This window comes from Pistacia vera, unplaced genomic scaffold (genome assembly GCF_008641045.1).
Source record: "Pistacia vera cultivar Batoury unplaced genomic scaffold, PisVer_v2 Contig393, whole genome shotgun sequence".
Taxonomy (NCBI): Eukaryota; Viridiplantae; Streptophyta; class Magnoliopsida; order Sapindales; family Anacardiaceae; genus Pistacia; species Pistacia vera.
In genome coordinates this window covers 719317-791243 of record NW_022196216.1, presented here as the reverse complement: position 1 = coordinate 791243, position 71927 = coordinate 719317, and the positions used below count along the sequence as shown (strand labels likewise).

General features: G+C 35.5%; 6 protein-coding genes and 2 pseudogenes across 10 annotated transcripts; 3 read left to right on the top strand and 5 right to left on the bottom strand.

Moving 5' to 3' along the window:
- Positions 1-1467, top strand: part of LOC116141130 — a 6310-nt pseudogene extending 4843 nt beyond the window's left edge.
- Positions 1468-1735: 268 nt separating this feature from the next.
- Positions 1736-8785, bottom strand: LOC116141129 (UDP-glycosyltransferase 92A1-like). Its single transcript, XM_031426663.1, has 3 exons — positions 8029-8785; positions 6075-6080; positions 1736-2321 (listed from the first exon to the last, which is right to left on the bottom strand). The coding sequence occupies exons 1-3, from the start codon at positions 8751-8753 to the stop codon at positions 1736-1738; spliced, it is 1317 nt and encodes a 438-aa protein (XP_031282523.1). The 5' UTR covers positions 8754-8785.
- Positions 8786-17695: 8910 nt separating this feature from the next.
- On the top strand, positions 17696-19355 carry LOC116141162 (UDP-glycosyltransferase 92A1-like). Its single transcript, XM_031426691.1, has one exon. It carries the CDS (start codon positions 17798-17800, stop codon positions 19265-19267), a length of 1470 nt encoding a protein of 489 aa, XP_031282551.1. The 5' UTR covers positions 17696-17797; the 3' UTR covers positions 19268-19355.
- A 4862-nt stretch (positions 19356-24217) lies between these two features.
- Positions 24218-25821, bottom strand: LOC116141155 (UDP-glycosyltransferase 92A1-like). Its single transcript, XM_031426684.1, has one exon. The coding sequence runs from the start codon at positions 25574-25576 to the stop codon at positions 24848-24850; it is 729 nt and encodes a 242-aa protein (XP_031282544.1). The 5' UTR covers positions 25577-25821; the 3' UTR covers positions 24218-24847.
- A 3243-nt stretch (positions 25822-29064) lies between these two features.
- On the top strand, positions 29065-30659 carry LOC116141153 (UDP-glycosyltransferase 92A1-like). The gene has a single exon (XM_031426682.1). The coding sequence runs from the start codon at positions 29097-29099 to the stop codon at positions 30564-30566; it is 1470 nt and encodes a 489-aa protein (XP_031282542.1). The 5' UTR covers positions 29065-29096; the 3' UTR covers positions 30567-30659.
- A 5252-nt stretch (positions 30660-35911) lies between these two features.
- On the bottom strand, positions 35912-39699 carry LOC116141157 (lysine-specific demethylase JMJ30). Of its 3 annotated transcripts, XR_004129744.1 has the most exons (7): positions 39164-39699; positions 38409-38618; positions 38146-38280; positions 37904-38047; positions 37007-37099; positions 36607-36688; positions 36179-36319 (listed from the first exon to the last, which is right to left on the bottom strand). XR_004129744.1 is itself a non-coding variant. In XM_031426685.1 (6 exons), the coding sequence occupies exons 1-6, from the start codon at positions 39614-39616 to the stop codon at positions 36128-36130; spliced, it is 1227 nt and encodes a 408-aa protein (XP_031282545.1). In that variant the 5' UTR covers positions 39617-39699; the 3' UTR covers positions 35912-36127. The 3 variants fall into 3 exon arrangements, 1 of the variants encoding a protein (XP_031282545.1); XM_031426685.1 differs by lacking the exon at positions 36607-36688 and having other exon boundaries at positions 35912-36319; XR_004129745.1 differs by lacking the exons at positions 36179-36319; positions 36607-36688 and adding an exon at positions 37407-37538.
- A 15979-nt stretch (positions 39700-55678) lies between these two features.
- On the bottom strand, positions 55679-60114 carry LOC116141146 (ETHYLENE INSENSITIVE 3-like 3 protein). Of its 3 annotated transcripts, XR_004129743.1 has the most exons (4): positions 59773-60114; positions 57482-59262; positions 57306-57378; positions 55679-55745 (listed from the first exon to the last, which is right to left on the bottom strand). XR_004129743.1 is itself a non-coding variant. In XM_031426674.1 (3 exons), the coding sequence occupies exons 1-2, from the start codon at positions 59805-59807 to the stop codon at positions 57492-57494; spliced, it is 1806 nt and encodes a 601-aa protein (XP_031282534.1). In that variant the 5' UTR covers positions 59808-60114; the 3' UTR covers positions 56253-57378; positions 57482-57491. The 3 variants fall into 3 exon arrangements, 2 of the variants coding, with proteins under 2 accessions (XP_031282534.1, XP_031282533.1); XM_031426674.1 differs by lacking the exon at positions 55679-55745 and having other exon boundaries at positions 56253-57378; XM_031426673.1 differs by lacking the exon at positions 55679-55745 and having other exon boundaries at positions 57460-59262.
- Positions 60115-69433: 9319 nt separating this feature from the next.
- Positions 69434-70972, bottom strand: LOC116141128 (annotated as a pseudogene).
- Positions 70973-71927: the final 955 nt, after the last annotated feature.

Here is a 71927-nt window from a genome sequence, read left to right as displayed (position 1 = left end):
TATCTTCTCTGAGAAGACATGAAACTAGCACGATTCTTGGATTGTCATATGGGTGTAAGACATATGGGGATGATAAATCATTCATGGTTTGTTTGGTGTTTATGGTGATTGATTGGGTTTTTGCAGAAGAATGTTGGCTAGAATCATCAGACATGATGAGGAGAAGCATGCCTTAGATGGCCTGCTCTGATACCATATAAATTTTGTGTTAATCAGTATCTTTTATTAATCAACCAAAATTGGTTTATATAATACAGCAGTCCCTGACTATAGGGAAATTACATGGAATAATCCCATTGACTTTGGGATTACAGAACAAGAAATTAAATCAACTAAATCAAGAAACCAAATCAAGATATAAGAAACTAAATCAAGATATACAAGGAAAGCAAATGCAAAGAGATATGGAAAGTCAATATGATGCTCCTTGATGGCTGCTTTATTATTGAGCTACTTCGCAGGCTTATGGATAACACGATGGAGCCAGGAGATAGTACTGCTGACTCTATGGATAACACGATGGAGTCGGGAGATAGTACCGCTGACTCTTTTTATTTTTTGAGTTCGATCATCAAGAGATTGGGCCGCGATTTGTTATTAATTGAAAATCAAATCCCCTTCATTGTTCTCGAGGAGTTGTTGCGCATGACAACCATGTCAGAACAGAACAATTTGCATCAAATGGTTTTGAATTTCTTCGCTGATTCTGTATTGCCAGACCAATCGAAAGTCAGGGGAGAATGGGCAGTATGTGTTGAAATATCCACAGAAAAAAGCGAGCATCAGCATCTACTGAGCTTTATACATGATAACTGGCTACGTGAAGAAAATTGGCGGAGCAGTCGTCTCGTTAAACAAAAGTGTCCGTGGTTTTTTTATGGACGCAAATGGAGACCACGTAGGCCCAATGAAAAGTTTAGGAGGTTCATGCGTTGTGCCACAGAGCTTAAGGAGGCAGGAATCAAGTTTAAGAGGGTTCATTGAAGTAGCTTGATTGATATAAAATTTGAAAATGGAACGACGAAAATCCCACAATTGGAAATTACCGGAGAAACCGAGTCTACCTTCCGAAATCTCATTGTCTATGAGCAGTTCTCTCCAAGTAATAATGTCAAACTCGTCAGTGACTATATTAAATTCATGGACTGCCTCATCAACTCCCAAAAGGATGTGGAATTACTTTGCAAGCGCAATATTCTTCATAATTGTTTAGGTGATGATGAAATGGTTGCCAACATGTTCAATAGGCTAAACGATTTTGTCACTCTCTCTCCTGACAACCGTTACTATGATATATTCGTCCGTGTGAACAAGTATAGCGCCCACAGTCGTCACACATGGATAGCAAACTTAAGGTACAAATATTTTAACAGTCCATGGGCTTTGATTTCCTTCTTTGCTGCTGTTTTGTTGCTTCTGTTTACCTTGACTCAAACTGTATATTCTGTTCTCGCTTATTATAAATAAATGGTGAGCGGCGGTAGTCGTAGTCATGGAGATCATAAATGTCAAGAGAAAGGTGGTACTTGATCGGCCGGACTATCAAATTCTAGTTCTTGCAATTTATTAATAGTTGAATTCCTGCTTGTCGACGGTTTCTTTTATTGTAATGTAAAACTGCACTTTAATTTAATTTATGCTTTGAACTTTTCCTACAACATTCATGGACCATATAGGATTTGGATTTGAGTAATTTGTGAATTTGTTTACTATTTTTCATTGTTCATTATTTATTCTATTTCTTAATTTTTACCATTAATTTTAGTCTTAGATCAATTTTCGCCACTATTTCCTCTTGAAAAACCTCACAACTCCTCCCTCCAGTAACCACCACACAAACTCCAATCTCTTCCTCCAGCAACTTCACATTATAAAACTGCTCTCCCACCAATGGCCACCCAAGAATCGGCACGCCATGGCTTAGTGATTCAAGCACAAAGTTCCATCCACAATGACTTAGAAATGCAGATAAAGATTTGTAAGATAAAATCTCCACATGGGGTGCCCATTTATGAACCAATAGCCCACGTCCCGAGTCTTTGATTCTCTCTTCAAATCCTTGAGGCAACCATTCATTGGCTCTAAATTCAGAGCTTATGTCAAAGCCTAATGGTGGCCTAACAACCCAAATGAAATTCTTGCCACAACCCTCTAAAGCCATTGCCAATTGCATCATATTCCATGCAGATATAGTGCTCTGTGATCCAAATGACACAGAGAGAACTGAACAAGGTTTTTTATCAAGCCAATTTTTACACACCTCTGGGGAGACTCCAGAATCTCTTTTGCTTCCTGTAGACAAAATAACAGGGCCAATAGACCTGTTATACCTAAGTAGCAGAACTGATTTATCACGCAACAGAATCAAATCAAGAAACACAAGAACACCACAAAACCAAACACACAGAATAAGCCACGATTTACCGTGGTTCACTTATCCTTTTATGGATAAGCTACATCCACGTTGAGCTCAAGAAAGGTATGAGCTCGCTGCACTATGATTACCAGAAGAACAGTCAAGATTACACAGATTCAACACTCACCAGATCTACCCGTTTTACAACAGCACTCAGCCTTACAAGATACCCTATGAATATCCCAAACCCGAGAGAACAACACTCTCACCTGAATGATTAAAGCCCCTAATCACTCGACTGATTACTCTCAATCTGGAATTGAATCTTAACCCTAACACAGAGAAAATAGCCGACTCAGAGAATAACCCTAGCCTCTCTCGTTTTCTCTCTCGCAAGACTGACTGTATCATGCGCTTTTATATGGTTGACTCTGTGATCGATCCTGGCCGTCCAATCTGAAACGAACCTATGGTCTGCATTTGCCCAAATGAATAGCCTAAAACGACGCCGTATAGTGTTACTTAAACGACGCTGTTTTCAGGCTTCCACATTTAACATTTCCACCTTGGAAGCACTGGAAACAGACTCTTTTGTACTTGCCCTTTCCCATTCTGTCATAGCTTTTATCACTCCTGATTACTTGATATGCAACAGTTCATGCAGTGCTTGAACTTGACTGGAGTGATAATTTTGGTGCCCATCTCGCTGGGTTCTCTTCTGGTGGTACCTTCTTCAGTTCAATGATTCCATTTGCAACTTGGTTCCTCACAAAATGGTAACGTACGTCCACGTGTTTGTTCTTTCGTGATACACTGGATTTTTGCTTAGATGGATTGCACTCTGGCTGTCTGGTACACTGTAACCTTTCCATCAATTAGTTTTACTTCTGTCAGAATTCCTTTCAACCTAATGCTTCTTTAACAGCATCAGTGACTGCATGTACTCTGATTCTGTTGAAGACAGTGCTACAATTGGCTGCAACTGTGATTCCAGCTTATACAATTTCCACCCAATGTGAAGTAGTATGCGTTGTGGATTTTCTGGAATCCTTATCACCTGCAAATCAGCTCTACAAAGCCAACCAGATCAAGTGCAATATCTCTTTTACAGTAATCAGACCTACACTAATTGTACTGTTATATTTAACATCCATTTTAGAGCAGTCCAATGTTCCATTCCAGGATTGGACATATATCTACTTAACATAGAGATAGAAAAGGCTAGGTCTGGCCTAGTGCTAATCATGGCATACATCAATGACCCCACCACATTTGCATAAGGAACAGACTCTCCATTCAACAGTTCTAACTTAGTTTTGGGGTATTGAGACTTGCTAAGGATAAACTATGACTGTAAGGCATTGAGACCAGTTTGGCACCAGCCATGCCAAACTTTGTGCTAGTTTAAGCAAGTAGGACTGTTGCTGCAGTCTGAGTTCACATTTCTTTCTATCCCTATTTATTTCCATGCCCAAAATTTCTTAGCACTGCCCAGGTTTTTCATGCTGAACTCAGTTTAGTCTTTTCTTCAATTCACTGATTAAGGTTTTTGACTTACTAATCAACAACATGTCATCCACATATAAAAGCAGGTAAATAGGCAGATTATCTCCATTTTAAGTAGAAGCAACTATCATATTGGCTTCTAGTGAATCATGCCTATTAAAAGGTGTCAAACCTTTTGTACCATTGCCTAGGGGACTGTTTTAACCCTAACGGATCTTTTTAACAGGCAGGCATGGTTAGGAAACTTTGGGTCAGTAAACCCCATGGGTTGCTCATATAGATCTTTTCCTCTAGTGTTCCATGAAGAATGCAGTGGTGACATCCAACTGCTCTAGTTCTAGGTCTTGATAAGCTACTACTGACAGCATTAACCTAATTGTTTTGTATTTTACCACAGGGGAAAGACTTCATAAAGTCTATCCCCTCTCTTTGAGTAAACCCCTTAGCCACAAGTCTGGCTTTGTACCTAGGTGGATCAGCTAGGATATACCCTCTTTAAGTTTAAACAACCACTTACATTGGGTCAGCTTTTGATTAGCAGGTTTTGGAACCAGTGTCCAGGTTTCATTTACCTTTAAGGATTGCATTTCTTCCTCCATAGCTGTTTTCCATTTGTCCCTCTCCTTGGATCCATGGCCTCTTGGTATGTCTCAGGTTCAGACCTAAGTACTTCTGTACCTGCAATAAGCATTATATATAGTTCTGCATATGAGTACCTTGAGGTGGTCTTACCTCCTCCTGGTCCTGTCTCTGGCCAGTTGTAGTTAGTCAGGTCATTTTGTTGTGGTTCTAGGAATTCTTCTCTTCCTCATCTTCAGCCTGGTCAGGTTCCTCAGGTTCCAGCTCAGTCTCAGGTAGCTGGGGAGTTGGCCTTGTGTTTGAGGTGGGTGAACTTGATGGGTTGTATGCTCCACCTCAATCGGTGTGGGTATTGGTCTGTTTAGCATTTTCTTCTGTACTTTTGGTTGTTCCTTCATTAGGGTTGGTGCCTTTGCATGGGAATACTCCCTTATTAAACACCACATCCCTGCTTATTAAGATTCTGACCCCTGGTGACTCTCTGTCCCATAGCCTGTACCCCTTTGTGCCCTCAGGGTATCCAAGGAACACACATCTAGTTGATCTTGGCTCTAGTTTTCCCCCCCTGTGTGTGCATATGCAGCACAGCCAAACCCTCTTAGGTGCCCTAGTTCTGGTCTTCTCCCTGTCCATCTTTCTTCTGGGCTGAAGGTTTAATGCTGTGGAAGGGCTCCTATTCACTAAGTAGGCAGCCGTGGGAGGCTTCTCCCCAGAAGGTTTTGGTAGGTTGAAGTGATCAAGAGGCATCTTACTTTGCTAGCAGTGTTCTGTTCATCCTCTCAGCTACCCCATTTTGCTGATTGTACTCTTACTGTCCTATGTCTCAGGATCCCCATTCACTGCAGAACTTATCAAACTCCAGATTACAAAACTCAGCCCATTGTCAGTCCTAAGGGCTTTCACCTTTCTGCCAGACTGATTCTCAACTAGTGCTTTCCAGTCTTTGAACTTTGCTAGAGCTTGGTCCTGTATCTAAGTAAGAAAACCCAAACCTTCCTACTGAAGTCATCAACTATGGAAAGGAAATACTGTTTCCCCCATGAGACTTAACCTTTTCTGGACCCCATAATCAGAGTGTAGGTAGTCCAACAGTTGTTTGCTAGGTGAACTCCCTTAGGAAAACTATTTCTGTGCTGTTTACCAAGTACACAACTTTCACAGAACTCTATGCTTGTAACAGTATCCTTTCCATTGTCCTAGTCTTTTCAGTATCCATTCCCTTCTGACTCATATGGCCTATCTCAAGTGCCACTTTTCAGTTACTGTAACTTTTGGACCCAAGTGTAGTGCTGTTGCATTCAGACTAAAAACTACCACAAAGCACATATAGCCCATTTTTCTTTTCTCCTGTCAACACCAAGTTCTCATTTTTATAAACATTCAACCACCCACTGTTAGCCTTATAGCAGCAGCTTGCTTCATCTAAGTGCCTAGTGAAATGAGTTTTCTCTTTAAGCATGGTTATATCTGACTTTGGTCAACCTTATTAGTTTTCCTCCATTTAGCCTAAGGGTAATGCAGCCTATCCCCTTAACCTTACAGGCTTGGTTGTTCCCCATATACACAGTCTCATGATCAGACTCCTCAAAGTCTTGGAACCAACTTCTATTGGGACTCATATGGAAGGTACAACCAAAGTCTAATACCCATTCCTTTGCAGTGTCAGATGTTGACACTGTTAGGACTTCTGGTTCATCCATTTGGTTACTAGTAGAGGCTAGGTTGCTTTCTGTGTTTCCTAGTTTCTGCTTTTTCTTCCACTCAAATCAGTTTTTCTTCATGTGACCTGTCTTATTGCAATGGTAACACTTCCTAGTTTCAGTTTTTGCTTTGTTGTTCCCCTTCCACTTCTTCTTGTTCTTACCCCCCTGACTTGATTGGAACCCTTTACTAGACTGGTCAGGTTCTATTCTACCCTTCACAAACAGGGTGCTGTTATTTCTCTTAAGGGTTTTGAGCTCTAACTCTCTAGCCTTAAGACCTGCAACTATCAGGTCAACACTGGGTACAGTACCGGAGTACTGAAGGGCATTCTTGACTACTTGGTAGTCTTCAGTTAGGGAATTTAATAATATCATGGCAAGGCTAGTTTGTCCTAGTTCTTGGTCTGTACCCTTTAAGATTAGATTCATCTTAAGGAATTCATCTAGGTTTTCCTCTATGGATTTCGAATTATCCATCTTATAAGAGAATAGGGCTCCCTTTAAGAAAGCCAAATTCGGGGCAGATTGTAAAGCATATAGGGACTCTAGCTTACCCCATAAACCAAGAGGAGTTTCGAATCCATCTACCTTCCGAATAACACTGTCAGACAGATTCATCACGATCAGGTTATAAGCTTCTTCATCAATCTCTTCCTTCTTTTCCAGTTTCTCCTCTGACCATTTCTTGGGATCCTTTTCCAGTGCAATTGCAACTTTGTTATGTGAGAGAAGAGCCTTCATTTTCTTTTTCCAACTGCCGAAGTCGATCTTCCCATCATATTGGGATATCTCCATTCTGGTGGTGCTCATTTTTCCTGTAATGACAAAGAAAGAAACACAAAGAAAACAAATGGAAAGTCTAAGACGTACTTGGCGTTGTTACACCAGTAGTTGCCAATTGCTGCCAGGCAGTTTTTAAGGCGGTCACTGGTATTCCAGCCGATATACCCTTATACTTTATCAAGACTTGACTCTCTAGAATCAATTCTGAACTCAAGGTAATAATCGAATCAAAAAACCCCAATTTTTGAAACCCTAATTTTGAAACCCTAATTTTTGAAACCCTAATTTCTGTTTCTTTAACACAAGAATCCCAAATTCACAAAACCCTAATTTCGTCAGAGAAAGAATGACACTCTAGGACTTAATTTTTGAGACTCTTACGGAAACCCCAATTTTTCAGAAAGTAACCCTAATTTAGGAAACCCTAAATTTTTTGTGAAACCCTAAATTTCCCAGAACACGAACTTTACTTTCAAGAAAAATGGCTCTGATACCACTGTTATACCTAAGTAGCAGAACTGATTTATCACGCAACAGAATCAAATCAAGAAACACAAGAACACCACAAAACCAAACACACAGAACAAGCCATGATTTACCGTGGTTCACTTATCCTTTTCTGGATAAGCTACATCCACGTTGAGCTCAAGAAAGGTATGAGCTCGCTGCACTACGATTACCAGAAGAATAGTCAAGATTACACAGATTCAACACTCACCAGATCTACCCGTTTTACAACAGCACTCAGCCTTACAAGATACCCTATGAATATCCCAAACCCGAGAGAACAACACTCTCACCTGAATGATTAAAGCCCCTAATCACTCGACTGATTACTCTCAATCTGGAATTGAATCTTAACCCTAACACAGAGAAAATAGCCGACTCAGAGAATAACCCTAGCCTCTCTCGTTTTCTCTCTCGCAAGACTGACTGTATCATGCGCTTTTATATGGTTGACTCTGTGATCGATCCTGGCCGTCCAATCTGAAACGAATCCTATGGTCTGCATTTGCCCAAATGAATATGCCTAAAACGACGCTGTATTAGTGTTACTTAAACGACGCTGTTTTCAGGCTTCCACATTTAACAAGACCAAACCTGCGGCCTAATTTTCTCCTAAAATACATTAGTCCAAGCTTGCCAATCTCCTCCACTGTGTTGAACAAAATTCCATCAGCTTTACTCCAATGACAAAGTAGCTCTTCCCTATGAAACACTGAAATAGAATCACTTCCATCCGTGACTCTTAAAGGCTCTGACATGTGAGTGACATGAAATGTAGAAGCTTCAGGAAAATCCGGCAACACAAATTCATCAGAATCAGTGTTCCGGTGAGGTAAATTTAGCCAGAAATAGTAGTAACAAGCAGAGCCAAAACCACCACCAGTAATAAATATAGAATGAAATATTCCAAACTCTTTGGCTATCTCTATACACCATCCTAAGAACATGTCCGAGATGATGCAAAGTGGTTTTTGTCCATTCTCTTGATAGATAAGATTATATATAAGTTTCCTGAAATGGGGTTTCAAAGATGAAGAAGCTTTAAGGAGATTGGGGAAAAGATGATGAAGAAGAGAATCCAAATTTTCAGAATTAGGAGGGAGGTCATGATTTGAGCTATTAAAAGGGATTTCAAGGAGATGAATGGAGGAGTTTAGAGGGAGAGATGATCTGAGTTTCTTGATATTTAAAGGGGTGTTAACAAAAGTTATGGTGTATTTGTTCCTTTTTTCAATTCGAAAGGCTAAAGCTAGGAAAGGATTTATATGGCCTTGAGCCATGTAGGGAAACATTACTATGCTTTCTTTTGTTTCAGCCATTGCTGAGAATCGAAGATCAAGAAGTGGAGGAGGACGAGATGAGTGGCGTGTGGTATACAAATGAAATGACAAAAGATGATACTCTTAAGTCTTGCCAAATATCTTTTTACTCTTTCGGAGAAAATGTTTTATTGCGAAATTTCCAAATGTTTTCTCGTGTAAAATATTTTCTAATTCTTGTCATTTTTTGACAAAAAGCTATGGCAATCAATTTTTTTAGACTTTCTATGGGAGACCCCTCAAACTTTATCAAATAAAAAAGAATAACTTTATTTTGTTTCATAAATTTATATATACGCGAGATTTTTTAATAAGAAAGATTAATACTTCACCTAAATGAAGCGATTAAACCCACATTCTTTTACTATCATTGACAGATCTAGGATTTTTGCCCGAGGGACCTTTAAAGCTCCATCATTATTTGTTAAACAACTAATAAAAATTTAAAAAAATTATGAAACCTTAAGCAAAGAAAATAATACAATATCAAGAATCTGAGAAAAAAGAATACAATAACGCAATACTTTCCTATTTGAATAACTTTATGAGAAGCAAAATTTTGAGTAAATGTGTTAAGTAAACCTTGAGCAAAACCTTCTTTCAATTTTTTTTTTTTTTTCCAAAGATTATAATATAAATTTTTCATGATTTTGATCAGACCTAACATAAACTAAAGTCAACCAAAACTTAAATCAAGTCAACATTGCATTGACTTTATATATGAATTAATAAAAAAAAAAATTTCTTAATATAAACATAGAAAGTAACTCAAATTTCTTTATTTATTTTGAGTAGCAGAACAATGACGTTTGAAATATAGGAAAGTGATGGGTGAAAAAGTAAAGAAAAATTTCTTTTAAAATATAGTTAAGGTTTTAATTTGGGAAAACAAGTTAATTCTTAGACACAAAATACAAAATAAACTTACAAGATCTATATTTTTTCCCCTCAAATTAGAATAAAAAACCTCAAAAAAAAAAAAGTATGATTTAACTTTAAAATAAACTAAATTAAAATGAGCAATATACATACCTAAAACTGATAAAACAGAAAACAGAGCTAATTGTGACATCTTGAGTAGTGAAAGCTTCAACAATTTCAGTCTTAAAAGTTTTAAGATTGAATAGCAATAGCATGATGAAGAGAATGAGAGAGTAAAAAATTTTGGGGATAAAATCATAAAAAACAAGTGGAACTGGAAAAAGAGTGGAAAGAGTTTTAAACTTTTAATATGATATGAGCTTGAAATATATATATTAATAAAAAGTTTTTTGTGGGCCTAGATATATGCATAATAATTCTCATTTTTTTTTTAAATATGGGATGAGCCTAGGCATATATGTTTATAGCAATTTTTGTAGGTCTATATATTAATAATTTTTTTTTTAAAAAAAAAAAAAAAAACTTGAGGGTAGGCTCTCAAAGGGGCTAAATCCGCCCATGTTTACTATATACTTCTCTTTTATATTTTGAAAAATCTCTTTAAATTTTATTTAATACAAAATAAATTAAAAAATACAGTAAATAAGATTAGAGAGCTTTTTTTTGTTTGTTTTTGTTTAGACCTTCTCCCTTATTTCAAATTAAAAAACAAAGAAATATTTGAAATAAAAAAAAAATTGCTTCAATGATTTAGAAAATTTAGAGTTAGGATTTTTGTAATAATTAAAGGTTAAAAATTGAATGCAAGTATATTTAGAAATTATTATATCATTTGTAGTAATTTATTTTTATGAAGAGTAAATATAAATAATTAAAAATAAAAATATTGATAATTTTGATGGGACTAAAAATCAATTACCTAACCTTATTAAAAAAAAAAAAAATTAAAGTAGGAGATGCTGATAATCACACATAGTCCATATATATTATGTGGGCTATAAAGCCCATGATTTAAGAAAATTCATCTGATCTATAAAGGCCCAAGGCCTTTTGAACCTCTTTAAGTATGGAAAAGGCCCATGCCTTTCGACTTCAAAGTAGTAATGAGAATCCTTTTATTCGTCTACCGGCTCTACCATGTTTCTAATATCTCTTTCTTATACTTGAATGTAGGTGATAAGATAATATTAATAAATCCATTAATATATATTTTCTTTAGGCTTTATATAACCTATTTCTCCTCATATTTTGTATGCATCTAATAATATGAATACTATCTTTAGGATTCTCAATTTGAATTCTACCTAATGCAGTTGTTAATATGATTGCAAACACAATTAATCATAAGATTATATGATTGATATTGCTTTTCTGGTAATTAATATAGTGTTGATATATCAACGATCACGTGAATTTTAATTTTAATTTGATAATATTATAATTTTTTTTTTTTAATTGAGGTAAAAAGAATATTCTTATTTTTATTATTCTAAAGCTGAATCATTAGACATGATGAAATATGGAATGCTAAAAATATTAATACTGGAATCAAGCAATTATTGATTTACAATTATTTGATTGATTTTGTAATTAAGACTTTATTACATTTCCTTTACTGTATTATATCATTGCCTTTATTGTATTCAAAGTCATTATATAAATTGGCTAATGTACTCATTACAATACACGAAAATATACACAAAAATTGCAGGCTGCGTTTGTTTCAGTTTTGAGAATACTACTTTTAGTATTCCCAAAAAAGTTAAACAGTAAAATACCCAAAAACTTTGATTTTTGGGAATACTACTCCCAATATTATTCAACTTTTTTTAAACCCCTTAAATTTGATAATTTAATTAAATACCCCTAAATATTTTTTAAAAAATTACAAAAACACCCCATTAATTCATATTTACCAGATTCCGGCCACCACTGCCGAAAAATGGCAGAAATCTGTTAGGATGGCGCACTACCGGCTGAATCTAGCCGGTAGTGCGCCGATCTAGCCTTTTCCGGTCAGATCCACGGTGGATTTGGCCGGAAAAGGCCAGATCTAAGGCCAAACGGTCAGATCTTTGGCCATAACGATTTATAACGACGGCCAACAAACGGTCATCGTTGACGAGAAAATATGGCCAGATCTAGCCGTTGACGGCCAGATCTGGCCGTGGATCTGGCCGGCAAAGGCCATATCGGCGCACGACCGGCAAGATCCAGCCTTTCATGCTCCAATACGGTGAACCCGGCCACCCTCCGGCGGTGGTGGCCGGCTGTCCGTATTTGACATTGGGTTGGGGGTGTTTTTGTTAACTTTTAAGATTTTATTATAGGGGGTGTTTTGTAAATAAACAAATATAGGGAGTATTTTATTAATTTATAAATCCTACATCGTAATACCCGCCCAATTCAACTTTTTTTTAACTTTTTTCAAAAAACTTTTCCCAAAACCCCCAAATTTTGAACCAAACGGAGCCACAGTCTTTCATTATCTATTTTCTTGACATTCTTCCGCAGTGTTTTGCCTCTTTTGCCTTCCTTCCAGCTCAAACTTTGACATGGTATCAGAGCTAATCTTTGCTTCCGCTAGAATCCTCTCTAAGCCATTGTTTCTCTGAACCTGCAAAACAAGGCAGTAGGATTAGATTTAGATTTTTTTTTAATTTTTTTCCCTAACATCACTAAATGGACCCAACCAAAACACCCACAGAACCACTCAGAGTTCACAGCCACAAATGAGTCCCCACACACAAACCCAACTCATCCAACAGTCCCATACAACTAAACCAACCCCACTCATCTAACAAGCCCAAACATCCAAACTGGTCCAAACCACCAAGCAGAGCCCAACCACCAACCCGGATTCAACTTTCAAATCGGCCCATTTCCATTTGGGTTTATTGGTCAAAACTCTAACTCGATGAGTCGAAACCCTTACCCGATCTTCCAATTTCTTCCAGCCTCCACTGGCCGACCGGAATCAAGGGATGCCCTTTTTTCACTGGTTTTCGACGGCTTTGAGCTTTTGCTTGTAAAACAACCCTTGGCCAGATCTCAAAATTATGCCACCTGGGCCAGAGACTTCCAGCGAGCTCTGGTAACCAAAAATAAGGAAGGGTTCATCGATGGAGCCCTTCCCTAACCCACTGAACCATGCCTTTCCCAGCATTGGACTCAATGCAATACCTTGATTCTCGCCTGGATCAGCAACTCCCTGACCTAGGAGATAGCTGTCGGCTTCCTTCAAACTGAAAATGCCCCAGAGATGTGGACAAATATCCAAGAGATGTATGGCCAACTAGATCTCACAAAGATCTTTACTTTGCGTAAAAATCTTCTTCAAATGAAGCAACACAACCTGCCGGTCACTGTTTATTTCAATCGCCTTTTGGAGATTTGGAACGAACTCGACGTTGTTGAAGAACCGCTTGAAGGACCCTTCATGATCCTTCACCAGATCAAGCATCTTAAGGATCAAAACAGGTTAATTCATTTTTTGATTGGTTTAAATGACAATTTTTTGGCTTTTCGGACAAAGATGTTGGCTATGTCACCGACGCCATCTCTCTAGCGTACCTACCAGTTGGTGGTGCAAGATGAAAGCCAGAGATCGGCTTCGTTTGACTCCCAACAAAATACTAAGGCTGCTGCTTTCACAGTCAACCCATGGCGGCGGCAGATTGGACCACCAAAGATGAAACTTGACAATGGAAAACGAGGGCTAGGGTAATCCAAAGGAGAAAACACTATTTTATATGGAGGAGTGAACGGCCCAGGCCTCATCTCCTCATCCAATGGCTCAAAATCAAGTGGGTTATTTAGGCTTAATAACAGTTCCGGCTCAAATTTGATTGCTAGCCCAAATTGGCTCAAGCTTTGCAATTGGCCTAAATTTGGGAAATGGCCCAGCTCACTCCACCAAGTTTAATTCCTCTCATGGGCCATCCAAGTCCAATAAAAATTGTTACTGTGATTATTGCAAACAGAGAAACCACATGAGGGACACATGTTGGAAATTACATAGCCACCACCAAAACCAACGGTCTGGATCTGCCATTGCCAATCAAGTAAGTCACCCTGTCACTTCTAGGAATATCGTTGTGGCCCCTATGTTTAGCCAAGAACAGTATCACCAGATCCTGGAGATGCCAAATCAAAGTCCGTAGGCCAATAAAACATCCTACGTAGGTACATCTTTTTGTTCAAATATTACAAAGGAAAATTTTTGAATAATTGATTCAAGGGCCAGTGACCACATTGTTTGCGATCCCAAACATTTTTCCTACACCACTCCTATACCCTACACATCAGTCCACATGCCAAATGGTACACCTGAACCAGCCACTCAATTAGGAATTGTCCATCTGAATAAACATTTAATCCTTCATAATTTCTTGTTTGTTCCTGCTTTCCGTTTCAACCTCATCTCTGTTTCTAAACTATGTCAAGATAATTTCTGTGTCTTAAAATTCTTTCCTAACAAATGTGAGTTTCAAGACCGTTTGATTGGGAATCTGATAGGTTTGGGTAAAGTTCACCAAGGTCTTTATTATTGGATAGGTGCCTCTGATGCTAAAAACTCAATGTCTTGTATTACTGAAAATAAAAGATCCATTTATAATACAAACATTAATAAAACATCTTTTATTTTGCATCAACATCTGGGTCATAGTGCATCTATTCCTTAACCCAATTGTCCTATCTGTCCTCTTGCAAAATAGTCACGCACAAAATTTCCCAAACACATGCCTTCCACCACTCGTAATTTTTCCTTAGTTCATATGGACATATGGGGTCCATATCACACAGCCAATCACGATGGCTCTAGATTTTTTCTCACCATCGTTGATGATTACTCTTGAGGAACCTGGGTTTACCTCATGCAATCTATGACACATACACTCACTCACATCAGACATTTTTTGTTCATGTTCAAAACCCAATCGAACTAATAATGCTAGGGATTTTTTAACACTCAATGTTCGATCATGTTTTCCTCTCTTGGTATTATCCATGAAAGCTCTTGTGTCTATACCCCTCAACAGAATGACATAGCTGAATGGAAACATCAACATCTTCTAGAGGTCACCCATGCCTTAAAACACCAAGCCAACATCCCTACCACCCTTTGGGGCAAATGTGTGGTTACGACCACCTACCTGATCAATCAGACGTCGAATCGAGTTCTAGATGGCAAGACATCTATGAACTTCTTTTTGGTAAACCACCTACAGTTGATCATCTACGAGTATTTGGGTGTTTATGCTACTGTACAAATTTAAGGAGGCATGATAAATTTTCTCCTCGTGTTACTTCATGTGTTTTTATGGGTTATCCAATGCACCAAAAAGGTTATTGACTATATGATATCACCTCAGGAAAATTCTTGGTTTTTAGGGATGTGGTTTTTTATGAAAACTCCTTTCCATTTTTAGATAGGTCACCTTATAATGAATCTTTGCAGTCTCTACCTTTTTTGGAAGATCCTTCAGCAGCTAATATGTCAGGACCCTATCATACCATGCATCCCATTCATGATACGGGACCCTCTATGTCGACCTCAGAACCAGTTTCTGCATCTCCTGATCCTTATCCAGAGAACCAGCTTCCCAATCCGCCTCAACTGGATAATAATCCTATTGTTCCTGTTCCTCCTTAGAGACGTTCCACAAGGGCCACCTGCCCACCTCTTTGGATAGAAGATTATGTCTGCCCTACCATTCAGACTCCCACAGGTACTACTTATCCTACTTCCAACTATGTTACTTATGATAGACTGTCCCCTGTCCACAGGATTTGTATTAGTTAGATTTTCGCCCAAGAGCCTTCCTGCTACTTTGATGTTGTTCCCCATACACATTGGCGCCAAGCCATGACCAATGAACTCAGTGCTCTCTCTTAGAATCATACCTGAGATTTTGTTCCACACCCTTCTCATAGGAAACCCATTGGTTACAAATGGGTTTACAATATCAAGCTCCATACCGATGGATCCATCGAACGATACAAGGTTCGTCTCATTGCTAAATGTTTCACCCAGAGAGAAGGTTTTGATTACCAAGACACCTTTTCTCCAGTGGCCAAGCATGTTACTGGTCTTGCCTTCTTATCCATTACTGCCATATGTGACTGGCCCCTTCATCAAATGGACGTCCATAATGCCTTTCTTTACCTGATCTTCATGAAGAAATCTACATGGATCTTCCTCCTAGACTTCGTAGACAGGGGGAGAATATGGTTTGTTGTCTACACAAGCCCTTATATGGTTTGAAGCAAACATCCTGTCAATGGAACGCAAAATTCACAAAGGCTCTAATAAACATGAGATTCACTCAATCCAAGCATGACTATTGTCTCTTCACATGACTCAAAGGTACCACCTTCATTGCTCTTATTATTTATGTTGATGATTCTAATAATTGGGAACAATGAGGATGACATTCATACTCTGAAAGAACATCTCATCACATATTTTCGTATAAAAGATCTGGGAAAACCAAAGTATTTCTTGGGCATTGAGATTGCACGCTTCCCGATAGGTATTTCTCTAATAAAAGGAAATATGTTTTAGAACTTGTGTCCAATTCTGGTTTATTAGCATGCAAACCCAGCATCATTCCTGTGGAACAAAACATCAAACTCACATCCCAACAATATGACCATGAGATAGCCTCTTCATACAATGATCCTCTGTTACAAGACCCATCTCATTATCAGAGACTCGTATGGAGGCTCATCCAATTCAACCGCTCGAGCAGCAATTGATTCGAAAACTTTCTTATACTCTTCAAATCCTTCAATTTCAATAGTTAGTTTTTTTAATTCTCTCCTTTATTTCTCAGTTCTCTTCCTCCTTTATTTCTCGGTTCTCTTCCTGCAGAGCTTCTGTCTTTCTTGTCAGTTAATATTTTTATAATTTTTTAAAAACATTGTACCATACGAACGCCGTCCATTAAATTTGTTCATAAAAATTTTATTATTTAAATACTGGACAAGCATCCATTATATGTGGACGCTCGTCTTGTTTTGGGGACGGTCGTCCCTTAATTTTGTTTATATTTTTTATTCTATTTACTAATGAATGGGCGTTCTTTAAATGGGGAGGTCCATCCATGTAACTGAACATTTGTCCATAGTTGATGAACGACCGTTCACTAGAAAAAAAAATTTGAACATGAAACGTGTCTGCTGTGAGTCACGGGCCACGTAAGTCCGTGTAAGATTTTGGAGTAAAATCCTGGTGTCCGCAGCATTATTGCCCAACCACCAGCATCTAAAAACCACCTCTGAGAGACCACACGAAACACTGTCACAGCCACACACCAGCTGAACGAAAACTGGGAACCATCAGCAAACCAGCAAGCAGAGAAGTCACACACCAGCCACCTGCCAAGCACCCATCTCTGTAAAAACTCCAAGAACAAAAAGTCTAGTAGCCTCCAAGCCTTGCCTCCTCCTTCCATGAAGAGAACCACACCACCACATGACACAACCAACAAAAAAAATATAATCCCAAAGCAACCACCAACAAAGCCGCATGTCCCACCTTCTAACCACCAACAAAATATTTACAGATAACTTCTGGATGGGGAGAATAGTCGAATACTATTCCCTAGGGGTGGGGGCATGTTTGGGGATGGGTGTATCCCCATGGGATCCAGCCCCGACCCGTTCATATTTACAGAATAGTGGCTAGAACATATTTATCAACCAATGAAAGTTTATTTGAATAGTGAAACCTTTTCCAGTTCTCGGGGGAGTTCTTGATAAATTTTAAGAGGTTTCCATAAGAAATAAATCTCTTAGTCTCATGAGATTGTAACACCTTTTGAAAACATTGGGTGTCACCAGTATTAAAAAGTTTCTTTGGGTATAATTCGAATATTATTGGTGACGTCAAGCTGAATACACAATCTTATGCTCATCCTTGAATTCTGGATCTTGATCCTCAGCCCAAATGACATGGGGGCCATCTGTAATGTGGTTTTCATCCCAAGTCAGAAGGGAAGGTTAATCGAGAAAGGGGTGACATTGTTAATTTCTAAAACAAAGAGGGTGAAAAAACTTACCAAAGCTTAATTTATGTATACCGCACGCAAATATTCCTGTCATCTTCATCCTTCTCCGCCACTTCTTACTCTCTGAACCTTGAAACAACAACAACAATGGCGGAACCAAAACAAAACATAGTAATGTTTCCCTACATGGGTCAAGGCCATATCATTCCTTTTCTAGCATTAGCCCTTCGTATAGAGAAAACAAACAAATACACCATAACTTTTGTTAACACCCCTTTGAATATCAAGAAACTCACCTCATCTCTCCCTCCAAACTCCTCCATTCATCTCCTTGAACTCCCCTTTAATAGCTCAGATCACGGCCTCCCTCCTGACGCTGAAAACATGGATTCTCTTCCATATCATCACTTCATCACTCTCTTTAGAGCTTCTATGTCTTTGAAACCCCATTTCAGGAAACTTGTCTCCAATCTTATTCATGAACAAAATGGAGAAAAACCAGTTTGCATCATCTCAGATATGTTTTTAGGATGGTGTAAAGAGATAGCTCAAGAGTTTGGAATATTTCATGCTATATTCATCAGTTGTAGTGCCTTTGGTTCTGCGTGTTATTACTCTTTGTGGCTAAATCTACCTCACCGGAACACGGATTCTGATGAATTTATGCTCCCGGATTTTCCTGAAGCTTCTACCTTTCATGTCACTCAGTTGTCAGAGGTTTTAAGAGTTGCGGATGCGAGTGACCCTACGACAGCGTTTCAAAGGAAAGAGCTGATTTCTCCCTGGAGTAAAGTTGATGGAATTTTGTTCAACACAGTAGAGGAGATTGACAAGCTTGGATTGATGTATTTTAGTAGAAAATTAGGCCGTCAGGTTTGGCCTATTGGGCCTGTTCTATTGGCTCCAGGAAGCCAAGCTCGAAGCAGAAGAGATTTCGGAATCTCCCCGGAGGAATGTAAAAAATGGCTTGACAAAAAACCTTCTTGTTCGGTTCTCTATGTGTCATTTGGATCACAGAACACTCTATCTCCATCAAATATGATTCAAATGGCAATGGCTTTAGAAGCTTGTGGGAAATTTTTCATTTGGGTTGTTAGGCCACCATTAGGTTTTGACATAAACTCAGAATTTAAGGCGAATGAATGGCTGCCTGAAGGATTTGAAAAGAGAATCAAAGACTCGGGGCGTGGACTATTGGTTCATAAATGGGCACCCCAGGTGGAGATTTTATCTCATAAATCTTTATCTGCATTTTTGAGTCATTGTGGGTGGAACTCTTTGGTTGAAGCATTAAGTTATGGCGTGCCGATTCTTGGGTGGCCAATGGTGGCAGAGCAATTTTATAATGTGAAGTTGCTGGAGAAGGAGATTGGAGTTTGTGTGGAGGTTGCAAGAGGGAGGAGTTGTGAGGTTTTTCATGAGGAAATAGTGGCGAAAATTGAGATGGTGATGAATGAGAGTGAGAAAGGAAAGGAAATTAGGAAGAAAGCTTTGGAGGTTAAGGAGATAATTAAGAATGCTCTTAAAGATGAGGAGAATTTTATGGGTTCTTCCATGAAAGCCATGGATCAATTCTTGGATGCATGCATTAATGAGAATAAGAAGATCCAACCCTGAGGTCTTTTTTTTTTTAATTATCGTTTTAACGATCATGAATCTTTTGTATTCTCTTTCCTGATCTCTCCGTGCAGAGTTTCCTTGTTTATTTTCTTGGCTTCAATTAATTTTTAGTTCTAATGGCAAAGGGTTACACCTATCAGTCAGTGTTCTTTGAGATTTAACAATGAATTATGATAAGATTTCGTGAATATATGTGTACTTTTTTTATTTTTTTAATAACTGAGAATGTCTAGACCAGTTTACGTGCACTTCAACTAATTTTTTAGAAGCTTAAAATTATTAACTGGGTAAAAGTTCTAGTGACCACATTTTTTAGCACAGAAAATCAAACTTAAGAACTCTTGAAAAATCTATAAAAGAGCCCCAATTGACTGTTCGGCCACCTAGTAACAGTGATATATATATGTACTTTTATAAGAAAACGTTTAATATTTATTAATTCTAACCTTGAACTATATAAACCGCACATTCTTCATATTAAAAAAGAGTGAATCTCTTGAAAAGTGTCCTGAAAAAAAACCAATTTCCGGAACTCCAATTTTGACTAAACAATCAATAAATTCGAACAATATAAAAATTCAATTTTTGAGGCCTAAAATTAATTTAATGGCCAGAAAAGCTTCAAAATGTTCAGGCTTCTTGTAATCCAATCCACCAACTAAATTATAAATTTATTGGATCTCGATAATCTCCTTCCTAATAAATAATTTTGGTTGCAGCCTCAAATTCATGCTGATGTTGGATTATTTTAAGAAGAGAATCTTAGAATATGTCATTATTCATGTATTCATAAATTAATAAGGTTTGTGTTATTTACATCAAAATTGGAAAGTATTACATATCGTTTAAAGCGTTTTGACTTAGGTATTTTCCTGGGACGTATGAAATTAACCTTAAATTTATAATCGATGTTCTAGGTTATCGCATCATTTTATCATACAAAATATCCATGTGCAGGGATGTCAGACAAGTTGAGCAGCTCGCGAGTCGGCTCGACTCGACTCATGGTGAGTCGAGTCGACTCAACCAAAACTCGGTGGGGTGAACGAGTCGAGTATGAACAAGGGGAGGCTCGACTCATGAGCTCACAAGCCTAGTGTGGCTCGAACTCGTCGTAGGGACCTTTGGGTTACTTTTATAAACCATGTGGGGCAGATAAAAATTGCACTTTTTAAAAACGTCAAAAAACGACATTTACCCCCAACTAAAAAATAGTGAAACACGACATTTTCTCCCCCAAATCGCAAACACTAACCAAACAAACCCTAAACCCCTCCACCATGAATTAGCCAATTTCATCCTGCCTTACTGTCGTCACCGATCAAAAATTCGATCGGAGAAATGATGATTCCATCCCACAAACATTGAAACAATTTCTTCACCTCCAAATCAACGCAAACCCTAAACCCCCAAATCCACTTCAACCCTCAAATATTTGGTCCACCGTGAAAGTGACGCCCCTAATCACATGTTCTTGCTGTCGCCAGTTGAAAATTGAAAAAAGAATTTGGTGACTAAACTGTTTTTGCTAAAAATATTTCATGAGCTGGGAAGAATTTTAATATGTATCTCAGTGAGCTTTGAATCCATTTTGGTTTTCTTGAACGTTTAATTTCTAACACATTGATGAATTGGGTCAATGCTAACAGTTCTTCATTTTCTGTTTCAGGAGCTCGCGAGTCGACTCAAGCGTGAACTCGAGCTCGATCCTATAGCACACGAGCCAAGCTCATTAAGCTAAAAACTTGGCTCAGCTTGGCTCGTTTACACCTCTATCCATGCAACATATACATGTGACCCACTAAAAACTTTTTTTGCGTGTAAAACTAGATAGCCTTTCATTTTCTTTTGACAAAGGGTAGGGCGTGGTTGCATATTCTTTTGTAAAGGAAGGTGGGATGTGCACTAAAAATAAAGTTTTACATTTTCTAAAGTTTGAAAGATGATCAAAACCTTTTTCAAAGTACTTGAAATAGAGGTTCCTTTTCTCCTTGTTTCAGGCAAAAAACTAAAAGAAAAATAAAGGTTTGTTGTCCTTGATCTATAGTACATACTCTAAAATACCATTATTATCCTTTTATCTTCTTATTTCTTTTCCCCTTTTCCTAACAAATAATGATAAGAGCTGGGAAGAATTTTAATATGTATCTCAGTGAGCTTTAAATCCATTTTGGTCTTCTTGAATGTTTAATTACTAACACATTAATAAATTGGGTCCATGCTGACAGTTCTTCATTTTCTGTTTCAGGAGCTCGCCAGTTGATTCGAGTTTGAGCCCCTTTTTCTTGACTCGACAGACTCGAGTGCGAACTCGAGCTTGATCCTGTAGCACACGAGCTGAGCTCATTAAGCTAAAAACTCGGCTCAGCTCAACTCGTCTACACCCCTATCCATGTGACATATACACGTGACGCACTAAAAACTTTTTTGCGTATAAAACTAGATAGTCTTTCATTTTCTTTTGACAAAGGGTAGGGCGTGGTTTCATATTCTTTTGTAAAGGAAGGTGGGATGTGTACTAAAAATAAAGTTTTACATTTTCTAAAGTTTGAAAGATGATCAAAACCTTTTTCAAAGTACTTGAAATAGAGGTTTCCTTTTCTCCTTGTTTCAGGCAAAAAAACTAAGAGAAAATGAAAGGTTTGTTGTCCTTGATCTCCTATGATCTATAATACATAGAGGGATTATTATCCTTTTATCTTCTTATTTCTTTTCCCCTTTTCCTAACAAATAATGATAAAGGTTAGTAACAATAATCCCTCCACTTCTTTTTGGTAACTGTGAGGGTTCGGGCCAGCTTGCATATATTGCAGCTAGTCACTTGAGGTCCTAAAGTTAACGATCGAGAGGGAAATTAAACTCAAGACGTCTTAAGTAATGCACCAAAAAGTTCTTCTCACATCACCCAGCCACCCAGGGGTGGTTTTTTATAACCCCAACAATATTCCCCTCGAGGTATACTTAATTAACAAAATCTCCTTATGGTTATAAAAGTAACATAAATCATCCATGCTTTTAACTTTTTGGTGTTAAAATAATCAATAGAGGAGCAATTAAGTTAATATTTATGAATTCATCATATTATAACTTCTAATGATGAAATAACGGCTCATTGATGATAAGAGGTTTTATGTTAATTCTGAAATCTCGTAAAGAAATTTGTTATTTGATTAAATATCAAAAGTGTCAAATAATCTTCTTTTCACCCATTTTTCATTTTAACTTCACATGCTTCAAAGCTTATTTTGTCTTGTCTCTATTTCCATATGATTAATTCATTTATGTATAAAAAAAAATAAATAAATAAATAAATAAATTGGGATCTATTTTTGAAAAACTTACATTTGACACAGTTGATTAAAACTGGAAGGATGAAATTGTAATTAACCTTCACTCATGTGCATAAAGGAGACATGTGATTGAACTGATTTTTTTGTCTTTTAATAACTTACAGAAAATGGATCGCCAAGACCCACCAAAGTAGACTTTTCTTGGGCTTCTCAAACTTATAAAAATGAATAAATAATCCACCATTCCGATTCTCAAAAAGGATATTTCAAATCTTAATTTAATATATAAATTTGCGTTTGTAATAATCATCGCCCTAAGATATAATCAAACAACAGAATTACCTTTGTAGTTACAGTAATAACATAAATTCTCTTACCATTTTGTTTTAAAATAAATGGTAAAAGGGTAATATAGTAAATATATATTTCTAAAATCTTAAGGGGAATTTTGTTAAGTATTATCCCTGCATTAATTATTAAACGTGTTGACTTGTATCCACGTACTCAGTGTCTGTCACGCACTCGTACCGATAAATAAAGTAGGATAAGAAAAGAAACACGTAACATCCCGTTTCGGGTCCCATGTGGCACGAATTGATCAGACCGGTGATGTCCTGTTTTGGTTAACCATGCACTAATTTTCCAAGTCAAAATTTATATTTTCTTGGTATTAATTAATCGGAGCCATTGAAATAGTTGAAAACAAGTGTCCACATTGTCTTTCTTGTGCTTGTCGAATGTCGAATTCGGGTAGAGTGTACAACACGGCCTACAATTATCAATCATCGAGTCTATTTTGGTGATATAATATGGGCCCGCAATTCTTATGATTTGGTTGATGGGTCCATTTTTTTTTTAGTTAGTTGTGGGACCTAATAATGCAACTGCGCACATGGGATCACGAATTGGGGCAAGTGGAAGGCATTATGTGTGATGGACCGCTTCAATTATTTAGTTGCTTGTTCAAAGTAAGTATAGTGAAATTGTGAATTATTAAAGACTCGTCTGCCACGTAACTATATTTTTGGATATATAATTCAATTATTGGAGTTGATGATTGATGTATGTCAATTTTTTTTTTAATTTATGCTGAAATATGTCAGGATCATGTTGTAGATGTATGTTGATGCGAGATTTTGACACCAACTAAACGTCTATGTGAAATATTGAGCTAGTCCGGAAGACACACACAAATGATAAAAATGAGAGTAGAAGAGTGACAAGACAGTATTTAAAGTGGTTCGGATGCTTTAAGAAAACAAGTCATACGTCCACTGATGTTATATTAACGATAACGAACAGGTCGCAGTCAGTGAGTTGACTTTACAAGTGATTTTACAAGAGAGAGAGAAAGCGAGTATATGCTGTTTCTTTGAGAGATTAGCTAATCCCGAAATTGAGAGAGGAACTCTCAATTTATAGTAGGATGGATTAAGATGATGATTGCTGAATCAGTGAGTTGGTGAGATTATTCATACAAATCTTCTTTTATGTCCCATTGTATACCTTTCAGAGCGATTTGCGCGATTTGGTGCATGTAATGGACACGTGGAAACTCTTCAGCTCTTGGCTGGTCTAGCGCGCACCCACTATACTGATAGAAGCAGGCTGCTCCTGCGTCATGTGACTCGGCTGCGAGTTTCCCAGGTTTTGACTTTTGTATGCTGACTTGGCTTACGTCATCACTGCTTTCTCAAGGCGTAACAATGTAGGTTATGTGTTTCTCAATAATTCTTTATTTCTGATTTGTATATACATACATAGTTGTGACGAATGAAAGGTAGTCTGGTAGTGCATCCCCACCTACAGAAGAAAAATCTATTGAAGATTGCATGATAATAATTCTATAGCCTGGCTATATATGAGGTCTGTTTCTTTTGGTAATAGATTTTAAAAAAATAAAACTACTCAAAGTTTGAATACTGTGTTATGGTAGCATCGGATTAGATGTGGGTGGCTCTCTCATTTTCCAGACCGTTGATTTTTGTTGATTGGAAGCATTCGCTTTCAAATAATTAGTTCCAGATGATTACGCAATCATGGGCATGCATTAGTATAAGGAATTCTATCATGACCACAATCATGATGCTGCTGAGAAGACAAGTGTCTAATTTTGGTACGATATTCGGTGTGGGAAGTAATTTTTTATGGGATCTATGTTGACCAATCATCATATCTCTTCCACTCATCTCCCTTCTTCAGATTTTATGGAGAAACCAATTATACTAGAAAGAATGAATCCAATTACAAAACAACATTTACATCTGGACAATAAATAAATAATTCTTTATTTATTACATTTCAGTACTTGGACTGGCAGTAATACCCATTTATGAACCAGTAGCCCACGTCCTGAGTCTCCGATTCTCTCTTCAAATCCATCAGGCAGCCATTCATTTGCTCTAAACTCAGAGTTTATGTCAAAGCCTAATGGTGGCCTAACCACCCAAATGAAATTCTTGCCACAACCCTCTAATCCCATTGCCAATTGCATCATATTCGGTGCAGATACAGTGTTCTGTGATCCAAATGACACATAGAGAACGGAACAAGAAGGCTTTTTGTGAAGCCAATTTTTACCTTCCTCCGGGGAGATTCTGAAATCTCTTCTGCTTCCAGCTTGGCTTCCTGGAGCCAAAAGAACAGGCCCAATAGGCCAAACCTGTCGCCCAAATTTTCTAGGCAAATACATAAGTCCAAGCTTGTCAAGCTCCTCCACCGTGTTGAACAAAATTCCATCAGCTTTACTACAGTAACAAAACAGCTCTTCCCTTCGAGACACTGTAGTAGATTCGCTTCCATCCACAACTCTTAAAACTTTTTCCATCTGAGTAACATGAAATGTTGAAGCTTCAGGAAAATCAGGCAACACAAATTCATAAGAATCCGTGTTCCGGAGAAGTAAATTTAGCCAGAAAGAGTAGTAACAAGCAAAGCCAAAACCACCACCAATGAAAAATATAAGATGAAACACCCCAAACTCTTGAGCTATCTCATAACAACATCCTAAGAACATGTCTGAGATGATGCAAACTGGTTTTTGTCCGTTTTGTTGATGGATAAGATTAGAGATAAGATTCGTGAAACGAGGTTTCAAAGAAAAAGAAGCTCGAAAGAGATTTTGAAAAAGATGATATGGAAGAGAATCCGTTGAATATGTGTCTCAAGATGCTGCTGAAGTGTTGCTGACTTGGAAGTGCTGAATAGATTGATGAGGTGGCAGCTGGAAAATAAGTGTTTCAGTTGCTGTTGAATAAGTCAAGTTTTGAAACTGTCAAACTAGCTGTTGCAAGAAATTAGGCATTAAGTTTGTTAGCTGCTCTTCATGTAAACGTGCAGCATTTGTTTAGGCTTTTTTTCATGTTTTTTCTGTTGCATTTACTTGTATAAATTGCACTTTTCATTCAATGAAATTGTAGACAAATAGCAGTCTATTTTCTTCCTATTTTTGCTATCATTCTGCTATTGCTCTTGTGTAAAACAACAACAGAATCCATGTTTTCAGAATTAGGAGGGGGGTCATGATCTGAGCTGTTAAAAGGGATTTCAAGGAGATGAATGGAGGAGTTTGGAGGGAGAGATGACGTGAGATTCTTGATATTTAAAGCGGTGTTAACAAAAGTTATGGTGTATTTGTTTGTATTTTCAATACGAAGGGCTAATGCTAGGAAAGGAATGATATGGCCTTGACCCATGTAGGGAAACATTACTATGTTTTCTTTTGGTTCCGCCATTGTTGTTGTTGTATTGATCAGGATTATTGAGCTACAATTGGAGGTTGAAGATGCAAAAGCCAGGGGTGGCGTTGGCTATATATATAACTGCACTGAGGTCATCCTCTTAGTTTTAGAAATTAACAATGTTAACTAATATCTTTCTCTATTAGATTTAAAATTTGACAGGGAATAGGGATTGGCACCCAACTTATTAGGGCCGAGGATTAAGGATGAGTATAAAATTCCAACCCCGAATTAATTTACAAATATTGAATAGAAAATACTTTTTACAAGTGTTGTTAGATGAACCCTTAAAGAAACACTAGTAATTTTGTTGACATACCCAAAATATTTTCATAAGGTATTGTTATACCTTATGAAATTATTGGCTCGACTCGGCTCATTGAAGGGGGAAGCCGAGTTTGAACCTGGCTCGCGAGCCCAGCAAAAAAAATAAAGTTTTCCTTATCCATGATAAGTATATCTAAATATCTTCAAACTTAGAAGGTAACCAAAAGACGGTGTTGATCAAGGACTCTGACTCGGCCATGTTGACAAAAGAAGAAAAACAAAGAAGGGAAAAGAAAAGAAAAGAAGAGGGTTTGGTTTGGTTGTGAGAGCTGTGTTGTGCTGCGTGAAGAAGATTTAATAAGAATAATATTTTGAGTACTAACGGATGGGTACTAATTTGTGTACTAACTAAAGCATAGTACATGTACTATACGCATAGTATGGGTACTATGTTTTAATTAGTATACAAATTAGTACCCATCCGTTAGTACCCATAACATCACTCATTTAATAATGATGGAGCTTTGAGTTTGAGAGAGAGAGAGAGAGGGACCCAACAAAAGAAGAGTAAAGAAAGACAAAGAGGGATGAGACAGTTTCAAAAAAAAAAAAATCGAAACAAAATACACAGATATAGAGAAAGAGAATGCGGGACCCAACAAAAGAAGAGTAAATAAAGAGAAAGAGGGATGAGGCAGTTTAAGAAACAAAATAGCTGGCACGTAGCAGGACTGAAGGAGCCGCTTGCCATCTGTTCATTTTTATTGGGTTTAAAAAATGCAGCCAACCACCAGCATCTCAAAACCACCTCTGAGAGACCACACGAAACACTCTCACAGCCACACACCAGCTTAACGAAAACTGGGAACCACCAACAAACCAGCCAGCAGAGAAGTCACACACCAAGCACCCATCTGCTGCAAAAACTCCAAGAACAAAAAGTCCAGTAGCCTCCAAGCCTTGCCTCCTCCTTCCATGACAGAACCCACAAAAAAAACATAATCCCAAATCACTCACCAACAAAGCCGCATGTCCCACCTTCCAACCACCAACAAAAAAGACAAAACCAAAAACAAATCGCACAGCCCACCCAAAAACAATGCCATCACCAACAACAACCACTAACAAGGTTCTCTAGTGAGAAGACAAAAGAGGAACCTCACAGAAAAGCAAAATGGCAGCACACGAAACCCCAACCGCATCTTCACTTGTTTACCAAATTTGAATAACACTTTGCTTGATTTGTTTGGTTTTACTGCTCTCCCCTTCCTCCCATCTTCTTCTTCTTGTTTTCAGTTTGATTTGGTTTTTAATATGTTTTATAATTCAACTAGTATTATCTTAAATTTAAAATGTGGATCTCTAGAATGAGAAAATTCCAGACTTCAAACAAAGTAAATATTTACAGAGTAGGGGCTAGAACATACATATCAACCAATGAAAGTTTATTTGAATCGTGAAACCTTTTCCAGTTCTAGGGGGGAGTTCTTGATAAATTTTAAGAGGTTTCCATAAGAAATCAATGTCTTAGTCTCATGAGATTGTAACACCTTTTGAAAACATTGGGTGTCACCAGTATTAAAAAGTTCTTTGGGTATGATTCGAATATTAATGATGAGGTCAGGCTGAATACACAATCTTATCCTCATCCTTGAATTCTGGATCTTGATCCTCAGCCCAAATGACATGGGGGCCATCTGTAATGCGGATTTTTTCATCCCAAGTCAGAAGGGAAAGTTGATCGAGAAAGGGGTGACATTGCTAATTTCTAAAAGGGAGAACGACATTTTCCCACCCAAGGTTTGGCGAAACAACCGTTTCCCACCCATCAAGTTTCAAAATGACACTTTCCCACCCTTCGTCAAGTTCTATTAGTGTTTTTTGTTAATATTTGACTAAAAAACAAAAATACCCTTAAATAGTTTATTATAAATTAAAATTTAGTTAAGTGAAAGTCTTTACTCAAGTGTAAAGATACATTTTTTTCTTTGTTTATTTAATTAATTATGAATATTAACTATTAAGATTTTCTATGTTAATTAGTAAAAATAAAAAACATTATATTAGTAGATTATTAAATAATAGTGATGAGATGTTTATGATATTATAAATAAATAAATATTAAGGTTATTTAATTTTAAACAATTTCATAGCATTACTCTTAACTTTTTAGTTGGGGTTAACTATTTTTTATTTTTTTATTTTTTAATATATTACTTTTTGGCTAATTCAAAAAAAAAAATTATAAAGTCAAATATTTAAAGGTATTTTCGTCTTTTCAGTGAAATATTAACAAACAAACAAAACAGATTTTGATGAAAGGTGGAAAAGTGTCATTTTGAAACTTGAAGGGTTAGAAATTATTTTTCCAAACTTTGGGTGGGAAAAGGTTATTCTCCCTTACTTAAACAAAGAAGGTGAAAAAAACTTACCAAAGCTTAATTTATATTTACCGCACGCCAAATATTCCTGTCTTCTTCATCCTTCTTCACCACTTCTTACTCTCTGAACCTTGAAACAACAACAACAATGGCGGAACCAAAACAAAACATAGTAATGTTTCCCTACATGGGTCAAGGCCATATCATTCCTTTACTAGCACTAGCCCTTCGTATAGAGAAAACAAACAAATACACCATAACTTTTGTTAACACCCCTATGAATATCAAGAAACTCACCTCATCTCTCCCTCCAAACTCCTCCATTCATCTCCTTGAACTCCCCTTTAATAGCTCAGATCACGGCCTCCCTCCTGACGCTGAAAACATGGATTCTCTTCCATATCATCACTTCATCACTCTCTTTCAAGCTTCTATGTCTTTGAAACCCCATTTCAGGAAACTTGTCTCCAATCTTATCCATGAACGAAATGGAGAAAAACCAGTTTGCATCATCTCAGATATGTTTTTAGGATGGTGTAAAGAGATAGCTCAAGAGTTTGGAATATTTCATGCTATATTCATCAGTTGTAGTGCCTTTGGTTCTGCGTGTTACTACTCTTTGTGGCTAAATCTACCTCACCGGAACACGGATTCTGATGAATTTATGCTCCCGGATTTTCCTGAAGCTTCTACCTTTCATGTCACTCAGTTGTCAGAAGTTTTAAGAGTTGCGGATGCGAGTGACCCTACGACAGCGTTTCGAAGGAAAGAGCTGATTTCTCCCTGGAGTAAAGCTGATGGAATTTTGTTCAACACAGTAGAGGAGATTGACAAGCTTGGATTGATGTATTTTAGTAGAAAATTAGGCCGTCAGGTTTGGCCTATTGGGCCTGTTCTATTGGCTCCAGGAAGCCAAGCTCGAAGCAGAAGAGATTTCGGAATCTCCCCGGAGGAATGTAAAAAATGGCTTGACAAAAAACCTTCTTGTTCAGTTCTCTATGTGTCCTTTGGATCACAGAACACTATATCTCCATCAAATATGATTCAAATGGCAATGGCTTTAGAAGCTTGTGGGAAATTTTTCATTTGGGTTGTTAGGCCACCATTAGGCTTTGACATAAACTCAGAATTTAAGGCGAATGAATGGCTGCCTGAAGGATTTGAAAAGAGAATCAAAGACTCGGGGCGTGGACTATTGGTTCATAAATGGGCACCCCAGGTGGAGATTTTATCTCATAAATCTTTATCTGCATTTTTGAGTCATTGTGGGTGGAACTCTTTGGTTGAAGCATTAAGTTATGGCGTGCCGATTCTTGGGTGGCCACTGGTGGCGGAGCAATTTTATAATGTGAAGTTGCTGGAGAAGGAGATTGGAGTTTGTGTGGAGGTTGCAAGAGGGAGGAGTTGTGAGGTTTTTCATGAGGAAATAGTGGCGAAAATTGAGATGGTGATGAATGAGAGTGAGAAAGGAAAGGAAATTAGGAAGAAAGCTTTGGAAGTGAAGGAGATAATTAAGAATGCTCTTAAAGATGAGGAGAATTTTATGGGTTCTTCCATGAAAGCCATGGATCAATTCTTGGATGCATGCATTAATGAGAATAAGAAGATCCAACCCTGAGGTCTTTTTTTTTTTTTTTTAATTATCGTTTTAACGATCATGAATCTTTTGTATTCTCTTTCCTGATCTCTCCGTGCAGAGTTTCCTTATTTATTTTCTTGGCTTCAATTAATTTTCGGTTCTAATGGCAAAGGGTTGCACCTATCAGTTAGTGTTCTTTGAGATTTAACAATGGATTAGGATAAGATTTCGTGAATATATGTATACTTTTTTTTTTTTTTTTTTTAAATGATCGAGAATGTCCTAACTAACTTAGTTGCACCTTAACTAATCTTTCAAACCCTTAAATTATTGGCCGGTTAAGAATTCTAGTAACTACATTTATTAGTACGGGAAGTGAATCAAATTTAAAACCTTTTGAATAACCTATAAAAGAGTCACAATGGACTAGGACTATTCGACCATCTCATAACAGTGAATATGTATGTACTTCTATAAGAAAACGTTTAATATTTATTAATTCTAACCTTGAACAATATAAACCCCACATTCTTCATATTAAAAAGAGTGAATCTCTAGAAAAGTGTTGTTAAAAAAACTAATTTCCGGAACTCCAATTTTGACTAAACAATCAATAAATTCTAATAATGCAAAAATTCAATTTTTGAGGCTTAAAATTAATTTAATGGCCAGAAAAGCTTCAAAATGTTCATGCTTCTTGTAATCCAATCCACCAACTAAATTATAAATTTGTTGGATCTCGATAATCTCCTTCCTAATAAATAATTTTGGTTGCAGCCTCAAATTCATGCTTATGTTGGATTATTTTAGGAAGAGAATCTTAGAATATGTCATTACTCGTGTATTCATAAATTTATAAGGTTTGTGTTATTTAGTAATATTTACGTCAAAATTGGAAAGTATTAAATATCGTTTAACATTACAAAAAATTCTCAAAAAAATTATCACAAAATATTTTAGAAAATAACAAATACTCTTATAAGCAAGAGGAATCTGATAGTTTCGAATAATCGTTCAAGTGCTTTGACTTAAGTATTTTTCTGGGACGTATGAAATTAACCTTAAGTTTATAATTGATGTTCTAAGTTATCGCATCATTTTATCATACATAATATCCATGTGTAGGGCTGTCAGACAAGTTGAGCGGCTCACGAGCCGACTCAACTAGACTCGTCTGAAGCTCGTTAAGAGCTCGACTCGACTCGAACTCGGTGGGGTGAGTGAGTCGAGTTCGAACAGGGGGAGGCTCGACTCGTCTGGTTGCGAGCCCGGTGTGGCTCGAACTCATCGTAGGGACCTTTGGGTTAGTTTTATAAACCATGTGGGGCACATAAAAACTGAGCTTTTAAAAAACTTCAAAAAATAACATTTACCCCCTAACTAGAAAATAGTAAAACACGACATTTTCTCCCCCAAATTAGTTTCCCCCAAATCACAAACACTAACCAAACAAACCCTAAACCCCTCCACCATGAATCAGCCAATTTCATCCTGCCTTAAAGCCGTCACCGATCAAAAAATCAGTCGGAGAAACGACGACTCCATCCCACAAACATTGAAATGATTTCTTCACCCCCAAATCGATACAAACTGTAAACCCCCAAATCCACTTCAACCCTCAAATATTCGGTCCACCATGAAAGTGACGCCCCTAATCACGTGTTCTTGCTGTCGCCGGTCAGAAATTGAAGGAAGAATTTGGTGAGTAAACCGTTTTTGTTAAAAATATTTCATGAGCTGGGAAGAATTTTAATATGCATCTCAGTGAGCTTTGAATCCATTTTGGTTTTCTTGAACGTTTAATTACTAACACATTGATGAATTGGGTCAATGCTAACAGTTCTTCATTTTCTGTTTTAGGAGCTCACGAGCCGGCTCGAGTTCGAGCCCCTTTTTCTTGATTTGCACTCGAGCTCGATCCTGTAGCACACAAGCCAAGCTCATTAAGCTGAAAACTCTACTCAGTTCGGCTCGTCTACACTCCTATCCATGTGACATATACACGTGACCCACTAAAAAATTTTTGGCGTATAAAACTAGATGTCCTTTCATTTTCTTTTGACAAAGGGTAGGGCGTGGTTGCATATTCTTTTGTAAAGGAAGGTGGGATGTGCACTAAAAGTGAAGTTTTACATTTTTTAAAGTTTGAAAGATGATCAAAACCTTTTTCAAAGTACTTGAAATAGGGGTTTCCTTTTCTTCCTTTTTCAGGCAAAAGACAAAGAGAAAACGAAAGGTTTGTGGTCCTTGATCTCCTATGATCTACAGTACATACTCTAAAATACCATTATTATTCTTTTATCTTCTTATTTCTTTTGCGTATAAAACTAGATAGCCTTTCATTTTCTTTTGACAAAGGGTAGGGCGTGGTTGCATATTCTTTTGTAAAGGAAGGTGGGATTGCACTAAAAAAAAGTTTTACATTTTCTAAATTTTTAAAGATGATCAAAACCTTTTTCAAAGTACTTGAAATAGGGGTTTCCTTTTCTCCTTTTTTCAGGCAAAAAACAAAGAGAAAAAGAAAGGTTTGTTGTCCTTGATCTCCTGTGGTCTATAGTGCATACTCTAAAATACCATTATTATTCTTTTATCTTCTTATCTCTTTTCCCCTTTTCCTAACAAATAATGATAAGAGTTAGTAACAATTAGACCTGGCAAAACGGGTCTAGACCCGTGGGTCGACCCTAAACCCCGATAAAAAATATAGGGTGTGGATCTTTAATATTGGACTCGTTTTTTTGACCCGTACCCAGCCCGACCAGTTTTGCCAATGGGTCAAGTGGGTACCCGTTTGTGTTAAAAAAAACAAATTTCCCCTTTTCATTTTGCCCCAAATCGCAAAATCCCTAACCTAACTCATGAGAGCCTTCTCTCAAACTCACTCTCTCATCAGTCTTCTCTCAAACTCTTCATCATCGAAATCCCTAACTCCACCGTTGCCGCTTCTCCTATCTCTACTTCCCATCAGCCACGTTTTTAGTCTCCACTGACGGCACATCAAGGTATGTGTATCACCGTCGCCGATTTGATCTCATCTCCTTCGTCTTTACTCTTCACTCTTCAACAGCTCCAATTCTTGGAGTTGATTCTCCGGCATCTTCAGCTTCTCCTCGGCTACAATCTAGCAACATTGAAGGTTGGAGTAAATCTTGAAGGAAGAAAACCACCACGATAGGGAATAAAAACCATGAAGAGCACCATCTTTTTGGTCTGTCCAAGGTTGCGGAAGGTCAGAGAGGTAATTTAAGGTCTATTCAACAGGGAAGGAAATACCAATATCATACTGGCATAAGAGTATCAGAGTATCTAAAGTAATTCCTTAGAAAAAATAGTGTATGAATCAATGGAGTATAGGGTAAGGAAAGTGCGATCTAGATGAAATCCTAAACCACTGAGGGTGTGAAGGCTAGTTTTCCTAATGACTTTGGATATGTAAATTCTTACCATATCTTGAAGCTTTTGTGTGCAATTTGACCTTTGCTTTGATACCGGTTAAGTCGATTTATCTTCAACCTTAGCTTGATACTAGTTTGTCGAAAATCAATATACTTATAGCTTGATACAAGTTTTTTATCTTTTTCTTTGTTAGGTGCTAGTTGTCTGTTTGGTTGGTGAGAAAACTTGGGAGAAAATAATGTGTGTGTGTATATGGTTTTGGTTTGTGATTGGCACCTGTTTGGTTTTGGGTTTATGTTTGGTTTTGGTTGGTGAGAAAACTTGGGAGAAAATATTTGGGGGTGTAACTGTAAAAATCTAAAACTAGAGTGAACAATACGGGCACCCGCAGGTCCACCCATACCTGCATAGGGTAGGGTGCAGGTCCAAAATATTGGGCCCGTACCTGTGAGACCCATACCCATTTTAGACCCGACTCGCACCTGGTCCGTCCATCTATTTTGCCAGGTCTAGTAACAATAATCCCCCCCACCCCCCTTCTTTTTTGTAACTGGAGGTGTCCGGGTCAACTTGCATACACTGCAACTAGTCATTCGGGACCCTAAAGTTAACGATCGGGAGGGGAATCGAACTTAGTACGTCTTGAGCAATACACCAAAAAAGTTCTTATCACATCACTCGGCCACCAGGGGTGGGTTTTTATAACCCCAACAATAATACCCTTGAGGTATACTTAATTAACAAAGATATCCTTATGGTTATAAAAGTAACATAAATCATCCATGCTGTTAACTTTTTGGTGTTAAAATAAATGATAGAGCAGCAATTAAGTAAATGTTTATGAATCCATCATATTATAACTTCTAATGATGAAATAACGGCTCACTGATGATAAGAGGTTTTATGTTAATTCTAGAATCTCAAAAAGAAATTTGTTATTTGATTAAATATCAAAACTGCCGAATAATCTTCTTTTCACCCATTTTTCATTTAACTTCACATGCTTCAAAGCTTATTTTGTCTAGTCTCTATTTCCATATGATTAATTCATTTATGTATATAAAATTGGAAAAAAAAAAAATCAAATTGGGATCTATTTTTGAGAAACCTATACTCGACTGTAGTTGATGAAAACTACAAGGATGAACTTGTGATTAACCTTCACTCATGTGCATGAAGGAGACGTCAGACGTATGATTGAACCGATTTTTTTTGTCTTTTAATAACACCACGTGATAGTTGTCATATATTATGAGAATCTTTATACATAAAGTATTTCTAGATCTCCAAGACCCACCATTCCAAAGTAGACTTTTCTTGGGCTTCTCAAACTTATAAAAATGAATAAATAATCCACAATTCCGATTCTCAAAAAGGATATTTCAAATCTTAATTTAATATATAAATTTGGGTTTGTAATAATCAATTAATCATCGCCCTAAGATATAATCAAACAACAAAATTACCTATGTAGTTACAGGAATAACACAAATTCTCTTACCATTTTGTTTTAAAATAAATGGTAAAAGGGTAATATAGTAAATATAGATTTCTAAAATCTTAATGGAATTTTGTTAATTGATTAAATCTCAGGGTTGAGAAATACCCCTATGAAATCTATTAACTTTTCACATTTGTAAAATTTAATTTATTAATAATATTTTTATAAAATTGGATCTCAACTTTGAGTGTAAATGAGTGGTTGTTAATACATCAATACCATATTAATTATACAAAAATAATATAAATATTTTATTATCCTATAATCAATGTAATACCTACCTACCGACCAACACAATCGGTTATATCAAATGAATTCGGCTTTATATTCAAGTACAAACTCGATGTACAAAAATAATTAATATAACAGCCCTCATACTCTTTAATTTTAAGTCTTTTAATCATATTACCTAATCTCAACTCACTGCAGAATCCCCAATCTTCATACTCAATTGGAGCTAAAAACAACAAACAATAAAATCATTAAATTGTTATAAATGTTCATAAATTACTGGAAAATGTCAAAATTCAATCCTGTTAAAGAGTTCTATTCTGAAAACATTCTGCAGCTGATTATATATATCAACTAACAACAAAACGTCTCTATACATAACACTATTACTGTAACAACAAATATATCAGATGACGTTGAGCCTGACTCTGTATCTATGACGAAGTAGAATACATAGAAACAAAATACCGTGTCAGGACGAGGTTGAACTTCCAGCGTTGCTTCCCCACCAAAAACTAACGGACAAACTTATGGAAAGAGAGCGCACATAGTGCCACCATTTTGGCGGGATGTATATCATTTCGCCCTCGTTTAGAATGCAGTCAAAAAACTCTAGGCCGTTCACCTTTGGAAATTGTGTTTCATCTATGTGGTCTAGATCAACCTTCAAACAAGAATATCAACATTTAACTTGTCAGAGTGCGACAGCAAGATGCATGGCATTCATTGTTTTAAGAAACAGGTTTTCATAAAGGTAGGATGGAGGACACTTGAAATGCCTAAAAGATGGAATGGCATATTTGTTTTACTACAAATGAGAAACATAAAATGAGGGATGCTGAAAATGGTATTGTTCTCGGGAAGTATTTACCGTTTTCTTTGCACGCATTAAACATGGCCCATTAACAAAAAGTTCTAAAAGAAACAAACCGGAAAAAATAACTAATGTACCAATATTTGCTGCAACTTTCCACAGGTCATCAAAATCCTCCACCCAAAATCATGTCTCCTAGAAATGCTTCTAACGAAACCTCTGAGAATAAGATATAAAATTAAAAGCAAATGGATGATAATAAGTTGCGGTTTGCGAGTATTTCATACTAACAAAAACTAAAATAGAAGGCAACCCTTTCACAATTAATATCAGCCAGGTTGACGAAAACCCGTACCAACATATATAATTGTTCCATATTACTTGTGCGAACAAACAGAGGAAAGGGCTATGTGCATAAAATACTTCAAATTTGACGTTTAGATTTGCAACTATAGCATGAAAACTACCACCAAAAAAGTACGAAGAATCCTGCAGTTGATTCATTTGTCTTGAGACAGGTTCAAGTTAGCAGGATACCTGGCTGGAATTCCAAAGCATGGTTTCCGTGTATGGGTAAAGTTCCTCTGATAGTGAAGCAGGGTAAAGCCTTATATATTTTTTACCAACAACCTGAAAATAAAGAGGCAGAGGACTGTTTAGCCCATTATTTTTATATATTTATATTAAATAATCACAAGGCTTACAGAACCAATCTATATATTGTCTAATGCATTATTAAAAGGTAAAATCTAACTACAGCATTAAGGTTACAGAAAAAGGCATATGCAAGCATTTGTCATCCAACTTCTTTCACTATTAGAAAACATTCTCTCACTCTAGTACTTACAGTCCCAATGCAACAATTTTATAAATTGGGAGTTACTTGGATACGGTACAAGTCTCCACTTCCCAAGAAAAAAAATAATTGGAGACCCACCTGGTTATTTGGATAATTGCCTCACTAATTATCATATGTTAAACATTTAGGCTGGTCATGAAAGTTCAGATGAAGGGCAAGTACCATAGTCCTAAGAACTTCAGAGGTTTTATCAAATTAGTGGTTGATTTCCTGAAAGTAAATAAGATTGTATTTTAGTTTGGGTTCCAGGAAGGATAATGATGAGATAAACAAGTTAGCAACAGGAGCCATAATCCTGAAAGACTATTTTAGGGGATCCCATACTATACAGTTTAAACTGACCTTTTTGCATTCTGTGGGACAATAGAAAACTAGTTACATGTCTATTGAACCATATTGAAGTACTGAACCAGATGTGAGCAACTTTTAGTAGTACTTAACGTTACTTCAAGGGAAATGCATTATAAGAACATATGGCTTTAAGAGAATATCAGGAGGACACAAGGTCGATGACAAAAATAAATCCAGAAGGGAGCTCCATGTTGTGATTATGCATAATATGAAGTCAAATATACCTGAGCAAGTATATTGTGATGTGGATCATGATGCAGGGGTGTTACTGTCCCCGCTGGACCGAACCAAGCATTAAGAGACCTCAGCTCCCCTCCAGCAGCAAAACAGTAATCAGGAACACAAATGTCTTTGCGTAATTCATTAATCTGCCATTTAAGTATATCATTAATAAGTTAAAAGTTTAAATGCATTTCAAAACAATGGGCTGTTCAACATCATTACAAAATCTCAGAGCGACACATACCTGATCAAATAATGGATGCTGAGCAAGGTATGTAGGCACATTGGAAGATTTGCCAGTCGATTGAATCCTCTCAAGAAACTGCGAAAATGGGATAAGCTCTTGCTTCCACTCTGGGCATAAATAGTTTTTCCCCACCTGCAATGCATTTAAACTTTACCAGTTTTCAGTAGTAATAAAAACTCTTTTAGCATATAAAGTTTATAACCCCAGCACTCAAGCAAAATACACTTAGATTTTACAAAAATAACAGAAAAATCAATTACCTCAACTGGAACTGTGCGGTCACCAGCGACTTTTTCCAAGTAATCAATATCATTCCACTTCGTCCTGGCCGGCCAATGTGCCATACAATCAGTAATTATAACTGGAGAACCTGGGAGAAAGTATTCACGCAGAAATCCCTCCAGAGATAGAGCTGACCTCTTCACCACAATCTTACAAGATAGAGACTTATTCGGCAAAATTCGAAGCAGCTGAAAGATTAAATGCAATACCATCACTAGTCAAATACGTTTTCAGGTTCAGATCTTTCAACTGCAACATGTAAACACTAATAAGCCAAATTTTAAATTTCAGATACATAGAAAAACATGATTTTTAGTTTTTTACCATTAAAAAAAATTAAAATTAACCATTTTAATAGCCAAAAAAGGTATGATTGCAACTACATATTCGAGAAAAAAAATCTAAATTTAGTGCTGAATTGTAATATAACAAGGATAATATTGCAATACCCGTCCAGCAACATTGCCGCAACTTCGCCTTAATTCATAAAAGAAATATCATTTGTTATGTTACTGGCGTAACAGGACCAGTAACGTTACCAAACCCGATATATGTGTGTATATATATATATATATATATATATATTTGTTTGTTTTAGTAATTATAATATATATATTACATGCAAATAAAAAATTATTAAAATGATAAAAGTGTGCATTGTTACCACCACCGTTACCGGCCAGTACGGCTGTACGTTACTGTTGAAGAAATAAATTTGAAAAACGAACCTCACCTCAGCTTTATCAAACTCCTCCTCGGAGACTAATCTCCGTCTACTCTCCGACGACGCTCCAGAGCGCTCATCATTTTCACCTTCTCCTCTAGCTCTAAACGACACCTTTTCGATAGCAGAGTCCAAATCCTTCCTCAGAAGCGGCCCTCCCATGATCACTCCCATATCCAAAACCCTAAGCGCCTCCTTGAACTCCCCGCTCCGGCAATGATGCGTGGCCACGTGCAGGCACGCCATCGAGTACGCGTCCCGCCACACCGGCAGCACGGAGTGCCACGGCCCGGAGTGCAGCTGCTCCCACGCCATCTCACGCGCCGCCTCCGCAGCGCGTGTGTCTCCGGCCACGGCCTGCGCCACCATGCTGACATAGGCGTAGCCGCCGTGCTCCGAAATGGTCTTCAGAAGGGCCGACGACTCCTGGTCGAGAATCGGCGTGGAAAAGAAAGTCTCCATGGGTAAGTGAAACGGTGCGTTTTGTGAAGGAAAAGCGAGAGTGAGAGTGTGAGACTGAGAGATTGAAGCGTGAGATATTGAGAAGGGGAGATATTTATTTATATAGGAACAAGGGGCAGGGGTAGTTTGGGCAATGACCGGAGGAATTAAGAAAAAAAAAAAAAAAAAAAAGTTAGTAGTTAGAAATTGAATGATGATGGGAGGTGAGATATTTGATAGGATACTTTTCATAGATGACGACGGGATGATATGTTGAGGTTGATTGGCACAAGATATTTTCATTTACAATCTTAGCCTTCAATTTTTTCCTTTTCTAGAATCTTCTTAAATGTTTAACGTGTGATGTCTCATTATATTACAAACACACATATATAAAGTTGAATAAACACATTTTAGAACTCATAGAATTATTCTATTTTGACACATAGAATATGTTGCTATATGGTTGAATTTTATTGGTGATATTGTAGAGAGATATTAATTGCTAAATTGGTATTCTAAATTCAAAAGTAAAGCCATATCTATTTGAGTGACACATATGACACTTTTTTTTTTTTTTAGCTTTAAAATTGTTTTATTTTGGAGCTCTAGAATTGCTCTCTTGCCACGTTAGATGTGTGATTTAATGAGATATTTTTAGCTGTAAGATTTATGAATACTCATGCTAATTGTTCGCCATGAATACCCATGTGGGTTGTTCGTTATATGGCATATTTTAAAAGCTCTAGAATTGTTCCATTTTGACACATTGGATTGATAAGCCAATCAAATTGCTTTTATCTTGAATCATTGGATTAGTATTTATTACTTCATCTATAATTATTAATTAATTAAAAAAATTTGAACAATTTAATTATATAGGTGTATTACATTAGCATTCTAAAGGTCTAACCATAATGACACCTTATCTTTGTGATTGTCATGTGGTTGAATTTTATTGGTGATGATGTAGACAATATTAATTGCTACATTGATATTCCAAAGTCTAAATAAATAGACATAACGATTGGATTACAATTACATAGTTGCATTGCATTGTTGTATTAATAATTAATAATAACACTAATTATATAAGTGCATTGTATTGACATTCTAAAGGTCTAACCATAAGAACACCTTGGATTTGTGATTGTCATGTGGTTGAATTTTATTGGTGATAATATAGACAATATTAATTGCTGCATTGATATTTCAAAGTCTAAATAAATAGACATAAAGATTGGATTACATAGGTGCATTGCATTGGTAGTAAAAGGATATATGTTTATTAATAATTATATAGGTGTCTTGTATTAACATTGCAAACATTTCTTCGTATTCAATTCGTATTTAATTGTGTTGGCATTCAAAATGTCTAAATAAGGGGTTATAAAAGGGGTGTATGTCCAGTTGTGTATTATTGCAATATGTTAGTTGGTGTCAACAATACGTCTGGTCTTTTGTTAATTGTTTATAGGTCATGTTAGTTTGTGTCAATAATACTTCTGTTCTTCATGATTTTATTAATCGATAATTTTTTTTATTTATTTATGTCTTTGTTGTTGTTGTTGTTTACAAGTCAAAGATTCATAAATTGACATGGAATAAAGGCAGGATATCCGATTAACATTGTCAAATGAGTTGTTATTTTGATTCGTTCTTCTGAACTGTAAGCATATCTTTGAACTATTGCAATACGAAATTGTAAGTATATCTCCTAACTATTTTAACGGATATTATTTGATTGAATGATTGTTTTTGTTAGATCAATCTATTAGAATGATTAATTGTGTTAGTCTTGTTGCACGGTGAGTGTATTCCTTAACAATTTTATTATGAAGATTAATTAACTTTTGTTGATTTCGTTTTCAGGTAACAGTTGTTATAAAATGAATAATTGTTCCTTGAAAAATCTTAACATGAAGATCGATTAAATTTTGTTATGTTTGTTTTCAAGGAAATATTCATGTACTTAACTAAAATCAAATCGAGGATGATCTTATTGTCAGTGGAACCGTGAGTATGTGTCATATCTATATTAGTAGAAACAGTTCAGTTGTGTTAAATATGTTTTCTGTAAAAACATTCGTGTATTTTAATTTGTTATATGAATGATTTATTGTTTATGTCATGTTGATGTGCGAGTATATATGTTAAATGAATTAATTTTGGCTGATTCCATTTTCCAATTAATAGGTGTTATTTGAAATATTTCTTATTAGTCCTAATACGATAATCCCATAAAATTGGGTTAAGTAAACTATTCATTTTATCATCACACGCATTTCGGTTTCCACTGAACAATCAATAGTAAATTGATCATAACTTGCTCAATAAAAATCCAATTGATAAGAGGATTGAATCGTTAGAAACTAGATAGACAAGGCTTTAATTTGATATATTATACGCTTAATTTGGATAATTGTAGCCCCCACTGCCAAACCATTCCTTTCACCATCACACACATTTTGGCTTCTACTGAACAGTCAGTAATAAATTGATCATAACTTGCGCAATAAAAATCTAATTGACGATAGGTTTGAATCTTTAGCAACTAGATAAATAGGGATTTGATTTGATATATTATATGCTTAATTTATATAACTTTAACCCCACTACCGAACTATTTCTTTTATCATCACACACATTTCGGTTTCTCCTGTTTCTCTATTTCTATTGAACATTCAGTAGTAAATTAGGCATAACTTAGACAATAGAAATCCAATTGATTAACGGTTTAAATATTTGAAAACTAGATAGATAGGGCTTTAATTTTATATATTATATGCTTAATTTGGATAACTTTAGCCCCACTTCCGAATCTTTTCTGTTATCATCACACACATTTTGGTTTCCATTGAACAGTCAGTAGTACATTGACCATAACTTACTCAATAAAACTCTAATGGATGATGTAATACCCCACTTGAAATACGTAGCCACTGTTTATGGTATGGCCTAAAGGAATCCTGAATTGCCCCTAAATGAGTTTATATATGATTCATGTTCTTTGGTTGAGTTTAGGTTTTGGGTTTGGTTGAGTGTGTACCCTGGAATTGATCAAGACTTAGCAAATTTTGGAATTTCAGTCTTCGCCGGGGCGAAGGAGAAGCTTCGCCGCGGCGACGTGATTTTGTGTAGGTGGTGTTGGTTCTGGACTATTTCGCCAGGGCGACAGAAGTTTTTCGCCGCGGCGACGGGACGGCAAAAAGATTCTTGAGTTTTCTGAGAATTCTCTTTTGGGACACAATGACCATCACCCCTAATTAGTAGGAGTGGAGTAAATGAAAGGAAATTTATAGAGATTGTGTTTAGATGGGGTGTATTTGTAAAGAATCAAAGGATAAGATGGAATTTTCAAGAAAGAGTAAGGGCAAAATGGGAAAGTGGATATTATATGAGTTAATAAGGGTTGAGTTCTCTAAACCCTTCATTTTACCCATTTCCACCGCCTCCTCTCCCATTTTCTCTCAATTTCTCCCTCAATTTTCTAAGGGATTTTTGAGAGCTTTGAGTTGGAATTTGACAAGAAGTGATCCTAAGCAAGAAGAGGAAGAATCCCTACTTTAAGTGAATTTTATGCATGTAAGGGTTAAGTTCTTACTAAGTTTATGCTTAGGAATAAGAGAAAGTTATGATCCAACAAGAGTAGAGAGCTTTAGTGGAGACTACTCAAGTATGAGTAAGTAAATCCAACTCAAGCTAAAGTTAAGAAATTCTTAAGTAGAGATTTATTTATGCATGTATATATGATGCTTATTGAGAATTGAGTAGAGATGTTGTTTTTTATTTGTTGAGAAATTGAGTTGAGAGATATTTATGTTATTTTTTTGATATTTCCTTTATGGAGAGTGTTTTGAGTAATAGTTTGAGATGAAGTTGAGGAGATTGAGTATGTATTTGGGAGTGTTTTTTCTATGATGGGTTTATGCCCATAGAAGGGAATTACTTCCAATTCTGATGGTTTAAAAAGAGAAGGAGATTGTATTAGAGAAGAGTTTTATATGCACATAAGTTGTTTGATGAAATGCCTAAGTGAAATCTGCCCTGTCACTGCTAACTTCTAAGTGATTTTGGGCATGTTACGGATTGAACTGGGCTGAGCCAAAACATATAAGTTATAGCCCTGTTCTAAGCTTTGAAACGAGACCGAACCGTAGTAATCAGAGGTGTATAATGAAAGTTATGGTCTTTTTAGTGTGACCTGTGCAGAATGACAGTTTTGAGGAAATCTTGCATTTGGCATTTCAAAAGTGCATTAATGAGTATGAACCATCCATATGCATTAGTTGTGCATTAAAAGTACTTGAGAGAGAATTAGAATGTTGAGTATACACCTTATGAGTACTAGCTTAAGAGTGAAAATTTTGAGTATAACTATATTATAAGCAATAGCTTGAGTAAGAAGAGTAGAGAATGTTGAGAATAGCAACCTCTTAAGAAAGAGAATGAGAATACTCTGATAGCAAAGAGAAAGTTGAGAAGAGTAGAATTACTCTAAGAGTTAAGCACATTATATGATAGCTAGTGATGAGTAGCTAGAGAAAGGGTAGAGATCTTGTGCACAAGAGTTGAAGAGGAGATAGAGTGAGTTTGCGATGGGGAACCTGTGAGTGACGAGTAAGTCACGCAGTGGAACACGAGGTTCCAGCCGTGCCTCCGGTTAGATGGGGCCGTGACATTCAGAGAGAGAGAGATTGTACACTCATAGGCCAAAGGTTCCGAATCCATGCATAACTAAATCCATCGGTAGCGAATTGAGCAGAAGCACGTAGAGTGGTAGCCCCAGCCGTGCCTCCGTCAGATGAGGTCGTGACATTCCAATGAGTAAGAATGAGAAGGAAAAGAAATAGATAAACAGAGATGAAAAAGCTAAGAGTTAAGCTACATTATGAGTAGTAGCTTGATATGGTACTAGCTTGAGAAAGAGATGAGCAAACATGAGAAAGAGTAAAGAGAGATAAGCATAGACTAGGTTATGTGATGGGGAACCCTGAGTAATGGGTAGAGTCCCGCTGTACGCCGCATTGAGAGAGCGCATGAGTATCAGATAGAGAAGTGGTGTAGCCCGTGAGAGTGCATGCGGATGAGGGCTATACCCGAGTACCCGAAGAGAGATTATACACTCACTGGCCAAGTGTCCGAATCCATGCATAACCAGTCCGATCGGCTAGAATGAGAAGAGTCACTAGAACGGGAGCGAGTCCCGACCGTGTATCCGTTAGTGAGGCCTGACTCTAGAGAGAGAGTTAACGAAAAGAGTTATGAAAAGAACAGAAATGAGAATGAGTTACAGCAAGAAATTAAAGAATGAGAAGCTTGAGAAAGAATGAGATAGAAAGAGAGAGAATATGAGAAGAATGCGAAAGTTTAGTTGTAAGAATAAAGAGTAGAAAAAAAACATGCAGTTCTTTTACATTAGTTGCATGTACACCTCATAATGTATGTACCATGAGTTCTTCCATGGTTAGTGAGAGTATAACGAGAATGAGAAGAACCCTGATTTTCCTTCATGGTAAGTTGATGAGAATAAGAGAGAACCATGATTGCCCTTCATGGTGAGTAGAATAGAGAAAAAGAACAGAGAGAAAGAAAGATAAAGAGCAGAACTGAGTTAAAGGAGAACAGTATTAGAAAGAGAAAAACAGTGAGAAATAGAAATAGCAGACAGTCGAGTAAGGAAAGAACCAAAGAATGAGTTGCGGGGATATTAGTAGAGGATTTACTTACTGACATTGTTGTGCTCACCCCGTTGTTCTTCTCTGTTTTGCAGGAATTAGGAGCAGCGGTCGTGGACGTCGAGGACCAAGTATTGGCACTACTGTCTACCGCTACGATTTTTGTAGTAATTAGAAAGTTTTTAATACATGGTATTTTGTATTTGTAAAGAAGTATTTTTTTGATGAGTAAAGAAAAATTTGAGCCCACTATCTTTCATATTATATACATATCATATTTTACATGGTACGTATTCTAAGAATAGTACTAAAGAGATGTTACAGATGAGATGTTTAAATATTTAGAAACTAGATATACAGGTCTTTTTGGCATTTACACGCATAATTGGGATAATGTAGCCCCATGCCGAACATTCCTTTTATTCACAACTTTCGGTTTTCCCTAAATAGTCAGTAGTAAGTTGACATAACTTGCTCAATAAAACTCCAATTATGAGAGGTTTGAATTTTAGAAACTAGATAGATAGGATTTAATTTGATATATATACACTTAATTTGGATAAATTAACCCCACTTTCGAACCATTCCTTTTATCATCACACATTTCGTTTCCCCTTTTCTCAATTTCCACTAACAGACAATTAGTATAAATTGGCATACTTACTCAATAAAAATCCAATTGATAGCGTTTGATATTGAAACTAGAAAGATAGACTTTAATTTGATATATTATATAGAAGATTTGGATAACTATAGACTACGGCCAACCATTCATATTTCATCACACACTAAAACAATTGAATTTTAGTGATGACAAAGAAAAAATATTGATATGTAGTTTTAATTGTATTTGTTCTATCTCTTTTTGTTGATTTTTTTTTGTTACTACATTATCGAAAATAGGTTGTTGCTGAATTAAAAAATTTTATTTGTGTCACAAATATCATCTAATGTTTGTTGCCGAACCATAGCTTGCCGAACCATTATTATTATCCTTAAAGGAAAACAAATATTGATATGTAGTTTTAATTGTAATTGTTCTATCTCTTTTTAATGATGTCTTTTATATTACATATATCATGAAAAGAATTTGTTGTTGAATATAACTAATTTCATTTATTTAACAAATATCAACTGATGTTTGATGCTAAACCATGTAGCTTTAGTAAACCATTCATTTTATCATCATACACATTTAGGTTTTCACTGAATAATTTGTAGTAAATTGACTATAACTTGCTTAATAAAACTTTAATTGATGAGAGGTTTGAATCTTTAGAAACTAGACAGACATAGCTTTAATTTGATATATTATATGCTTAATTTGGTGTAATGTCTCACTAGTTAAGTATTCATTGAGTATCCTATAAAGAGAATCCAGAGAATTTGCTAGTTTACAAAAATGTAATGTCTCACTAGGCAAGTTTTCACTGAGTATCTTATAGAGAGAATCCAGAGAATTTGCTAGTTTAAAAAGGGTGTTCGTCTAAAATTTTCATCTTTAATCCAGTTATAACATACTATTACACAAAGATTATTTCTCACATATATAAATCCACATTAAATTCTTCACTGAGACAGTGTGTGCAATTCTCTCACCAACTTGACGTCTTCTGACCACTACAATTTAATACCTGCAAAAATAAGGAAAGCAACGGGGTGAGCTATAAATGCTCAGTAAGTAAACCAAATCTAATTATTCTCTTACTCTATTGTCCCCATTTCCGCGGTACTGCTTCTAAATTTCTGCTTGCTTTCTCTGTTTATTCTCAGGCATACTACTTAGCAGTTTTCCATTTTTCTCAAATCTTTCTAAATCCTTCTAGGGTTGTGCTATTCTTTATCATTTTATTTCTCTTCTCTGCTAGATTATAACTTTCTGACTCTTTCTTTACTCAACAAATCACTAAGTTTTCTTGCTATTTGTCATGTTTCTAATTTATATTCTTTTCTAGCATGTATCTAATTTATGTTCTTTTCTTGTATATCTATAATTTATTTTCTATTCTCGTAGGCTTCTATTTTCTTTTCTTCTCTATTCTCATGAGTTTCTATTTTCTTTTATTCTCTATTCTCATGGGCTTCTATTTTCTTTTTCTTCTCTATTCTCATGGGCTTCTATTTTTTTTTTTTCTTGGCTAGTCAGACACGCAATAATAAATAAATTGTTTAATCTATGCATAAATGCATAAGATGCAAGGCACATGAAATGTCCGATGCATATGCAAATGATCATGTTTTTATTCTTTCTGAAAATTCTTTTCTTTCTAAAATTCTTTCTGTTTTCTATTTATTATTCTATTTTTCTTTCTTTCTGAAATTCTTTATGTTTTCTGTTTCTTCTTCTATTTTTCTTTCTTTCTAAAACTTTTTCTGTTTTCTGTTTCTTCTTCTATTTTTCTTTCTTTCTAAAACTCTTTCTGTTTTCTATTATGGTTTGCCGATCGGACTAGGCTGAGGCATGGATTTGGAACCCTGGCCGTGTGAGCGTATTCTAAAATTCTTTATGGGTACAGTCCTCATCCACATGCACTTCTAGCGAACTATACAATTCTGTTTTCTATTCTGAGGCCGCTCACTGACGGCGGCGTGCATGTGGGAAAACTCCTGGATCTCTGTCGCCACTAGCTAACGCAGCGAATACTCACATGTTCCCCATCGCAACAACCCTCTGAAAACATGTTCTGTAAATCTGCAACATAACTAGCTAGACATTTTCCAATATTTTTAAAATTTCTGAAATATATGTTATGCTATGTCATGCATTTATATGTTGTCTATACATAATCCCAAAATATATGTCTGACTCTGGCATGTATTCTATTAATTCTAAGCCTTTTATTTCTATACTTTTCTGGAAAGCCCAAAGTTCTATTCTACTAACACGCCTAAATTAAACATTTTATATTTTATTCTTTATTTTTGAATTTTATGCATCATGTGTACGTACACGATTCTATAATTTTGTACATAATTCTGTAATTCTTCAATTCTATCATGCTATATAAAATGTACACCTACACAAGTACATTAGCTCTCACAAATTCTACTCTTCTATAATTCTATTAGTGAGATATTAAAACGGCACAATTCAACTAGGGAATGAATTCTACATTTTGGGCAATCCAATTTCTTCTATAAAAATCTATGCCACAACTTAGGTATTAAGTCTATTAACTTGCCCAATTGTACTACTAGTTTTTCTCAAACTTATATGTCACATAACCATGTTATTAAATAACTCTCTAATATTTTTCTAATGTAACAAACATATCTTGTACAACTTTCTAAATACAAATCTTAATGCCATAAATTTGCATTGTATTACATTACCATCAACTTCAATTATTATACATGCCCTTCTTTCTTATTTTCTTTTGGCTACATTCTATACATTAATCTATATTGTCATATTAATCATTGTAAATTCAATCTAACATATGACACAACATAATTTTCTTTCTAACATTCTTAACTAAACTTTTGGCCAATCTATTTCTTTGATGTTTCTTTTGATATCTATATTTGGGAAAGCTTTTATATTCTTTATGCAATAAAATCACTTATTACATATTGTTTATAATTAATCTCAAAAAAAGAAACAACAATATACTCATTTGGCCAAGCCATTAGTTGGATAATCTTTCTAAATTCAAATACACAAACTTGAGAATTTATTATGGCATATTGATATGTAATGACATAATTCTACCATTCTCTACTATCAACAATATCATATTAAAGTAACAATTTAACATACAATTCCTTTCTAACACTTTCCCAAAGTCATAAGTTACACAATTTCTAATTTCAATAACTAAAAATAATGTGCTATTCAAGAAATAGTAAAGATTCAAGTAAATTGAACCATTCACTAAGAGCCATCTATCTCATTGAACTAACATGGCCAACTGATATTCTAAATTTTGGCATAACAAAATGCACTCTTGAATACTAAAATTTACACTTGGTTAAGCCCAACATAATCTTTCTACTCTAATTCTTTCATTTCTTTAACAATTTCTTCAATAGGATTTAACCAACTCATGCATGCATTTCTCTTTGGATTTTCATCAAACACTTCATATGTACATGCAAATACTTAGTTGGCCATACTTCCACATCTCTCTAAATTGACCAAAAGTTGAGCAAAAACTCGCTAACTTTAGCTTTAAACCGGGCTGATTTCAACAATTCTCAACACTTAAAAATTTCATCACTAATTCTTCCATATTTCATCCAAATCACCACATACTCAAGCACTACTTCTCATGACTGGTAATTTACACATTATTCAACATCAAAACAGCCAATAATTCTCACCATACAATCACATACAAATATACAAGAATCAATCTACACAATTATTGCTCAAATCAAAACTAAAATTGGGTTTACTTACCTTGAATTTGTGTAACACTAATGATATAACCCTCCCTTTGCTAAAATTCTCTTCCTTTTGAACCTAAAGCATATAAAACCATAAGAATTTAAAACTTTAAAGTTTAATCACACACCTTGTACTAGAATCTTACACTTGGATGCTTTAGGATTGAAAATCTACAAAAAGTTAAGCCAAATCCTATGATATATATATAATATATATATTAGATATATATATATATATTATATATATATATATATATATATAGATATATATATATATGTATATTCTTATTTAGCCCTTGCACTTTTATGATAATTTCAATTATGTCATATGTGCATTTACCGATATACCCTCACTTTCAATGGATTTAACACATGTTCTTGGTCATTTTCACTCCCCACTTTTTCATATAGTTGTGAGTGAAAATACCATTTTACCCTTATTCTTTAATTTCTTTCTATTACTTTACAAACACGTATTTATCTCGGCATCACATCACGTGTATTGTCCATAACCTTTCTACCACTCTATTTTCATGGGTAGCACACTTAATACATTATATTTATCATACTCAACTTTTCACTTGAACACGTGATTCTGTGTGAAATGACCATTTTACCCATATTGAAACTTTTATGGAATTCCTCTATAACACTAGTTAAATATATTCACTATGACTATAAAATAATCCCTAACATATTTCTGAATGTGGGTATTACATTTGGATAACTGTAGCCCCATTGTCAAACAATTTCTTTTATCATCACACACATTTCGGTTTCCACTGAACAGTCAGTAGTAAATTGATCGTAACTTTCTCAATAAAAATCCAATTGATGAAAGGTTTAAATATTTAGAAACTAGACAGATAGGGATTTAATTTGATATATTATACGCTTAATTTGGATGACTTTAGCCCCACTGTCGAACCTTTCCTTTTATCATTACACACATTCAGTTTTCCCTATTTCTCAATTTTCACTGAACAGTCAGTAGTAAATTAGTTATAACTTGCTCAATAAAAATCCAATTGATGAACAGTTTGAATCTTTGGAAACTAGAAAGATAGAGCTTTAATTTGATATATTATATGATGAATTAGGATAACTATAGACCTGCTGCCGAATCATTCACTTTATCATCACACACATAAAACAAATTCAATTTTAGTGATGATTGAGGAAAACAAATATTGATATGTAGTTTTAATTATATTTGTTCTATCTCTTTTTGTTGATTTTTGGATTGATTTTGTTGTTTGATTTGTGGGTTTTGTGAGTTTTACAATTATCGTCTTTCTTTATGATGCTATCATCAAATGTTTTTTTCGCTATAAGTGGTGGTCAATTCTTGTGTCACAGGACCTTTATCTTCATAGCTTCTTCAATGCTTCAATTAAGTTGCCTTCAGATTATACTGTTGGAGTTGTTGTTGCTTTCTATGTGAGTTCTCTTCTCAACATTTTTAATTTTTTTATTTCTAAAATGATAATAATAAAAATAATTCATTTTCTCTTCTCAACAATCAAAATCAATTTTTTCCTTTGGCTCTGCAAGTCTACTGCTTAAAAGTTCACATTTTTCAACAAAGTTTCTCTTTCTTTGATTAATTTATAGACTTATCAATAATACCCAGTGGGTTATCTTGCAAATTTTTTTGCTTTCTTAACAAAGTTTTAAACTTTGGTAGCAAATGTCAAATGGTAACATATTTGAGAAGAACCATAATGTTAAACTTGGTGGATATTTTATTTATTGCTTTTTTAATTATCAATTCAATATAAAACGAACTTTAATATAGAAAATATATATTTAAACACACAAAAAAACCAACTCAACTTGAAAATGAATATAAGTTACAGAAATTGCAGAAGGTCAATATAAATTTTGAGTTTAAATAGTTGATTTTGATAATATTCAGGTAATATTAAATATCATACACGATTCACTACAAAATACTGGCATCGAATATCAAAGACATATCTACAAAAATAATATCAATTGTATAAGGTGATGATCCTGAAAATATAATTAGACCATATAATATTCAGATGATCTTCTTAAGTTTGATGAATGATTTAATAACATCTACCTATAATTGATTAATAATTATACAGGTACAATTATTAATTTTATCTTAATTCAATTTTGTATATATATACAATTTATATTTACTTTAAAATTTATATAATTTAACAATGTCTTAATCTAATTAATTTATTTTGTTAGGATAAATTTATTTACGATCTATTTTAAAAATATTAAATAAACATATGTCTAGTCGTAATCATAAATATAACCCTAATATATAGTACAGGCTATAGGGATGACATTTGGCTATAACACCAATTATTTACGGTTAATTTGGATGTTTCCTCGACTAATCCTCAGCCCCTTGGGTAAATCATAGAGGTTTTTTTTTTTTTTTAATTTCAAGAATTTTTTATAATGGGTCTCTTGATTCTTTCAACATAAAATTATAATATATTTTTTTTTAAAGTTCCATCATTAAATTTTAATTATTGTAGGAAGATACTAAGATATAACTTAAAACTTATAATACAAAAAATAGAGTTATAATTACAAAAAATATTGTTTTGACTTAGTTATCCTTACTGCAAATGGAATAGAGGTAAAATATGTACTAATCAAATGAATATTAATGTCTTCTTCAATAATTCAAATGAACAACAAGTTCTGTATGCTTTAACTGAAAAAGAAATCATTGCTATAATTAAACAGAGTTAATTAATTACAATAGACTTCTTGGATCATTTCTTAACCCATCAATTACTTGTTGGAATAATAAATTTGTAACCATGAGTTTATTTCAATAATTTCTTTTATTAACTTGTTTTTTATTTGAGTAAACGACTTTTTCCCACTCAAGGTTTGCTTAATGAACTTTACTTTCCCACCCAAAAAGTTTCAAAATACTACTTTCTCATCCAAAGTTAATATTTTGTTACTACCCAAAGCTGATTTTAATGGCGAAAATTCTCTCTGTCACCACAATTTGGAATTCCGGTCTCCTCTCTACAAAATTCCTCTAATTCCAGCACCTGAGTTCTTACTGATTGTCAGTCATCGCAAAGCTTTGGATTTTCTTTTCTTAGCTAATTTCTAACAACAAATATTCAATCGGTCACCACCATTTAATCCACCGACCTCCACTCTATAAAACCTCTCTTAATCTGACTCTTGGTAATTCGTTGAATGCCGACTGAGAAAGTGAAGTGCATTTTGGGTAATAATGGAATATTAACTTTAGGTGGGAAAGTGGTATTTTGAAACTTTTTGGGTGGGAAAAAATTGTTTACTCTTTTCATTTATATATTTTTAATTAATTGTTAATTATTTGATTGATTGGGAATAACTAGAATGAGATGCCAATACATTTTATATAATACATATTTACCAAATTATTATATTATCTTGATTGGTTTTACCAAAACTCTTGAAAATCTGAAAATAAAATAAAAGCAAAAGCATTCTCTGATTTGTCTCCCCTGTACACAAATATTATCCAGCCAAGGTACAACCCAGCCCACATATCGAGTTCATATTTAACCCTAATCTTTCACACCAGTCAAAAATATGGGTGACATTAAAGTTTTCTGATTCCATGAGTCACAAAAATATATAGAGAAGATGGAAGCAAAAAGCAAGAAACTTGCATCAGAAAAGCATAAAATTGATTTCATATATTAACAGAGAGTACTAATGAAATCCACAGAAAGCTATGGCAACAATCATTCTGGTTTTTTACTTTTTTACAAAAAAAAAGCAAAAACCAAGGACAAGTGAAATAAAAAAGTAGTAGCCTGTAGCGAATTAAAGCTTTCATGAAATAAGTTAAAAAATGGTCAGCAATGATACACGAAGACCACCCACCATTAAAACTTCATCTTCAAGGTCTGGCTGGGTTGCCATTGTGGTGCAGAGGGTCTGGTCCTGTTGGCACTTGCCTTGCTGACTGATGATTATCTTCATCAACTCGCAAACTTTTCACGAATCTCACCTTCACCCAAACCAACAAACCAAAAACACAAAACACAAAACAAAACTTCAGTAACATGACTTTAGCTTCAAGAAAAGGACTAAAATGAGAGCAAATAAAAAAAAGGTTTCTTTTTGTTCTGGTTCATTACCTGAGTGGACATGGGGGTGTCTCTTGCTGGTTTTGTTCCACCATGAGAGCCTGAGAGCATGGAAAGAGTGTTATAAGTAGCAGAAAAAGGAACCATTTTTTTCTAGTTAAAGTAAAAAAAGTTTGAAGAGAAAGAGAAGCTTACGAAAAGAGTGGACCAATGGGGCCATAATCACCATGAAAATGAGCAGAGAGATCGAAGCCCGGCTGAAATTTTTCTTGAACGCCATTGTTTTGTAAACTTTGGTAAGCCTTCAGTGGAAAGCGGCCACCTTTTTTTATACAGAGGAAAGGGCTAACATACATGAAACGCTCTGTTTGATAGCAGATTTTGTTCGGTGGAAAATATATTCAACCCTTTAAAGAAGTTTATTATTCAGTTACGCCCTTTTTTCTTTATCTTTTTGTTTTTTTTTTTGTTTTTTTTTGTTTTTTTGTTTTTTTTCAAAAGTGTTAAATCAAGCAATTGATATTTCTCATTTTGATTTAGTGACGTATGAATAATTTCTTGATTTTACTTAATTATTGAAGTCTTACCTTTAAATAAATGTAATAAAATGGTTTGCTGTTGCAATGGTCTGAATCATTATCAGAGATTAATCTTGAATTTGACGCTCATTTATTTTTCATATATACAAAATGCGTAATTTTGTGGAGTAGATTTTTGGTCAATATCAAATTCGACCATTTGTATTTACGTTCAATGGAAGAAGCTTTATTTATTTATTTCTTATACTGCTTTGTTTTGTAGCACCTACTCCTAGTCGAGAGGTTGTGCCAAATTTGTTAGGTGGAAAAATTTTCAACCCAGAAATAAGCGCTTTCTCCAATTAAGACCTTTTCTTTAAATTACATTTCTAGCCTCAGAAAGTTAGGATAGTTTCCTTGAAGCGGGAATTAAGGAAAGGGTAAATTTGTCTTTTGACAGGTAATTGATTTCTTTTTCAGAACGGACACGTTTCAGCACAGACATCCTCGTACGGAGACTGGCCGCGTGAGAGGAGGATGACACGTGGTGGAAATTTACCGGATGACAGGAAACAACGTTGTAATAGCGGCAAAGGACGATCACCAGCCAATCATTTTCTGTGGGGCCCGAACCAGCCTGATCAATCCCGTTAATAATATTTTTGAAAAATTAAAAAGAAAAACTTGAAACTCCATGAAAATTGATTTGTAATTAAAAATGGTTATATTTTGTTTTAAAATGTTTACAAGAATTTTTGATATGTTTAAAAGCGATTTTATACTTTATTTTATAATTTTCGAAATAAATAATCTTTTTAAGAATTATAAAATAATTAAATAATATTCAATTAACAATGATTATAATAGTATTAACTCTAGTGTTTAAAGATACCATAAATTGTTATTAATGAGTAAATATTATAAAATTACCCTTTTAACGACAAGAGAATTGTTGTTATTATCAAAACATCAGAAAGTTTTTTTTTATTATATTATATTTTTTTTTAAGATGGCAGCAGCTGATAACTATGAAAGATGGACAAAAGTCAGTTTTTTCACTCTTAATGTTTGCTATAATTCCAAAGAGAAAAAGGCTGTTTCAATTCAAACAAAAAACTCAGAAAACAAATTAATAAATAAAAGAACCCGTGAAAAATTACAAACTCTGATAAGATAAGATTTTAGTCAAAAAATTTCGTATTGAAAATTATTTCTTTTAACATCTATCGACACTGTTAGCGAAAATTCGGAGTTTGAAACAATCTGGATATATATTAATCAAAGAAAAGTCAGAATATACTTCCTTTGGTCATGTCTGACAGTTCAGAATTAAAGTAAATGATGAAGAAAAACCAGAACAATTTATACAATTTAAAGGATTTTACAGCCAAAGAAAATGTAAGTGAAAAACACTTATCTTCATAGGAGTCAATATAAGAAGCTCACCGGAAAGCTAAGAAACATTTTTCTGCAGGCAAAAAAAAGGGGATTAGAAACAGCGATCTTCGTTATCGGATCAGTGCTTCATTAGTTCACTCATGATTACATGATTAAACCGACATTTAGAATTAGAATTAGAAACCTAACTACTTCATCCGGCTTGCTCATCTATCTCACCAAACTGAAACCTTCCACCACCATCACTCCTAAACAAAATTCTGTTCTTCCTTCTCCTCTACAAGCAAGCAATATTTACTATTTGGTTTCTTACTAGGCCAAAATGTCAAGGAGAGACGGCCGAACAGATTGATCTAATCTAAATAGTAAAAGCTACAGTCTTATCAAAACAACCCGTCACCGGCCCTGCACCCAGAAAAAAAGAAGGGGAGGGATGAGGCAAAGGAGATTAGCAACACAATTTACTTTTTCCTCGTATCCATTCACTGATAAAAGGATAAATAGCTCAGGCACTCTTTTTATCACCACAGCCTCGTCCCCAAACATAGGAATACCCACTAGCTATAAATTACTAGGATCGAAATTAAGGTTCATTCTGGAAATAGATTCACATGGAAATAGATTTACATAACTTCATCAACTATCTTACACTTCTAAAAGAACCAATTTAATTTTTCCCAACATCATTTAAAACAACAAAAAATTTAGTAAAATACACCACAGTAAATAAAAAAAATGGTAGGAAACATAAAGATTGAGCCCCTATGATGTATTATTATTGAAGACTACATTATCTAATTACAGAAATGCATATGAATTATAAGAGTCAGATTACTATCTATGGTTCAATATACTCTAAACAGTGTTTAACATCAGAATTTCATCCTTTTTTGAAGGTGACGCTGACTAATGTTAATGATCATTTCAGGTACTATGGATATAAATGCGCCCAGAATGGACTATAAGACCGGTTTCTTATTGCATAAGCAATGCAAATTGGTTGGCAGGTACATCATCAGACTTTAGTTTCATGCTAGAAAGTTTCACACAATAGAAAAAATTCAACCTAGACCCAAACTGTTTCAAGCTGGCTAAATTAGTTGGCAGGTACATATCAGACTTTTTTTGACCCTGCATGAGATCTTCTCCAGGGTAGTCAATCTAGTGATAACAAATCCCAGATTCAAGTAAAACCTTTCTTTGTCGGCTGCCATTGAATCCTGAACAGACACTAAGCTAAGATTAAATCCTACAAAACTAATAAATGTGATATGACAAGATACACCAGCAATATCAGAGCTCCGGCATCAATGAATTAGGGTAACAAAGAAGCTTAAGTTTGCACAAGAAAACAATGATTGTAGGTATCAATATAAGTTACTGAAGGGAGAAGAGTCATCAAAGGAAGTAAACAAAAAATAGAAATCTATTGGCATCATACATGAAAGAACACAATATGAGCTTATTTATTAGGAATTCCAGAGAAATTAGAAATTATTATAATTTAATCATTTCGCCAGTCTAACAAATTGATCATTTACAAGAAGTCATCATGCCTCCGTTCATTTGTTCTGAAAACAATGAGTTGCACAAGAGAATTAAAATTATGTTCATAACTTACAGTCTTGACCTGTACTCACAAAACAATGGCTAAGGAAAGGTCCTTCAACCAGGTCAGCAATGAGTGCCACGTTTTTGCAGCCCTGAACAATAAGAAGAACATCAAAAGAAGTCTTATAAGATCAATAAACATGACTAATAAGGTCAGTGAGAACTTCACTCACATTACAAGCTCAGAAGTATCACCATTTGCAAATCATGCCCCAAAGTATTGTAGGTAGTCATTATCAGAGAAGAGGTCATCAATACTTGTGCCGTCAATTCCAGGATAAAATGGACTGCTGAGTCCACCGAAATCAATCAATGGGCTATCAATTGAAGGTCCAAATGTATCAACAGGCCTTTCTGGTTCACTCTGAAATGTGTCTTTAATATAAGGTTCCAGTCCACCAGTGCTAATGCCATTTTCATTTCTATCTAATGCTTCTACATAGCCTCCATCAACCTTTGGCCTAATCTGTGACACATTCATATCCATCTGACCATGCGTCAAATCATGACCAGGTCCCACTTCAAATGATGGATTATAGACATCATAAGTAGCAACACGTTGTAACTCAGCATTTGGCACCATGGGATAAAGCATAGGCGTTTCGTCCACATACATGCTCTGCGTAGAAACAAGACCGGCAGAAGGAACAAGGGACAAATTGTTGAACCCAGATGCTGTTATTGGTGCTGAGCCCTCAAAACCTACGTCTGGGGGCCTCAATGCTGTGACTGCAATGTTTTCCTGTTGATTATCATGTGTATTGTAATCAATAAGGGGTATATCAGTATCATTTATGTCAGGCAAAGTTCTTCTTGGCTCATCATGTTGGCACTCATTGTGAGACATTCTAGGCGCTTGATTAGCAGGCCTTGGTTTCCCGCGGTGTCCACCTGTCTTGCGCTTTTTTGGTTGCCGTCTATTTTCTTGGCCAGGAGGGGGTGTGGAATTGCCAAGACCACTTGCTGGCTCTACATCCATCAGTTGATTTTCCCTGCTGTCTTTGGATGAGACAGAACCCACACCATCATCAATACCATCAACATCATAGTTGCTATTACTACTAATGGTAGGTCGCTTCTTATTACCGTTGCCATCCACACGCATTTCAGTTATCCCAGAGGTTCCATTATCACTGCTAGGTTGCCGGATGAGAGATTCTTCCCGGTTCAAAACCCCCAACCAGATTGCACTTTCCTTTGCAGTCATCTTATCCTGTAAGCACTTTGACTGACGGACATGCCTCCTGATCTTTGCTATATCAGGAGACATATGCTTTATCACTGCTGTTAACACCCCTACTTTCCACATCTTTTTCAGATCATGTGGCTTTTTATATGGAGGACTCTGACCATGGGGTAGCCCTAATTTTACCCACCAATCTTCATTCCCAGTAGGCCACCAAGGTGGTGGAATTCCCTTCTCCAATGGGTACTTCCTCTGAGGAGGATCACAATGTTGCATCAAAGAAGACAAGAGAGAACCTAGAGTTGCGTCTTGCAGATCTTGAAGAATGCTCTGCGAGTTCCCATTTTGATTATTCTCTGCCTCACACATGGCTAAACATTCTGCTTCATACTTTGCTATGGCAGCAGGGCCATTCTTATCAAACTTTACCTTTTCTTTCCACCAAGCTCTAATATTATCAGACGAACCGGTCATGGGCTTACCCTTCTCAGGAATGATCCCGTAGACAAACCCACGTGCTTGGCACACTTCCATTAACTTCAACATATACTTAAGAATTCCATCTTGGGCTCTAGACATTTTCTTCCTCCGAGCCTGATCAGTTGTCTGCTTAGGTTTTTGCTTCTCTGCAGCTTGTAACGCCGCAAGCTTCTCTTTTTCCTTGATCCTTTTAAGTTTGATTCGGTCCTTCCACATCCGCCTTTCCAATTCTTCTGCTTCAATCTCCTCATCACTGACATCTTTTTCCGCTATATTTCCACACCTTATATCATCAACTTCAATATCCGAGCTGTCATCCAAAGTGTTCACAACCATCAGATTATCAGAAAATCCCCATTAAATCAAAATTACAATAACAGCTCTCTATTTCTGGTCTATTAAAGGAAAAGATCCATCTTTTAAACTTTATGAATTATCATACTTCAATATAAATGAAAAAAAAAAAAAAAAAAATTAAAGATCTCAGTCTAGCCACTTCACCTAACCCACATATAACATAACCATATTATTCTAAGACAAAAGTCTTAGAACATCTCATACCCACAGAATCAACAACAATACACTCACAACTCAAATTCCTTTTCTTTTTCCACATTTTCTAACCAACCAAACAAAATAAAACATCTTACCCTATTCAATCAAAACCCAGATAACTAACAATCTCAAACAGCAACAAAAGACCCAACTTTAATCATGAATATGACAATTCCATCAACAATCAATAACAAAATCGAATAAAACACTCAAATGGGCATGATCCAATACACAAAAGGAACAACAAATCGGCATCGTTTCTTACCAAATATCAGCTCCAATCTCTTCATATTCACCCATGTAGAATTCCACACGAAAACAAAATAATGAACCTCTCAAACCCTAGAAAAATTGGGGGTTTCACTTTTCAGTCTTTAATTTAATTCTCTTCAACTTTGGCTTTGGTTCTTCACGGAAGATGATGAAATAAGAGAGAGAACGTCACGTTAAAGATAGAAATGAATTGAACTGCATGGAATCGAATCAAATCGAATCGGTCCCAAAAAGGAATACGGAGCCGGAATAGTGGGTTTCGACAGACAAAACGATTCGGGGAATGTAATACGAAAACCGAGACCAAGCGATTTGTGAGAGGCGGCCAAACAAAGTTCAGAATTCTTATCAGAATTTGCCACCTCGGAGAGCAATAATCACGGGTGTCCATGTGCATTGTTATATCATGTATGGTCAACCTTTTTGGTCCGTTTGATTTTTGCCTTTTTGGAGAGTGTACATCTCAGTTTGGTCCCTGAGAATCTGATAGTAACATTCAGATCCTTGTCATGTCAGCCTCAGGTAAAGCTTTTTGAATTTTCTTTTATGTAAATATCTAAAATACCTTAATTTGTTAATTTTTATTTTCTTATAATTAATGGGATTGTTCTAAATTTTAACAAAAATTATCAGTTAGCAGCCATTTATTTTTTTTTATAACTGTATTAATTTTTAGTTTCATTTTCATAAGAAAATATTATGGGTATAGACTTTTACAATAAATTTTAAGGATCTAAGTGTTAGTATCAGATTTTACTAGACCTTCACATATTTAGGCCAAACCTCAAGAACCAAAATGTATTTAACTCTTTGATTTTGGCCTTTTTGAAAGTGCACACCACAAAATGTGGTGGTACTTATAATTGAGAAAGTGGAAGTTAAAGGTTCTAATTATTTGTTTGTTTAGTGTAATTTAATGGAGGGTTAAAGTTAATAAATAATATTTAATTACCCCTATATAATTAGTGGTAATTAAATATTATTACCCCTATATAATTACTCTTTACTTAAAAAGCACGGATGTAAGGCTGAAAGAGTGTGAAATAAAATATTCTTCTTGACTTTACTCTGTAGCATCTTCTTCTCTAAATTTCTACTCTTTACTCTGTAACATGATATCAGAGCACAGAGCTTCAATCAAAATCTTCTGCTTCTTGATCAAGCTTGAGTTTTAAACTTTGCTTGAAATCAGATTACTTCTTCGATCAGATTACTTCGTTTTAACCATTAAAATTAGTGATGATGAATACAAATGGAAAAGCATCAATCACAACTGCAATCGACTCAAATTTGCCTTTTTTTATTCATCCCTCTAACACACCAAGTTCGGTTTTGATTTCACAACAACTGATTAGTAGTGAAAATTATTTCATTTGGAGTAGAGCAATGACTGTGTCTCTGCAAGCTTAAAAAAAGTTAGGTTTTGTTGATGGTTCTTGTGGGAAATCAATTTTCAATCCTATTTTACACGCACAATGGGAGCGCTGCAATTCGTTAGTATTGGCTTGGATTTTTAATACAGTTTCAAAAAACATTTTCAATGGAATTGTGTATTTAACTAGTGCATATCAAGTGTGGCAGGATTTACAGGAACAATATCAGAAGGTAAATAGAACTAGAGTATTTGGTATTCATCAGGAAATTGTGAATCTTGTCCAAGGAACTAATTTTGTAGCAGTCTATTACAACAAGCTGAAAGCGTTATGGGATGAAAAAAGTTCACTGATCAATTTACCACCTCCAGATAGTGCCTCTGCAAAATCTTATTTGGATCATTTAAATCAACAGAAATTGCTACAATTTCTAATGGGACTGAATGATTCTTATTCAATGGTTCGAAGTCAAATACTCCGTATGACACATTTGCCTTCAGTTAAGCAAGCTCACTCGGTGGTGAATCAAGATGAGAGTCAATTTTGTCAGGTATCAATGTTAACTCAGAAGTGACAACTGCTCTTTATGCACAAAATGGTTAGAAGAATCAAAATCTGAATCCTAAATACAAAGGGAAGAAACCTTATTTTGAGTGTGATTACCAATGTTGTAAAACCCAACCCAGAGTGAAACCCGGCAAAGTTGCTGGGTCTCGGGTTGACCATCGGTCAAACCGGTTGACAAAAACTTTTAAAATTAAGCAAATACACCTCTAAAAATTACAGTTCATCCTTATAGGTTTGAAATTTAGCAAACACACCCCAAATACAAATTAGCCGGCAACTGGTTGGTGGCGACGACACCCCAGATGCAATCATGCAACCTCAATCGTCCCTTGAGCCCATTCCCCTTAAAATATACCCAAGATCTGGCCAAAATAGGTTCAATTTCAGCCAAATCTCACCGACGTCAGCGTCTGCATTCCAGGCCAGATCTCATCGACGCCGGCGTCGACAACCCTCCCTATCACCCAGAAATTACTCCCCTCTTCCTCCCGACCAAAACTTGCCTCACCCCACCCCCGTTAGCCTTGCCAATCACCGGCAAAAGCCGGTTGTTTCCTCTACCAGTTTTGTTTGATTTCCGGTCGATTTACTCACCGAAAATCAACGCCGTCACCACCATTGCATTCACCGGCAGTTTCTCTTCAAAAGCCCCAACATTCCGGTTGGCAATTGTTCGCCGATCATCCTCCCAAATCTTAGGGTTTTGGGTGAATAGGAAAAACATAAACTCGGCTCGTTGAAGCTTCCGGGTCCCGGTTCAACCGGTTCAACTGGTCGGACCGGACTAGGTTTTAAAACAATGGTGATTATTGTCATCTGCCTAGCATCAAAGGAAAAAGTGGCATAAAATCCAAGCCTTCAATTAATCAAGTGCATACTCAAACTTCAAATGTAGTCACTAACAACATCAATTATGGTAATAATCTTGTGTCGGTCTTATCTCCAAAACAATACCAGCAGACAGCAGCTCTTGCAATTGTTGGGAAAAGAGAATATTACAGCTCCCACGGCCAATTTGGCAAAACTTTCACTTCTTTGTACTCTTATCACAATATTGAAAATTGGATAATCGATTCAGGGGCCACAAATCACATGACACATGATTTTTATGGCTTGAAATCAATTATTGCTGATGAGTCATCCATGAGTTCTCTTGCAAGTCTTCCTAATGGTACCAAAACCAATATACAACACACTGGTTATGTTGACTTGAATAATGATATTTGTTTAAAAAATGTGCTTCATTATCTGATTTTAAGTACAATCTTCTTTCAGTTTCAAAATTAACTGCTTCCAATGATTGTTCAATCACTTTTTATCCTAATTTTTACTTAATTCACGACCTTTGGAGTGGCAAGTTGAAGGGGATTGGTAGAAATAGTCAAGGGTTATACTATTTTGTTCCTTTTTCAAAATTAAAATCAACTATATCAAACTTAGATTTGATAAATAAAACTATTTGTGGGAAATCATGTTCTAATCATGATGTAAACCTTGTTTCAGAAATGAATAAAGATTACAATGTTTGTTCTTCCATATCTTGTTTATCTGTTGATTCTGAAACATGTCATCGTAGACTAGGACACACTCCTTACTCAGTGATGAAAGTGATAGATAATAAACTGCATACAACCAAGCTACCTCAACCTCATTGTAGTATTTGCCCTTTAGCTAAACAGACCAGACTTCAATTTCCCTAAAGTACCTCAACATCTGCTCATAATTTTGACCTTCTACATATGGATGTATGGGGTCCTTACAAAACACCAACCAATGGGAATGCAAGATATTTCCTTACCATTGTCGACGACCATTCTAGGATCACTTGGGTTTTCTTTATGCAGTTTAAGTCAGATACCTTTCAGACCATTAAACAATTCTTGTTAATGGTTCATAATCAATTCCAAATAACACCTGAATGTATTAGAACAGATAACGGTCTTGAATTTTTTAACAAATCCTATTCTAAGTTGCTAAGTAGTAAAGGGATTCTCCACTAAAGTACATGTGCATACTCACCTGAACAAAATGGTATTGTTGAGAGAAAGCATCGACATATTTTAGAGATGGCTAAGGCACTCAAAATTCAATCTAAAGTTCCAAATAGTTATTGGGGTTATTGTGTCCTAACTGTAGTGTATCTCATTAATAGATTACCTACTGTAGTTCTTAAAGGTTGTTCACCTTATGAAAAGTTCTTTGATAAAAAGCCTAGAATTGACCATTTAAAAGTGTTTGGATCATTGGCCTATTCTTTTATTCTATCCCCTAAAGACAAACTATCTCCAAGGTCCTCTCCAAATGTTTTCTTAGGATATTCTTTGAGTAAAAAAGGTTACATTCTATATGATCTGACATCTCATACAATACATGTTACTAGGGATGTAATTTTCTATGAAACTATCTTTCCATTTCACTATTCTCAAGCATCCAAATACATTTTCTTACCTGAAACATTTGTGGAAGTAGACATTTATCCATCACATTCATCATCAGCACCTTTTAATGTTGCAAATGAAGACATATTTCATGATCAAGTCATAGAATCATCTTCTGCTTCCCCAACAGTAGCTTTGCCTACTGATCCAAATCCTTTATCTACTTCTTTAACCCATGAACCTTCTATTAGAATATCAACCAAACCATCCAAACCTCTTATATGGACTTTTGATTTTCTTTGTCCAACCATTACACAGAAATCCACTACTGCATTGGTTAAATATCCCATTTCCCATTTTATATCATATAATCGTCTATCTCCTTCCTATCAAGCATGTCTATCTAATTTATCATCACTCACTGAACCTACATCTTTTACCCAAGCCTCTAAAGATCCTCATTGGATAAATGTAATGCAAAAGGAAATTAAAGCCTTAGAACTCAATGCTACTTGGTCTATAGTACCCTTGCCTCCTGGTAAAACTGCCATTGGTTGTAAATGGGTGTATAAACTGAAATATAGGGCTGATGGTTCTTTGGAAAGGTATAAAGCCCATTTAGTTGCAAAAGGATATACCCAACAAGCTAGTATAGATTATGATGAGACATTTTCACCTATGGTAAAGATGGTGACTGTTAGGGTTGTTTTGGCTTTGGCATCTATGCATGATTGACCTTTGCATCACATGGATGTAGACAATGCCTTTTTACAAGAAGATTTACATGAAGAAATTTACATGACTTTACCGCAAGGGTTTATGAAAACAGGAGGTCAAAATTTGGTTTATAGGTTACATAAGTCACTTTATAAATTGAGACAAGCCTCTAGAGCTTGGAATCATAAACTAACTTCTGCCCTTATTTCTGGAGGCTTTCAGCAGTCCCATTCTTATTATTCTCTCTTTATTAAGAGACATCAAACCAAATTAGTTATCTTGTTAGATTATGTAGACGATATCGTTATCAAAGGGAATGGCTTGGATTTTATCAATGATGCCACAACATTACTTTATTCTCATTTCAAACTAAAGGATTTAGGGCTTTCGAGATATTTTTTGGGGTTTGAAGTAGCAAGACCTTCTAAGGGTACCAATATTTGTCAGAAGAAGTATGCCCTTGAATTGATTTCTACATCTGGTCTCTCATCATCCAAACCTGCTATAGTATCTTTGGAGCAGCATTCAAAGTTTACCTCTCAAGCTTATGAAAAACTCTTCAATATTGGTGATGATGCTCCAGTATTTGACCAACTCCATATCAAAGACTATAGGTAAACTTTTATATCTTTGTATGACTAGACCAGATCTCAACTACTCAGTTCATCTCCTTAGTCAATTTACGCAACAGCCCAAGCAATCTCATATGCAAGCTGCCATAAAGATAGTTAAATATGTGAAATCAACTCTAAGTATGGGCTTGTTTTTCCCCTTTAGTACTCCTCTGAATTTGATAGCCTACAGTGATTAAGATTGGGCCTCTTGCCTTATGACTAGGAAGTCTGTTACTAGTTACTGCATTTTCCTTGGTAATTCACTTTTATCATGGAAATCTAAAAGACAGGCTATTGTGTCTAAATCTTCATCTGAAGCTGAATACTAAGCAATGGCTTCTACTGTTTGTGAAATTACTTGGCTTCTTTAGCTATTTTCTGAACTTGGATTTTCAAACTTGGCTCCTGTCACTCTTCATTGTGATAATCAGTCAGCAAACCACATTGCTTCTAATCCTATGTTCCATGAGAGGACCAAACACATAGATATCGATTGTCATATTGTTCGAACCAAGGTCAAGGCAGGGTTCATTAAACTGGCTCATATTCCTACTTCAGAACAACCAGCTAATCTCTTGACTAAAACTCTTAGTAGTAGAGTTCATATTCATCTTTTAAGCAAGTTAGGGGTTTATCACCCACCAACTTGAGGGAGGGTATTGAAGTATTCAGTTATATAGTTTAGTTAGAAATGTGGTTAGTTGTGTAACTGTGGTTAGTAAACCAATAGTTGTGTAATTGTGGTTATTTACTTAACCACTTTACATTACTCTTTACTTAAAAAGCACGGATGTAAGGCTAAAAGAGTGTGGAATAAAATCTTCTTCTTGACTTTACTCTCTAGCATCTTCTTCTCTAAATTTCTACTCTTTATTCTGTAATAATATTTAAGCATGATCTTAACAAAACTAATATTCAAACGTTTTAATTAGAGAACTATTAATTGATTACTGATGCCTTCTTACGTCGTAACTCATAAGTCAATAAATATATGATATAGTATCAGTGTCTGTATATATGTATTGTTTTCTCTTTTATATATCTATTTAACCATTATATTTAGTATTTTAAATATAATTTTCTTAATTAATATTATCAATTCAAGAACATTTATGTTACTGTGATAGTATTACTAATGTGTATGAATTTTTTAACAATATGTGTTACTGTAAAGGAGCTAATGTTACCCCATTCACCACAAATGACTATTAGAGTGCGTTGATTCAAGGAATGTTATATTACTAGGAATGTTGTATTACTAGAAAGATAAATTACCTTGAGGATTACTGAGAATGTTTAGGGAAATGTGTTTAGTTAGGTTGGAACAAATTGGTGGGTATGTTATATTGATATGTTTGGTTAGGAGGAATAAATTTGTGGGTATGTTATATAGATTCTTAAATTGCCCTCCTTTTTAAATATTAATATAATATTATTTTTTGAATCCATTTTTATCCCCTTACATTTGAGATTTTGCTAAAACACCTCAGCCATATAAAAGTTTAATTTTTAACAAAAACACCACCCCCATCCAAGCCATTATCGGCCGCCTAAACCACCGTCGGCCTTTGATCGAGAAGTGCAATGGAGATATTCTTTGAGGGGTTTTGAAAAGGAGGTGAAGTGGAATCAATCAGTGCAAGTGGGGTGATTTCCAGTGGAAAACGCGACTAGAAAAGCGCAGAGAAAAAGGACAATCATGAGAAAAAGCAGTGGGCTTTGCCGGCGGTTAGGGGCAGCTCCAGTGGTGGGGTTTGGTGGATTTGAAGAGGAAAATGAGAGGAGTAAGATGCTGGTGATTAGGGCTGACTGGGATGCCGAAATCAGCCTAGATCGGGCTTAATACTGATGGTTGCGCATAGGAAAAGTCCAGATCCATGGCCATCTAGTCATTTTCAGCCATTGATCTGGTAGAAAATGGTGAGATAGAAGCATGGCTGGCCAAATAGAGCACGACTGGCTAGATCTGACCATTCATGCTCCATTCTAGCGACGTTGGGTGCCTTGTAAATTTTTTTAAAACAAGGGCATTATTGTCCAAAAAATTAATTATTTAGGGGTAAAATTGTAATGGTAGAGTTCATGTAAATTAATTTCAAAATAAGGGCATTGTTGTCTAAAAATTTTAATAGTTAAGTGTAAAGTTGTAACAAAATTAAAATTACCAAGTAATTTTAAAATACTACTTATATAACCAACAGTAATTATTATTGGTTTTAGAAGATTAACATAATCTTATACTACTTGACAATCAAACATGATAATCAAATAATATAAAATAACATTACTCAAGTAATGGGAGATTACCCCTAATCAAACACACCATTAGATCACTCCAATAGTTAAAAGACTTAAAAGTGGTTCACTAACTATTGAAGTGATCCAAGGGTCATTTTGTAATTACATAATTATTTCAAGTAATTACAAAATATATTAAATTAGAACCAGTATTGAAAATTCTAAATAAGAAGTCAAATAATTATTAATCACAAGAGTATAGTACTATAGTCAATGGTGACAACTTATTTATAAAAATAAATAAATAAACAAATAATTGACCATAGAGGATGCATTTGACATGTAATTGAAGTCAATGGATTGAAAAAAATAAAAAGTTTAATATATAATATTATTAATTAATGTATGCGTGTATTTAACTCAATATTCCCCTTCATTAATTTAAAATTTTCAATTAAATGACAATTCTACAAGGAATTTTATTAGCCAACAAATCAAAATAAGGAATGTTTATTAAAAAAAAATGATTCCTCTAATTAATTTTTTCCTTGGCATAAAGGGAAGAAAATTTATATTAAAGAAAAAAAATGGAGTTATAATTTTATCAAAAATATTGCTGAATCCACCATTTATTTATTTTAATTTATCCTAGGTAATTTAAAAGTAAAATTTTAGTAATTTTATCTTGTAAATTTGTTTAGAAAGATTGGTTTGTAAAATGAAAACTTAATTAGGGATAAAATATGAGTTTCCCATATAGGTTTGGTTAATATCTATAAAGTCCATCAAATTTATAAATTTGCACTTAAATCTCCTCTATATGAAATATTCATTCTCATTACACATCTTTGTGACTATCACTTTGTGACAAAAAAAACCTATATAATTATAGCGAGGTTTTTCTAGAGATTTTATAAATCAATTAAAAGTTTTTTATTCATGTGGTGTTATTCAAAATTACATCAAAAGATAAAATATTAACACATCAATTTACTATTGTAAATTTTCTGGCAACATCTATAATTTACTCTTAGTCTTGTTTGTGAACTCTTTCTTAATCTTATCTGATGTAGCTATATTTCTATTTTCTTACCATCTTTTTCCTTTTGTTATTGAAAATCATGGTGTATCTCTTTGTCTGTCTACACTTTTTCAGAGATTGGATTGGTGAAGCCCATGAAGGAAACAGTTTCTAAGCCTATGTTAGAGCAACAAGCCAGTCTTAAGGAACAATTGAATTTTTGAAGATGTAACTCAACAAATACAATGTTGTTTGAAGATTTATGCTAATATTTAAGAGCTGCTAACAAAACCATTTTGAAATTGCTTCTTGTTTTTTTGTATTTTTTCACTGTAAACTCCTTTTGCTGTATTGAATTCATATTTTGTGGTATTTGTAACTTTGGAAGAATTTTATTGCAAATTTTATGTTCTTTCGAAAGAAGGATTTCTTTTAAATCATGAAGAATGTTGCTCTGCGTAGAAATAAGACCGGCAGAAGAACAAGGGACAAATGTTGAACCCAGATGCTGTTATTGGTGCTGAGCCCTCAAAACCTACGTCTGGGGGCCTCAATGCTGTGACTGCAATGTTTTCCTGTTGATTATCATGTGTTTATAATCAATAAGGGGTATTCAGTATCATTTATGTCAGGCAAAGTTCTTTTGGCTCATCAGTTGGCACTCATTGTGAGACATTCTAGGCGCTTGATTAGCAGGCCTTGGTTCCCGCGGTGTCCACCTGTCCTGCGCTTTTTTGGTTGCCGTCTATTCTCTGGCCAGAAGGGGTGTGGAATTGCCAAGACCACTTGCTGGCTCTACATCCATCAGTTGATTTTCCTGCTGCTTTGGATGAGACAGAACACCCAATCATCAATACCATCAACATCATAGTTGCTATTACTACTAATGGGGTCGCTTCTTATTACCGTTGCCATCCACACGCATTTCAGTTATCCCAGAGGTTCCATTATCACTGCTAGGTTGCCGGATGAGAGATTCTTCCCGGTTCAAAACCCCCAACCAGATTGCACTTTCCTTTGCAGTCATCTTATCCTGTAAGCACTTGACTGACGGACATGCCTCCTGATCTTTGCTATATCAGGAGACATATGCTTTATCACTGCTGTTAGCACCCCTACTTTCCACATCTTTTCAGATCATGTGGCTTTTTATATGGAGGACTCTGACCATGGGGTAGCCCTAATTTTACCCACCAATCTTCATTCCCAGTAGGCCACCAAGGTGGTGGATTCCCTTCTCCAATGGGTACTTCCTCTGAGGGGATCACAATGTTGCATCAAAGAAGACAAGAGAGAACCTAGAGTTGCGTCTTGCAGATCTTGAAGAATGCTCTGCGAGTTCCCTTTTGATTATTCTCTGCCTCACCATGGCTAAACATTCTGCTTCATACTTTGCTATGGCAGCAGGACCATTCTTATCAAACTTTACCTTTTCTTTCCACCAAGCTCTAATATTATCAGAAGAACCGGTCATGGCTTACCCTTCTCGGAATGATCCCGTAGACAAACCACGTGCTTGGCCACTCCATTAACTTAACATATACTTAAGAATTCCATCTTGGGCTCTAGACATTTTCTTCCTCCGAGCCTGATCAGTTGTCTGCTTAGGTTTTTGCTTCTCTGCAGCTTGTAACGCCGCAAGCTTCTCTTTTTCCTTGATCTTTTAAGTTTGATTCGGTCCTTCCACATCCGCCTTTCCAATTCTTCTGCTTCAATCTCCTCATCACTGACATCTTTCTCCGCATATTTCCCACCTTATATCGTAACTTCAATATCCGAGCTGTATCCAAAGTGTTCACAACCATCAGATTATCAGAAAATCCCCATTAAACCAAAATTACAATAACAGCTCTCTATTTCTGGTCTATTAAAGGAAAAGATCCATCTTTTAAACTTTATGAATTATCATACTTCAAAATAAAAATAAAGATCTCAGTCTAGCACTTCACCTACCCACATAACTATATTATTCTAAGACAAAAGTCTTAGAACATCTCATACCCACAGAATCAACAACAATACACTCACAACTCAAATTCCTTTTCTTTTCCACATTTTAACAACCAAACAAATAAAACATCTTACCCTATTCAATCAAAACCCAGATAACTAACAATCTCAAACAGCAACAAAAGCCCAACTTTAATCATGATATGAAAATTCCATCAACAATCAATACAAAATCGAATAAAACACTCAAATGGGCATGACCAATACACAAAGGAACAACAAATCGGCATCGTTTCTTACCAAATACAGCTCCAATCTCTTCATATTCACCCATGTAGAATTCCACACGAAAACAAAATAATGAACCTCTCAAACCCTGAAAATGGGGGTTTCACTTTTCAGTCTTTAATTTAATTCTCTTAACTTTGGCTTTGGTTCTTCAGAGATGATGAAATGAGAGAGAGAAAGTCACGTTAAAGATAGAAAGAATTGAACTGCATGGAACGAATCAAATCGAATCGGTCCCAAAAGGAATACGGAGCCGGAATAGTGGGTTTCGACAGACAAACGATTCGGGGAATGTAATACGAAAACCGAGACCAAGCGATTTGTGAGAGGCGGCCAAACAAGTTCAGAATTCTTATCAGAATTTGCCACCTCGGAGAGCAATAATCACGGGTGTCCATGTGCATTGTTATATCATGTATGGTCAACCTTTTTGGTCCTTTGATTTTGCCTTTTTGGAGAGTGTACATCTCAGTTTGGTCCCTGAGAATCTGATAGTAACATTCAGATCCTTGTGTCAGCCTCAGGTAAAGCTTTTGATTTTCTTTTGTAAATACTAAAATACCTTAATTTGTTATTTTTATTTCTTATAATTAAGGGATTGTTCTAAATTTTAACAAAATTATCAGTTAGCAGCCATTATTTTTTTTTATAACTGTATTATTTTTAGTTTTTTCTGAAAATATTATGGGTTAGACTTTTACAATAATTTTAAGGATCTAAGTGTTAGTATCGATTTTACTAGACCTTCACATATTAGGCCAAACCTCAAGAACCAAAATGTATTTAACTCTTTGATTTTGGCCTTTTTGAAAGTGCACACCACAAAAGTGGTGGTACTTATAATTGAGAAAGTGGAAGTTAAAGGTTTCTAATTATTTTTTGTTTAGTGTAATTTAATGGAGGGTTAAAGTTAATAAATAATATTTAATTACCCCTATATAATTAGTGGTATTAAATATTATTACCCCTATATAATTACTCTTTACTAAAAAGCACGGAGT

Excerpts from the sequence above, each read along its gene's own strand:
- LOC116141129 (XM_031426663.1), bottom strand. The coding sequence starts at position 8,753 with ATGGCTGAAACAAAAGAAAGCATAGTAATGTTTCCCTACATGGCTCAA.
- LOC116141162 (XM_031426691.1), top strand. The coding sequence starts at position 17,798 with ATGGCGGAACCAAAACAAAACATAGTAATGTTTCCCTACATGGGTCAA.
- LOC116141155 (XM_031426684.1), bottom strand. The coding sequence starts at position 25,576 with ATGTTCTTAGGATGTTGTTATGAGATAGCTCAAGAGTTTGGGGTGTTT.
- LOC116141153 (XM_031426682.1), top strand. The coding sequence starts at position 29,097 with ATGGCGGAACCAAAACAAAACATAGTAATGTTTCCCTACATGGGTCAA.
- LOC116141157 (XM_031426685.1), bottom strand. The coding sequence starts at position 39,616 with ATGGAGACTTTCTTTTCCACGCCGATTCTCGACCAGGAGTCGTCGGCC. Across the intron at positions 38,619-39,163 it reads AGGAGTTTGATAAAGCTGAG|CTGCTTCGAATTTTGCCGAA; the intron begins GTGAGGTTCGTT and ends TTAATCTTTCAG. Across the intron at positions 38,048-38,145 it reads AGCATCCATTATTTGATCAG|ATTAATGAATTACGCAAAGA; the intron begins GTATGTGTCGCT and ends CTTAAATGGCAG.
- LOC116141146 (XM_031426674.1), bottom strand. The coding sequence starts at position 59,807 with ATGGGTGAATATGAAGAGATTGGAGCTGATATTTG. Across the intron at positions 59,263-59,772 it reads GAGATTGGAGCTGATATTTG|CTCGGATATTGAAGTTGATG; the intron begins GTAAGAAACGAT and ends TTTGGATGACAG.